We start from the raw sequence: 62,726 nt of genomic DNA on the forward strand, positions 1-62,726 counted from the left end.
TTTCAAAACCACAGTGTAGCTTTTTCTAACCTTATATTCTGCACTTACTTCCCAATTATCCCTGCCTCTACTCCTCTTCCTATGTTTTCCCTGCATCAAATTTTCAGTTCTAAACCTAGAAGTTCTTTTGTATCCTCAGGGACTAAAAATATACATTGTATGAAAGAGTCATAGTTAGAAAATTTGTATTAGATTAACGATGATGATAAGTTATGCAAATATAGTTACACATAAAATACTTTTCTTCATATAGTAAGCACATTAAAGTTAACAATAGATTAACAAAGAGACTCAAAATATATCAAGATAGCTATTACATGGTAAAGTTTAACACCTGCAGAATAAAATTATATCATAGGACACCTTGGTATTTTTGTCACTAGAATCCCATTGTTAGCATTTATACAATGACATTAAACCTTATATCCTGATTACCAAATTATTATGTTCACATAACAAGATAGCCAAACAAATGATTTAAGGTGATGACCCACTTCATACAATATGCTATTGCAATGCCTGGATTCTCAATGTTGAACTATGATTTACCAAACTGTAGTTAAGCCTACTATAAGTTCCACTAAATTACGGTATGTTCTCTACCATCATAGGAACAACACTTACAATTTTTTTCTTACATTAGCTTTATTTAAAACACAAATTATTTTATTGAACTGTTTAAACATCGGATTCAGATACAATGATTTAAATAGAAATATGTACAGAAAAAAATAAGAGTATGTAAAACCTCAATGGAATTCTTTTATGCAGAAGAGAGAAAAGGGAAGAAAACTGACCTCAAGCAGAAGATTCTGCTTAAGCAAACTAGAACACCTGCAACAACATGGAGAATTCTTTCACAGTTCTTTCAGTCTCAGACACCTGCTAGTTTCCCTTTACAATCAGCTAAAAATTTGATTGCCCTTCAGTTTGCTGAAGAATTATTTCCAACTTCTTGGGAGCAATGTGAAGACAAACTCTTCATTCAGGATGGTCTTTTAAAAAATATTTCAGTATTTTTGCGTCTTTTTTTCCCTAGAGGCAATACTTCAAACTGAATTGGTGAAGCACAGCTTTTCCCTCCCACCTTGCTTATAAAGCTTAATATATTTACATTAGAATCAAGCAACTCCCCCCCCCGCTAGGAATATACACAAAAATGACATCCTGCATTATTTCTTAACCATAAATTGTAACTGGCAGGATTGGGATAATTAAACTAATTAAAAACAATAGTATAAGAATGGAAAAAATATCATACAAAATACAAGAATTGCAGGATACACAAAATTCCTAAATCTTCATTTGGCCATAGCTGAGTCCATGAGAAAATTCAGAATATACAACATAGATATGTGAATGAAAATAATGTTAGGGAAAAAAATCCGTTAAGGAACCAGAGGTTCTGGCAGAGATGTCTGCCAGAACATCTTTCAGATGTCAGAGGGCAACAGTCCCAAAGTTCGCTTAAAATGACAGCAGTACAGGCCATCATACTCTCCGTTCAGGGTAAAAAAAACCTTTAAATAAACTTTGCACATCTTTTTAGGGCAAGTTTTTAATTATCTCTCAAATGAATAAGTTAGAAAAGGGGTGTAACTTTCCCCATGAATTTCTATATGCTAGGTTAAACCAGTCAAAATGGCACAAGATGAGTGGGATGAAAATAAAATGTGCTATTCCATCTTCTATATAAATGTTGCTTCATTTTCAACAGTATAAGGATAGAAGTTCCACATGTAGTATGCTTGGTCCAAGTTTATTTTCCTTTTCTCTGCATTATAAATAGTTCTGCCATTTTTAGAATTTTTTTAAAATTTACATAACCCAAGAAGTGACTCAAAACTGCAAATAACCCCCAAAAGCAAAGGGAAGCTCTGAAATACACAGAAATTATGAGCCACACAACTGAAAAACAGGTATGACAGTTCAGTAGAAAATATATTGATGAAAAAGAGTTGCTATGTAGTATTATGGGCAGGTCTTGGATCTTCTGTAGATGAAATGTTCATGGTTTCATTCTTAAAATATTTAAAATGGGCAATAGTTGGGACATATCTCTGACCAGCAGGGTAATTCAAGATAAATGCAGTCAAGTTCTTCAAGCAGTTTCAAGTGAGCTTTAAGACTTGTCATAACTCTTCTACTAGAAAGGGTAATCCAACAAAACATATAGCTTTTATTTTCTGTCAAAATGAAGCCGTGTAGCAAATCAACTGTCAATCATCTCAGAGAGTTCAAGCAGGAGCTCATCCTCATCTTTTCCAGGATCTAAATCAATCTCTGCTTCCAATTTGCCTCCTGAGATTTCCCAAATCAGCTTATCAAAGTCATCTTCAACTGAAGATTGAATCTTCCCACTTCCTGTTGAGCTCAGTCTGCGGGTCTTTGCTACTGCTGCACGGGAAGAACTTGGGTTTGCTACCTCTGCTTGCAACGTGGAGGCTACCTGGTTTTCCAGGTACAGTTCAGAGCTTCATAAAGAAAAGGGGGGGGGGGTACAAAACAATTATAAATCTTCAGTAGAAAACAGACATCATGTGTAAACCTTTGCAGGATTTTCAGTTCAAGTAAAATGGTGTGGGGCTGAACCATGGACGTAAGCTAACTATAGACAGCATAGAGGTAGGTAAAGAACAAATTATGTTGTGGTAGTACCTAGGCCATATAAAGAGGGCATGTAGTAAGGGATTGGACTTAATCTGTATTGACCCAGAGCCAAAGTGTTAAATCTACAAGGAGGTAATTCAGGATAGAAATCAGGAAGAACTTTCTGGCACATTAGCTGTCAGCCGATACAACATGCTATCCTGTAAGATAGTGAATTCTGTTTTGATGGATATCTTCAAATAGAAGCTAGATCAGGGGTGACAAACTGGTGACCCGCAGGCCAGATGCATTACATGCAAGCCACGCCCACCCCAGCTCTTCACAGCTCTGTGAAGGGGGAATAAGTCACAAAATGTCATGTGATGGCAATGTGACACCACGAGTTTGACACCCATGGGCTAGATGGTACCTGTCAGAAATACTCTACCAAATTCTGCACTGAAGAGGTTTGGACTATATGATTTCTAATGTATCTTCTAACACTACAAATCTACAAAAGTGCCATTAGATATTACTACAATGTTGGCAGTAAAGAGTTTGTATGGATATTTTCCACCACATAGCCTACTGCTTGCTTTTAAATGTTCATATTAATTTAAGTTCAGCAGTATATAATACACAGAAAAGATTAGACTGCTATGGACATCAGATATAATAAAAACAGCATAACATCTTATAGTACTTCGAAAGTCTAATGTAATTACTTTAATATAAGATTTCTTTAGTAAGTCTCTATTTCAGATACAGAAGACTAAACTGCAAAAACAGATACTACATGAAACAATTAGGATAGCACAGGATGTTTGTTACTGTACAACTACCAAAATATTACCAATGTTTTAAATCAGAGATAACCTACAAATTAATTTAAAAACAAATACATCACAAGAACAGACCAGAAATCACAAGGAGAAAATCTTATTACTAACTACTTATATTTGATTTTAAAAATGTTTGTAACATATTGAAGATATTTTTTGACAAATACTTTGAGTTAGCAACCAGATACTAAAAAATTTCAGACTGAGAATATTTAAGGTTCTTACACATTTTTTCCTCAATCTGCTTTCATTGGCTATTACCCAGATACCTACTCATAAATGTGAAGGGAAAGAACATACGGTAAATATCATATGATCCAATTTATGCCAAGTAAACATTCCACTTTGTCCTGCTGTTCTATGAGAAAAATCCAATTATGTGCAAAATGGCTATAAAGAAATAACAATTACCTGTTATAATCCACTCTCTTAGGTATACTGTCCTTTGAAACATCTGGGGTGCTTCCCTAAGGAAAAATAATAAAAAATAAATAAACTCACTAGTGTGAGGTTCACTATCACCACAGTTATTTTACTCCTGGACTTCTATTCCATTCTTCTTTTTTATGCAAAATAATACATATTCTATCAATATAAATGGAGAACTCTCTGAAGAGGTTTAGATCTAAAAGTGCTCTCTCCCATTTCATAAAATTGCTACTCCTATAAGATAGAAAAGTATATATAAAACAATTTAATGCCCTCATCACTTCAGAATTTTAATAGCACAATCTAATAGCTTGAATCTGTTTTCTTACCAGAGCTGTGTTTTCAGAAGCAAACATTTTCATTTCTGTGGTTGCAATAGGATTCAGGGGCTTTACTGCAGCAACAGTGGGATGACTCTCTGATATTTTTCGCTTCTGTGTCTGTTTTGCTGGGGAAATGGGTTTCACTCCAGATGGTTTCACATTCATCTTGGGTTTGACTGAAATATAAAAGCAATCCAGTGAGAATGGAGTTGTAACTTCTCTGCTAATGTTGTACAAGATGCTTGGAAAAACACTTCTTAGAAGAGACCTATTTTAATCCAAGTTTTAATGTATGGAAATATTTAAAATTATATTTCTAGAATGATGACAAAATACAATCTAAGCATTCTTCCCACACTTCAGTGCTTCCCACACAAGAGAACCTAGGACTAGAAATGTCTCATCGTACAGGCAGAGCTTCTCAATGGGAAGAAATAATAGTTGAAAAATGAAGTCAGCTTTCTGCATGCTGAAAATGGGAAATTTACATAATAATGACTTCTGAGAACTAAAGATTTTGCTCTTATCTGTTAATAATATAGATGCTTGAAACTTTATCCCACCAATATGGACTTGTATACACCTGAAGCAAAGTTGAACTGTGGGGAAGATTGATACCATCCAATGTATACCGCATTTTTCGGAGTACAAGACGCACCTTTTTCCCTCAAAAAAGAGGCTGAAAATCTAGGTGTGTCTTATACTCTGAATACAGCATTTTTTGGCTCCCGAAACTCCGCCCCTTCACCAAAATGGCCATGCATAGCTTTAAGAAGGCTTTCAGAAAGCTCCCGGGGACTCAGGAGGGCAGAAATGAGTGAAAAACAGCCCGTTTTTTGCCCCCCCCCCCCAGCAGCACTCTATAAGCTTCCTAAAGGCTATCCTGTCCTTATTTTTTGACAAAAAATGGGCCATTTTTCATGAAAAATGGGCCATTTTTTCTCGTTTTTGCCCCCCCCCCTCAGGAGCACTCTACAAGCCTCCTAACGGCTATTCATGCCCTTTTTTGGGCGGGGGGAAATGGGCCCGTTTTTGCGAAAAACTGGCTGTTTTGGGGAGGTTTGCAGAGTGCAAAAACTTTTTTTTTAAATGTTCCTTGCTGCATCTTATACTCCAAAAAATACGGTAATGGTTCTACTTCCCACAGGACTACAAACAATGCTATTCTTGAAACAATCAGAATAAACTGATCCACAAATAGAAAAAGTTCCAGATTTATTATTCCAAAACACATTCAACAATACTGTGTTTAATTATATGGGTCTAACATGAGATAATGTCTACTAAAACAAGCAATTGCTGACACCTAACTAGGATTATTGATTTTTACTTATGTTCAAGACATATTCAACAGAATTAAAATATGCAGTTTGCCATTATCTCAAAAATTTGATAAATATTCACGTATAACTTGCAGATCAGAAATGTTTTCTATTTAAAAACAAGGAAGTATTCTAGAAAGAGAACTTTACCCTTCGTTCTTGGTTCTACAGCCTGAGGGCAAAGTTTCAGGTCTTCTGATGTTCCCTCCTGAGATCTCATCAACAATCTTTTGGAAAGCGGACGTGTTTTCCTCATAGTCACTGAAGATTCAGAATTTGTGGTCACTTCTGGCATTTTTCCTTCTGCTATTTCTTCCCCAGCAAGAGGCACAGTTACTTGTAGTTCCTGGGATTTTTCCTCTTGTTGCTGCTGCTTTAATCGTTGCTTCTCCTTCCTTATTTCTTCTAAGCTCTTCACATAGACTTTAGAATGTGAATTACTCACACTATCATTCAAAGGCTGCATAGATGCAAAAGAAAACAAACAAATGTCCAATAAGCAATCAATACAAGTCCTTTGAAAAATGCACACACTGTTATGACTCCACCCAAATCAAATATAAATCTTTATTATCGCCTTAGGGCAGACAGCATAATTCAACCAACCTTCTTGGTGTTATGCAGTTTATAAAAAAAAAGTTTTTTTATTTATTTAAAAGCACGTTCTATGGCAACCATACATATGCTTTGCTTCTTGGTGGAAACCTGAAATCAGAAAGAAATGCATTGCAACTGCAGTGGAGATCAACTTGATTATAATTTTCTACTTAAATCCTGTTTCTGAAAACAGATGAACAGAATACATTGCATGGAACAAAATTCTATATTAAATATTTGATCTTCATTAAGAGTATTTTTGTTTTATAATCAGTGGTCTATTTGGTAGCATAACCTGCTATCTTTAATATGCTGCAACATCAACTGTTGGTTATTATTCATGGCAATGGTATCTAAATAACTCAGAAGAATGAGAACATCCCTTTTATCATGTCAAATGCTGCTAATTAAAATACCAGATGTTAGTTTCCAAATATACTAAATAAAAGGATGATACAAGGAATCTGCATTCACAAAAGCTATCTTCTTACAGAACAATGAAGCTCACCTTTACAGCAATGTTTCCTACAGAAATTCTTGGAGAAGACCTCAATACCAGAGTTTTTTCTTCCTTTTCAGGAGCTGTTGACAAATCAGAGATACTTTTAAAAGAACTACATTGCCACCCCCCGTTTTCTAGATCATTATGTGGAATAACAATGGTTTATTTAATCATGTGCTGTTGCTGGGGGTAGGAGGTTATTGGTTGGGGGGGTCATTATTTTTTCTATATTGTATATTGATTGTTTATAAACTTCCTAGAGTCACTGCGAGCAAGTAGACAGGTATATACATTTTCTAAAATAAATAAATACATTCCAAACCCAGAACGTATGGGAGTGACAAGCTTTTGAATGCTCAAGGGCAGTAGATTTCCCATCCTCTGGAAAATTGCAGGAAGTCAGATATCATTAAAAGCAGTATGGCCAGTGTTTTCATCCTGCTTTTTGGCTTTTGAGGTTTTTCATGGGTGGGAATGGGACACCTGGGCTTTTCGGAGGCAAATTGTTATTATTCTCACTATTAATCCCCATGTTTAAAAAGTTCCAAACTGAACTGTTAAATTACTGTTTTGCTACCAAACTCCCATCAGAGTGTTCTATGGAAGAACAAGCAATTTATTTTAACTTTTCAGCTAACTTTCCCCAAGTTCTGAAGCCAAGAAGCATAATAATATTACTTCAGAATTTTTCTACCCACCTTTCTATAGCGTGCTGAAAGTTTGTGAACCCTTTAGAATTATCCACAATCATACAATACTATGATATACAAGATGAGATGAGCTGTAACTAGCTGCTATTTATAAAGAGATTCTGACTAAACTATAAAACAGAATCACAATTGAACCCATTGAATCACTTACTCATTATGTTTATTGGAAAAACTAGTATTAGATGTCACTTTTTTAGTAGAAATTATTTTAACCTGTTGCTTGAGCTCACACTTGGCTTGGGGGTATTTTGGACCACTCTTCTCTACTGAATTGCTTCAACTGGATATTTTAGAGTTGTGTTCTCCAGAACTGTTTACTTTGGTCATGTGACATTAACTCAGGCATTTGAACTGGTTATTTTGAAATGTGAATTTTTTTTCCCGCTTCAGAGATCATTGTAAATTTATTTGTATGTTTAGGAATACATTTGTTTAAGCTACAATAGATGGATAAATATCCTGATATTCTATGGAATTTGTTGATATAATCAACAGTAGACTATTGTCAATGTTGTTTGCTTAATCAAAATCTGTTAATAAGATTGAAATGAAGGTCAGATAATTGTCTCACAGTACTTCAGAATTATCTATATTTAGGTTACAATTCTGAAGAGATCACAAACTTTATGACTGTATGGCAATACATTTTTATTTCATATTTAAATCATGATTTCTGTAGTCATTAATTCTAAAATGTGAGTTTTTCAGGAATGCATTTTTCTAATATGTTAAACAATCAAAAGCATGACTTTTTTAAAAAATAAACCAGTAATCAGACTGTTCTGATTAGTAAACGAGTATCAGAATAATTTCCAAATATGTAAGTATTTCATTATTTACTATAACTTTACTCTCAGGAGAACTAATGTAAATCATTCTAAAAATACATGATTTGCTTATTAAAAAATATAAGCAAGGAATTCCAAAATAAAATAGAAATGGCTGAGATTTGGAATTGATAAACTTATTTTGCTTCTCAATTCTGAAATAGACTGAGGAACAGTAAGAGTTAGTTTCCTCAATCTTTATTTTTGGCATTATACTACTGCACCTAGCATATAACATGAAGAGTTTTGGTACTGCTATATTTAAGATCCAGGCCAAGAACGTTTATCCATCCTATTATATAATAATTGGCTTCAAAGTAAAACTGGAAGGAATACCTTCTGAATGCATCCTTTAGAAAATCAAATACTTCAACAAGGAAAGTTTGATACCTGTCAGCTTTGTAACATACAACATCCTCCTCCCAGTTATAGTCCGTTCAGATTGTATCTGGGTCTTTGATGTGCTCTCCAAATCTTGCTGCATGCGGAGAGCTTTCTCCTGCTTGATTTCCTCCAGAGTTTTGATGTGAACTTCCATAAAGTCCTTGGTTTTGATAGAAGACTCTTCCATTTTCCTTCTTTTACATACAGCTGTACCCAGAAACCCTTCTTTCTGAGGTTCACACTCATGCTTTGATTTGGAAACAGCCTCTTTTTCAGTTTTTATTCGCTCCTCTTCCATTTGCCTTTGTTTTTTCTCAGCCAAGACTTCAGAAAAGGTTTTGATCCATACTGAAGGAGGTTTTGATACTGGATTGGGATTTGTTATACAAGCCACTTCAACTTTGGGTTTGGGGTGAATTTCTCCCTTTTTTTGGCTAGCTTTCTCCAAGCGAATTTCTTCAAGTGTTTTAACATAGATTTCATTAGTTGGTTTGGCAGCAGACTCTGAATCACCAAAACAAATAATTAAAACATATACAAGGACTATATTTTAAATTTCATTAAGATCTCACACTTTTTGCCCACTAGAAAGTGTATTCCCCAATGGTTCTGCTGAGCAGAAACAAACACACAAACTATTGCTATTCTTGGTTTCACTTTAAACGGATTGTACATCAACAATATAAATAATTCTTTTCAATCTTTGTCAGATTTTCATATAATGACGTAGAAGCTTGAAATAAAAGTGTTAAGATATGAAATATATGATAAAAATAGATGAACAAAATTCTTCATTCCAGCAAACACAGAATTTCTAAAAAAAAATTTAAAAAAGGTTTTAAAATACAATGCTGGCTGACTATTTTTTAAAAAGTTTTAGGTTACAGTTCAGTATTCAACTAGCAAAGCACAACATTTAGTCCAATAAAGATGCTTTCTGAACAAACATGCAGAAGATTCAGCTAACAAAGAAAGAAAACTTTATTGTATTAAAATAAAATTAGTACCTGTTTCCATACTGCTTTGCTCAGATGCTAATCCCAGTCTTTCTTTAAGAAACCTGGGAACTTGAAATCAAGAATGATAAAGTCAGCTACAGTCACTTTTAATTTTTTTAAAAGGGGTTTTTGGAATCAAACGCATGGCTTCTTGCAACTTATACACACCATTTACATGCATGATGCGTTACCTATTACCCCATATAATATATTAAAGCCTCAAGTACACATACAACTATTACAATAAATATGATATACAACTTTGCAGTTGTTTTAGAAAATATGATTATTTTCTGGAAGACTACAGAAACATACTTTCCATAAAATTAAAACATTAGATTTAATCCACAAAATATGGTCCAAAAGACTTTCTCATTATGTAATTATGATTTATTTATTCTAAGAATAAATAGCAGCTTTATGAAGATGTTGAAATTATTTGGCTTCTGTAAGAAAAGGAAAGAGGAGAGTATAACACATGACAGTTATTATTTTTAAGCTCTCTCCACCAAACATATATTAAATAAACAAATATTAAGAACACTTCTATAGCTGAATATTGTCTGTTTCTAAATATAATCTATACCTGAAATAAATAAATATGTTTATTGATGTAACAGCCATACCTCTTTTTTGTGTTTTTTCTGTACTTTCAAGTGAATCCATTTTTTTCCCCAGTCTATCAGCAAGGCTGCGCTTTAATGGAATTCCAGTCTCAGTGACTTATGGTAGAAAGATAATAAATGTATGTTTAATTTTTAAAAAAATTGTAAATATTTCTACTACATGATGTATTTATACACATATGTCTCTACCTGAGATTATAGCCATTATTTACTTAGACAATACTGTAATCTGCCTTCAGTGGGTATGTGACTAGAATGGCAGTGTATTTTTATATAAAAATAATTTCATAATGTAATAAATAGATTAACTGAATATTTCTAGTGAAGATACAATAAAAATCCATTGTGCTTTAATTCTATTCAGAGGTAATTCAATAAGTGCTAGAAATGAAAGGAATACATTCCTTGAACTTTGTGTATCTATGCATCGATAGAGAGAAACATGGTTGTGATATATAACAAATGAAGGTGAGGGGAACAGACATTTCAGTACAGATAGTGCTCAACTTACAACAGTTCATTCAGTGACCATTCAAAGTTACACCACCACTGAAAAAAATGACATATTTTTCACATGTATGACCACTATAACATCCCCATGGCCATGTGATCAAAATTCTTAGCAACTGACTCACATTTATGACAGTTGCAGTGTCCCTGAGTCATGTCCCTTTTGTGATCTTCTGACAAGCAATGTCAATGGGGAAACCAGATTCACTTAACAACCATGTAACTAACTTAACAACTGCACTGATTCACTTAACAACTGTGGCAAGAAAAGTCATACAATGAGGCAAAATTTAGTTAACAAATGCCTCACATAGCAACAGAAATTTTGGGCTCAATTGCGGTGATAAGCATTATCTTTATTTTTCGCTTCATCTGATTACGATTACTCACCCATGGGAGACTTCCTTTTTCCCAATCTCTCTGAAAGTGTTAATCGAATCCGAGGCTCTTCACCTAGGACAGTGAAATACAAGAAGTTAATTTTTGCTTTCCTACCACAAATATAAAAAACTATTGCTCCCTTCAGTTACATGGAATATGAATTGAGATAGAACAACTATTCGTGGCAATACTAGTGTCATTAAAGAGTAAAGTTAGATGAGTATTAAATATGAAATATAACCAATTTATGTTCTCCATAAAAGTCATTCTTAAGAAAAAAGTTGATTATGACATATTTTTGCAATGCCATATTTCTGTTAAATGACCCTTTTATAGCTAATGGGTTTCAGACCTGTTTCTCGTTGCAAATCATAAATACTGTCAAATAAAGTTCCATCATGCCTAAATTCCTATATAAACATATAATCCTAATCAACAACAAAAAAAACCTGTAGTTACCCTGCAACTAGAAGAAATGTAATAAAAAAGGTAAATTTACCTTGCCTCGAAGATAAAGTTACAGTTCTGACCACAGTCCGTGCATTTTCTTTCTCTGGGCCTGGTTGAGCAATCATTTCAGAAGGAATGTCTGAAGAAAGCAAAAAGAAAGCTATTAACTTTCATGGCAGCCACTATTTATGATTTGAAGCTTATGTTTACATGCTTTGTAAGAAAGCAACACAACTGAGAGCCAATTTGGTCTAATAGTTAAGGCACCATGCAAGAAACCAGGAAACTGTGAGTTATAGTCCCTCCTTAGGCATGAAAGCCAGCTGGATGACTTTTGGTCAATCATTCCCATTCAGCCCAACTCACTTCATACGTTACAGTTGTGGGGAAAATGACCATTGGCTTACCTGAAGTGTCCTTTTCTGTGCACTGTGGGAGAGTCCAAGCGACGGGTTAAATCAGTCTGGTTGCCCTGGGACTGAGGAATCTTTTTTCCTCATCCGCCTGGATGGTACGCACAACCTCCTCCGACAGGCATTCGCTCCTCAGGAGATCCCTCTCAAGTGCCAGACGGCCAGCTGGAGCCTCTGGGGGTCCGGGTGTACTATGGCCCCCTGGCTGAGGAAGACCTGGTCCCGAGGAATCCGACATGGGGATGACACTGACAGGCTGACAAGGTCGGCGCACCATGAACTGCGAGGCCAGTAGGAAGATACGAGGACCTCTGCCCTTGCCGCGATGATCTTGCAGATTATCTGTGGTAGAAGCGGAAGTGGTGGGAAGGCGTACAGAAGACCCTGAGGCCATCTGCATCAAAGGGCATCCGTCCCCTCTGCCCCTGGCGAGTGGAAGTGGGAGAAGAAGCGCTGGAGCTATGTGTTCTCTCGGGTTGCGAACAGGTTGATCACTGGGCTGCCGAATCTGTGAGACAACTGGTTGAACAGGGTCAGATCCAGATGCCATTCTGCACTGTCTATGGGGGTCCTGCTCAACCAGTCTGCCTGCGTATTGTCCATTCCCAAGATGTGGTCGGAACGAATGGATGCTACGTGACACTCCGCCCACCTGCCCAGGGCCTCCGCTTCCACCATGAGCTTCCTGGACCTGGTGCCGCCCTGGCCATTTATATGGGCCTTAGTGGCCACATTGTCCGTCATCAGGAGGACGTGTTGATGAAGAATGTCCTGGTGAAAATGTCACAGGGCGAGTCTGGCCGCTCGCAGCTCTAAGAAGTTGATGTTGCAGGCTGCCTCAGCTGGAGACCACTTGCCTTGAGTTGCGCGATGGCCCATGTGCACCCCGCAACCGGCAAGGCTGGCTTCTGTCGTGATGACTACTCTCGTGGGCTCCTTGAACAGGCGTCCCTTCAGTAGAGCCATCGATTGTCACCACTTGAGAGACCACTTCATGGTCGGGTGAATCCGCACCCTCATGGATGAGTTGATCCTGTTGGCTCTCTGATGGGGCAGGAGAATCCACTGCAACTTTCTGGAGTGCAGTTGTGCCCAGGGAACAACCGAGATGCAGAAGATCATCTTCCCCAACAGTTGTGATAGGAGCAGCACGGAGACCTGCCTCAACCCCAGAACCTTGCAAGCCAGGGATACTAAACTGTCTATCCTGTCCTGGGAAAGGAACACCCTGCAAGCTGAGGCAAGATGGATATTTGGTGGTTGGGATGAGATGACACTTTTCTAGGTTCAGGGAGAACCCGTGACTCCTGAGGGACCTCATTGTAATGTGGAGGTTCCCTTGCTAGGGGCTTGAGAGGGGCCTGGTCTACATCAGGGGAGTCAGATGGGACAGGATGCTCCATGGCCTGATGGCACAGACTTCAGACAAGAGGCCAATACAGGTGGAGGTCAGGAGATGAAGGAGAATCTGGTGGCTGGTACTGGATCAAATGACAGGCAGGTATTGTGGAAGCAGGAACAGTTTGTGGAAAAAAATCCAGAGGAGTAAAACTGGGGCTCTGCAATGAGTCCAATGAATCCAGCCACTTGACAGGAGGTGAGAAGGTGGAAAAGCAGCCGAGGCTGCAATAGCAGGCAGATAGATCAGGGAGAATCAGTGGATAAAAGGCAAAAAATAATTTACTTAAAAATCCTCCCTGTGCCAGTGTATGACCACCAGGTGGCCAAGAACTCAGCGCCGCTTGGGGAAACGCTGTGGGGGGAAGTGACCCAGTCGGAGACCCGATCAAGGCCAGCTAACCACCCTGCGGCTATCTGCAGAAGCGTGGCTAAGCGGGAACACGAATGGGAGAAAAAGTGCGAATTCAGGCCCTCCCAATTGGCTGATGCTCCAGTGCGAGGGAGAAAAAGGAGGTAAAGATGGCAGCTGCGCAATTTAAAGTGGCCATGCACACCTCCGCGGCAGGCTGGGCCAAAGGGCAAGAAAAACACAAAAACAACAAATTCCAACTAAAAGGGGAACGCCAGCAGCCGCCGGAAGCCTCGCTGCTCCTGCCGCGCTTTAAAGCAAATGCGGCAGCTCTCCACTGCCGTCCAAAGGTGACGCAGCAAGCGGAGCACCCACCACCACCACCACGCCTACCTCCGAGTCTCTAGGAGAAATCAAACAACATGAAGCAAGCTATGGGAACAACAAATTAAGGAAAAAGGAAGGGAAAAAAACTAGGAATGTCCAAGCCTAGATAAATTACGTTGGAGCTCACAAATAAAAGTCTTGAACGGGCAGACTGAGAAAAAATTCTGGTGCCAAGTAACACCAGGAGGCGTGGCCAAGGAAAAAGATTCCTCAGTCCCAGGACAACCAGACTGATTTAACCCGTCGCTTGGAAATATTAGATATGTTTTCCACCTTGAGTTATTAATTAAAACAATAAAAGTGCCATAAAACAAAATCTAAAAACACACTGAATTCAATAAAGTTTATTTAGAATAAATTGCACTAGTGATCGGTACATATCATTCCTTGCAACTACACTTCAAAACTGCATATATAATGGAACACAAAATACCAGGTGAACTTGCAGTTGTAATAGAACTTCATCTTCTTAGTCACTAAACCTACAAATCACTAAAGTCACATTCTTCATTTTCTTAAGCAAAAACCAAGTAAGATATTAGCTTTATCAGATAGGAGCAGTACCTTAAAACAAAATTAAGTAAATCTTCAAAATGGACTTCTTCTCAACAATGCACAAATACACTCTCCAGGAAATTATCAAAGAGGACATGACAGGACATTATGAAAGAAAGAAAACCAACAAACCATTTTGCTGCTTTGATTTTTCTTTCATTTTCTTTGATTTTATTTCTTCAAGAGTTTTGATTCCAAAATTCAAACATTTATCTGAAAAATCCAGATATCTGATTGAAAAACACATATATAATTCCAGAAACCAAACATTTACAGTATTTGACAAGATTGTAGATTTTTCAAATTTAAGATGATTGAAGAAATTAATATAATCTTAATATTACATACTGCTTGTTCTTACCTTTATCTTGATTTGCACTAGTCACTGATTTCCGAGTAGAAATTACCCGCAATCCATTTGGACTTTCTGTAGATGGTTGTTGAGCAGGCATTTTAGATTCATCACCTTCTTCAGATAATTGATCTGAAAGGAACACTAATGTTACTTTAATTCTAATCCTGTTTATTCATAAATAAGCAAGATCTACTGATCTTAAATCAGTAGAGGGGCAGGTTGCCCTTCTTAATGTGCCTAGGACTGCTATTCATTTACTATCTATAATTCCTCATCAGAAATATTATGTAGCCCTAACACTAAAATAAATGTTTAATGTCTACTGTCTATGTTCATGATAAGATAGTATGGTTATTGAGCTATATCTTGGGGTTTCATACTCATGAGAATCCATAACTTACTATTAAGTATGTAATTTCAGCCTGCATTTAAACATTTAGAATAATTTGATTAACTGTACAAGATATATTTAAACTTTCTTTAGAAGAATGGCACCCTATAAAAGTAGGTATCAATGAAGTAACCATATTTAAAAACAAGTCTGATACTGAATTTAATTTAATCTAGAATCATGAATGGATAAACTTTGCGCATGGATTTACACTGTATTCAAATGCTGGCTTTTTTCTTTAAAGGACAAACTTTATAACATATTTTATTTGATTTATTAGAAGGACCAGCTTTTTCAGTTTACATGGAAACTCATATTATTCTGATTTTTTAGATATTGATTACCTTTGCTAATTCTTCATTTTTGACAATGGTTTTAAAGTGATAATTTGATTTGATTACTATAAGATCACATTGGTTTACAATTCTAATACGATTTTGAATTTTTTATTGAACTTTGCTTCTAATTTTTTTCTATTAAAAAGGAAACATGAAGGAAATCACCTGAATCTACATATGTTAACTGATTATTATTTGTTAATAGTAATAGATTCCAGTTTTCATATGAAAATACAGAATAAGTGGTTGAGGTTCATGTTTAACTTTACACACAAATGCATCGCACTTCTTAAAGAGATTGAATCATGGGTTGGGGGGGGGGAGTCCTATTCTATTGCCTAGTGAGCAATGAAAGTACCTAATTCCCTGCAAGAAACTCTCATCAACCAGATTTAAACGGATCCAAATTCTTGAGCTGTTAGAAAAATATTGTTGCCTTTTGAATAGAAGCAGAGACAATGCTGTCGGGCAATAACTGAGATGCCATTTGCAGATGTGCTATAGAGCTCATCTGGACTTTACATCTTTTCTCCTCCTCAACTTTAACAATAAAGTTCAATTACAGAAGTGACTGGAGATATATGATGACATGGAAAGCAAAAACAACAGCTTGTCCAGATGAAGCTTCAACTGAAGCAACCATTAAAATTATTTGGAAATTCTAGCTAGCATCTCTGGATTTCCTCTTTGTAAAAGGTAAGATCTTTCTTAAATTAAAAGTTTGATTTAACGAGTTCGGGGAAAAATCGATCCAAGCAAATGGTCCAAGAAAACAGTATCTTCATTTTATATTTTATCTGCTATACTCATTCTCCCTTTGTTTTAAAATTATGTTAGCTTGAGCGAATCATACTTAGCTCACCATCATCATCTTCATCATCATCTGCTGCATTAATAACAACAGGTGGATGTGTGGGACTAGGAACATTTTCAGAATTTTCCACCTTCATCACTCCACGCAACTGAGGTGATGGGTTAGACTGAACAGAAAGCTTGTTTTGTTGTGCAGTCTTCATCTCTTCTTCTTGAGACTCAGGCACATTTGGAAGAACAGCTTAAACAATGAAACCACATCAAATAATCCATTTAGTTTGGTCAAACTCAGAATGAATTCATTAAGATCTATGAGAATTTAGTAGTAACTGGCACAAATTCCACAATTTCAATAATCCTACTCAAAGAATAACAATGCTTGAATTCAGTCCATTACTCTTAATATATACAGGGAGTCCTCAATTCATGACAGTCATTTAATGACCATTCAAAGTTATAATGGTCTCAGAAAGGATGCTTTATGGTCTGTGTAAAGCATTTCTGGCCATTGTAGAACATTGTGCCACGCTTCTGCAGTTAGGCATTTGGCAATTGGGTCACAGCAGATTGCCAAGCATCCTGCAATGTGATGGCCATTTGCAATCTTCTCTACCAACTTCCCCTTCTCTGTCAACTTCAAAGTTAGTGGGAAGCCAGCAGGGATAGTTGCAAGTGAAGGGGATGATGAGCTGAAATCTTTCACTGGCCTGCAATAATAGAGCCGAAAACTTCAAGATTTTAGCTCCATTCCTGTAGCTTCCCCAATTTTAAACTCTCACCTCCTCTTAAAAGTTTTGAACTTTTATACATACTGTTATTAACATTTTATGTACACCTCAAAGATTCCCTCTTTGAGCAGATGTGTGGTTCAGAAATGTGAAAAATAAATTAAAAATAAAATACAATAAAGTAAATTGCACTAATGTAAACTAGATTCAATTACATTTACTCCCAAAGAGAATGGCGTGGAAGTTTTCTTTGTGTATATGATATGAAGTTATCTGAATCAAATGGGAAACTTTCAACACAAAAAGTTCAACTGGTGAAGTTACTTTCACATAAGCAACAAAAGCCTGGATCTCTTCCACTGGCTTATAAACCATTTATTAATGTGGAACTGGTACTTATTGCCACAATTTTCCAAGGAAAAACATTTAACTTACTCGTGCTTGGAGGTAAGAAAAGCCCATCCACAAAACGTCCCTTGTTGTGGTGAAAAGCACAGTTCAATTTCTGACAGCCCAATGGCTGATTCTCCCAATAGCACGGTATTTCGCTGCGTTTTTTCTGAAGACAAACCACAAATTAATTATATACAGAAGAGCTCACAGCATTAAGAAAGCAGCATATGCAGTGCATTTAGAATCATAGCTCCAATAAAAGTAATATGGTTTACCAGGAGGCACATTGCTTGTTGCTAGTGGATGGATGGATGAAGACTGAATGGCTGTGAGTTTTGGATCCAAATCATGGAACTGGATATTTTCCATCTTTGGCTCTGAATGGAGCTATGTAGCTCATATAGACCTACAACACAATTTGGGGATTCTCCTGGATACACAGAATTATACAAAAAGCACGTGGCAACTACTACTCTACTTTGTATTATCCACTATTCCTGCCTATTCTCACTGCCTTAGTCACCTCTAGACTAGATTATTATAATACACTATTTGTTTATTTACAGTGTTTGTGTATTTATTTTTATTTCATAAATAACTATATAGGGCACATACCAGTCCACTATCTGATTTTTTAAATATAAACGATGCTGTGCTTAAATAGTTAAATGGCCCAGGCACTCATATTTGAACGTAGATGTTTTTAGCATTTATACTTTATGGTGTTTTACTAATTTAGATGACATACACTACACTACACATACACTAAACAAATAAGTTTATAAAGCTCTCAAGGCAGTGAACATACTAATACTCCTACCTCCCCTAAGATTTTCCTCACATTAACCTTGTCAAGTGAGTTGGATTGGGAGAGATGGGTTTATCCTTGAAAACTGAAGCTACAGTTGGTCCAGAAAGACGGTTGGTCTTACCTGAAAGGTAGTTCTTGTGCACTGCGGGAGACTCCATGCATGTTGTTTACAACTTCTGCCTATTAGCCCCGAGACAGAGTTTGAAGTGTTTGGATACGCCTCCTTGGCTGACTGGATCTCAGTTCTTAACTCAGTCTAAGCCCAACAAGACGTATCCAACTCTTCTCTCAGGATTCATAGACAAAAGTTAGAACATTGCTTATTGGAATTCTTCAATCAGTACAGGAAAATAATTGAAATTATATCTTTGACATCTATAGCTTCTGAAAATCTCTGCGAAGCTGCTAAACGGTTGCCAGGTTGCTGGCGGCCGTTCCATAGTAAGCTTAGTTTGGCAGGCCTGTCACCACCTCGCCTCGAGCTTAAATTGATTAATCGGCTTAATTGGTGGTTTCCAACCTGCATGTCTGCCTTTGCTTGGCCACTAGATTTGCTTCCAACCTGATTTTTAGCCTGTTCTTGCTAGGCTGATCGATTTTCTTCGCAGGTCTGTCGGATTGTTGTTGCCTTGTTGCCTTGTCACCTTGAGCGTGAACAGTGCCAAACACCGGTTTCGGCGCGAAAACAGCTTACTTAGGATCGGAAAGGGCGAGAGGCTTCAGAACGTAGTTTTACTGATATCGCCGCTATTTAGAGACTGCAGGGGGGATTTGGATGTCTGGGGAGCCAGCAAAGCCTGCTGAATCGCCTTGTCACACAATTTGGTTGTCTCTGAGGTAATCAAGCTGTTGATCTGACAGATGTGGTTGCCACTTTGAGGATCTCTCCTCTCGCCAGCTGCCATTTTGAGAGAAGTTACTGTCGGATTTATGAGGCAGGCTTGGTCACAATTTGAAGCTAGCTACCTTTACTTCTGGCCACAAGTTGTGCTTGTCTTTATTGCCTACCTGAATTTAAACTGGACCAGGCTTGGCTTTTAATGCCTTAGCTGCTTCAATTTGATTCCATAGCCTCAATAAAATTTACCTCAGATACTGGGACGTCCATTATATTACAGCCTATCTCTGACAGTCCTGGACTGACTGGAGCGCGATTGCTTCTGAGAGTCTGTTTATAAAATTTCTAAATTGCCTCTTATCCCCATATTCTCCATCCAAGTACTTGGTCACATCCTGGGGCTCTAGGATGTTATACAGTGATCTGTCTAACAGCTTCTTCATGTTGATCTCAATTTCAGTGTATTCCTAGAAATGGCTGATCATTTTGCACGCCACTAGCAAGAGGCGTTGAGAGAGATGGTTTTATCCTTGAAAATTGAACCTACAGAATCCAATTGTGCAGATAGTTACGGGCACACCTCAGTATGCCCACATAACAGTACTTTGCAAATGCACTGGTCATTATCTGTGAATAATCTCCTTAATGATATCTGCATATCCCACTCATTCTAATACAGTGGGCATGTTTTTAGTCCTTTCCTTAATGGGGGTACTTTCCAAGTAAAGGAAATTAAGTTTAAATTATTTAAACAAGACTTGAGTCTGTCTTATGCCATTCAAGCAACATCACCAATGCTATCAGTAACATGGTCCTTACGAAAAAGCATCTGAATTTGACTTTTTAATACAAAATATAATTATATTGAGTAATTTTTAAAAAAATCAGTTTCCTTCTGCACATTCAGACAATTTTAATCAAAATAGTCACTCAAATGACAGCAATCATTCACATCTCCTAAAAGTATGTCAGTGTTTTTTCAAATGGAGATGTAAGAAGAAAAAAAATTAGTACACACAAACGTATAGTATATAAATACACTTGCTTACACTGGATTTTATATAATCATTTTCACCTCTTTCTTATTAGATTAGAATTTATGTCAATTTACCAAATAAAAATTTTCTTTCTAGGTCCTATTATCAATTACATCATCCAATATATTAGACATGTAACATTTCCAGGAATATGAAAAAAATATTTTTACTTTGAAAAATTAATAAATCTTGTACAAATGAAAATATATATTTAGTTTTCCATATCCTTTACAAATAAATCTAATAAATGTTGTCAAATAATAATTATATTGCTTGATTTATTTCAAAAATATGTTTATTTTAAAAATTGGGAAAAATACAGTTCAGATTATAATTTTAAATGTATTGATAAATTAATTTTAAAACATTTTTTAAAATCTTGTAACGAATGAAAAAGAAGAAACTAAGGGTCATGATATGGCATTTGATATACTGTCTAATTGGTCTTACATTCCAAACCTTTTTTGCTTTAACTTTTGACCGTCTGCTTGTATCGAGGCAAGCTCAGATACTCCTTCACATTTAATCTACTTTTTCCCAAATATTTTTATCATTTAACTATTCTACATTTACACTTTTAATTTTTGTCTCCATGGAGAAGGGGGTCTCAGAAACAATGGGAAAACAAGCAGAATGATTTACAGGCCTCTGCCTATAATATACAATAATTGTATATTATAATCCTGCAATTAAAGAGATTATAGCCTCTTCCAATTTAGGCTATTAAAACATTTAACAAAGACACTTTTCCAAATTCAAATTTATCTAGAAAGATGTTTTGAAGCTCTGATCCATGGTGAACTGTAACATTATATGTACAAGTGCAATATTATGTGTACTGATGTACTGATGTAAATACTCTCCTATGAAAGTCAAAACAAGGCCATAACTAAAGTACTGTAATCTACTTAATTTCAACAATGCATGCTCTCCTCCTAAATGCCCATCTTAAATGTACTACTTTATTATGCTGTTATATAAGCACTTACATCAATCTCCATGTGTCTAAAGCGGCAGATACTCCTGAAGCATCGACCTTCCTGCCAGAGCACACACACAGTTTCATTTCCAAGGGCAGCTTCACAGTGACGAAAAGGACAATTATCCCCCTATGAAAAATGGTAGAATGAATAATTAAAATCTATGGGTGAAATCCAATATCATGCAAGTTGACTTATATACATAGCATCTTTCCTTCAGCTGATCTCTCTACAAGACCTACTATTAATTTGAAATGAAACATTCAAGAGGTGACTAAAGAAGCTCAGCTTTAATTCAAGGAGTTTGAGAAAGGCCCAATACATCAAACCTAACAAAACTTCACTTTGCTCACATCTTGAGTGTTTAATTTCAAATACAATGTGGTAATGTACAGAGGCCAAATGCTGAAAAAATTATCAGTGTCCCAATATATACAAACCTGACTCTCTCTATCTCTCTCAGTGTATATACGAATGTGTTTGTGTGAGAGAGCAAGGGCATGCTACATACTTATGAAAATGAAAAAACTAGGAAAAAATTCTAAGTTATATAAAATAAGAAAAAAGCAAGTGTATTCTAAATCAGTGTTTTTCAACCACTGTGCCGCGGCACACTAGTGTGCCGTGACATAGTGTAAGGTGTGCCGTGGGAAAATTACTTTATATATAGTCAATATAGGCACAGAGTTAAAAAATTTTAACATTTTCTAATGGTGGTGTGCCTCGTGATTTTTTTCATGAAAAAGTGTGCCTTTGCACAAAAAAGGTTGAAAAACACTGTTCTAAATGACGAGAATATATTTTTTCTGACTAGCAAATGAATTGTCATTTAAATAATCAAGTTAAATAAAATCAAAACTATCCCACTGAGCAATTAAATATACATAGATAGATTTAAGAACAATATTCTTTGTAGTATAAGGATGGCTATAATAATAATTTCATATCTTAAGAGTTTTTATTCAAAATGTTAACAGCAACTCCAGCCTTCAATGTTGCAATGAATAGCAACCATTCATTCATTTTTATGGGAGAATGGTTTACTGAATTTGCTATAAAATTTCATTTTGTACAATGAAAGCATGCAATGTGAAAGTGGGTATCTCCAGGGTTAGTTCTTCTGATGTCCCTTCCCCAGTTTAGGAATGGCAAACTAAAAAAATAAATCAATGAAAGAACACTTGATAAATTTTCCATTTATCCGTACTTTGGATATATGAATATATAAAAGGTTTAGAAAATAACATAATAATATATATATAAAAATATATTAAAAAGCTGATTGTTGCATCAGCTCTTTACTGGTATGGGAATAATGACACATGTGAATTATATATTTGCCTAATATAATCAAGTTCCAGTAACTTATTTTTGCATTTCCTATATAGAAACATACTACATATTTTCCATAACAACATCAATTAATTCACTAAAATTAATAGGGGTTGTTAAACTGAATATGGTGCAGTTGAGTTACACATGAAATAACACAAATATGCTTAGAAGACTCAACTGCCATGAAAAATACCTTGGTACAAGTAGAGTAGAAATAGAAGTAACAATCATCTCCTTGGTTAGACATATTCAAATTAATTTCCTTCAAGTTTAAGGTGTAGAAACAAATGGCTGAATACAATTTTGTTATTTTTCAGCGATAGTTAATCACAACAATGTTTAAAATGGCACAATCTTCTATACTGGATTTAGCAATATCTTCTTTAAAATATAATCCTGAAAAACAAATGAATAAAAGATTGAAATATCACTGAAAATGTTACATTTGATAGAAACATCAATTTCCATAAAAGTTTAACTCTAATACGTACTGATTTTTTTAAAAAAAGGAGTCAAATTATTACATGCATTTATAAGATAAGAAGATACACTTAAAATTTAGAGCTTATCTTGGGGAAGATATGAAGGAGCTATTAAGGCTTGGAGAAAAGATTACAGTCCAGAAATGGAAGGAACCATGAGAAACTCAAAATAACCCCATTTTAATTTTGTCTAATATGATTGGGCAGACATAGATTTCCAAGATGCCTTACAACTTTCTGGAACCCTTGAGGTGTCTACTTCTTGACTTGGCTTATCATGAAAGACTGACTTTTACATCCTAATTATAAACTCTAAATGATTTACAATCTAATAATATCCAAATGCAAGTCAAGATACTAGCTACCACCTATACAAGTACCTCTTGGCTTATAACCTTAATTGAGTTTGAAATTACAATTTTAAATTGTGATGGTCGGTAAGCAATTCACATGACACCTGATTTTACAGCCTTTTTCGTGGCAGTGGTTAAGCCTATGTGGTGATTGTAAAGTGAACACTGGTTGCTAAGAGAATCCATTGTCTGCAAATATAAATAAGGTCACGTGGAAAACTAAAATTACTGTAAATTACTGCTAGACACACCCAAAATGTAATCACAAGACCACAGGAGAGATATGGCTGTTGAAATTTCAAACCTGGATCGTAAGTTAGGCTGGGAAGGTCTATTATAACTTCTAACAATTGATAAATGACAGTCAAAGACTACTTGTAAAACGTGTCATGGGATAGCATTGGCTTGTTTGTGAGATGACCTTGTTGTGTCTGTTTGTTTCATAAGGTCCAGCAGGATGAACATTCTCCAAGTCCCTTCTATTAAGCAATGTCATCTAAAGTCTCTTGTTGCAACCTACCCTATGGAACAATCAACCTTGCTCAGGCTTCTGTAAGACATTAAGGATCTGGCTCTTTGCCAACAGCAGGCCTCTTGTGAATAATGAATGCATTTAATTCATTAAGAAGGGCCTTCTCTGTGGTGGCTCTCTCTCTGCGCAATCATTCCCCCATAGAGTAGAATGGCCCTCACTGTAACACTGATGACCTGGTTCTGCCAGTGGACCTGGGGAACCCAAAATGGGATAGAGCCCATTAAATGGCTCATGTGATCTGCTGTCACCAGGGCAGGGTGGGTGGGGCGTAGGGTGGGTGGGGTGTTGATTTCATTTTATTATATTAATTTATTTGATGTTATTAGTTTTATTGTTTTAAATCAGGTTTTATATTCTGTAAGCCGTCTTGAGTCACCATATGCGAATAGGCAGCGATATAAAATCAATCAATCAATATTGTTGTTGTTATTATTATTTGGGTTTTGCTTCATGTTTGCAATGTTTTCCAATTTGTCTTTCATATCATTGTAGCTATTTTATTGACTGTTAGGAAGCCCAGAGTCATATGTCAACTTGTAGCCATCTAAATATAATTATAATATTTTAAAATATGGTTAAGCAAAATGTTATTAAAACACAGACTTAATTCAACAATACAGACCGAAATACCTTGGTATAATCAGCAGATACTATCTTCAAAACTTCCAGTTATTTTTCTCCTGTAGGTCGAATCAACACTCAATCCATAAAATAGCAACGAGATATAAAGACTTTTCTTCCTCACATTGCCAAGGACACAAATCTCATCCTCATTCAAAATTCAGATAAAGGGTGAATTAAAACTATTGGAGAAAGTAAGTCCATTTGAATAGCCAGGGAAGCTGGAAACAGTGCTTAATTGCCTCTTCAAAATAAATAGTTCATTTAAAGAGGAACTTCTGTTTTGTCTTCCACAGCCAAAGAATTTTACTTTTTTTTTTTTTTTAATTAAAACAATGTTTCAATTTCTGGTCTTCAAGATCTCTTCACCTATTGAAAAAGAGAAAAAAATCTTCCCCGGTCTTTATTAACTGCATAGTAAAATATAGTAGCTTTAAGGTCAGACATATATACACACATAAAGTTGCATATTATGTGTTTATACATGTAAAAATGTATATGCAAGAGCAGTATTAATAAGCTGCATTTCAACAAATCAATCTTCCATGTAATTAAATTTTTGGATGAATAGTTTATCATACAGTACAAACATAAATAGGTATATTCATATTGCATGTCAAACTTTACACGTGTGCCTTGTGAGTACTATTTTTAGGTTAAATGGATATATGTTTTGTTTAATATTATTTGCAGTTGCAAAGCAATATATTTGGCAGCATAACATTAAGAAAATAAAGCATTTTATGTTCAACCTATTCATTTAAAAAATAATAATTTAAAATTTGTTCTCTTGTTGTCAGTGCAACATTTCCCTGAAAAAAGGTGTTGCTGCTTTTCAGCAATAAGATTGAAATAATGTCACTGATCTAATATCCTAACAATTTTACAGTCACACAGCAAATAAGATGTGTGTAAATCAGAACAGAATTCTTTCCAAATATCATTTTACAGATGTAATTTTTATGAATGTAGAATAGTAAGTTGGAAAGTTTTACTCCAGATAAAATAACATGCCTTTGGATATTCATAGTATGATGTTTCCTCAACTCTAAAAGAGTAGAGGGATTTTTTTTAAAAATATATTGTTTGTGTTGAAATTCAACAATAGGAATTTAAGAAATGTCATCTGTAAAATTGCTTTTTATTTGCATTTTTTTTAATGCAACTTGCTTTTTTTATGCAACTTGTCTTGCTGGCACAAAATGATACTAGTACTCCAGATGGAAAAATCTGAATGAAGGAAAAAGGTTTCTGTCAAATACATATTATTTGCCATAATCATTCAATTTAAAACAAAATATGTATATTTTAAAAAATAATAGACTTATTGTTTAAATGGTTTAAAAAGCTGTCCTTTAGGTGTACAAAGTTTAACACATGTATCATAACAAGCAAAATTAAAATAATTTTGTTAGGAACATTTTGTTTTCATATACACTAAATAATTTGGGGAATAGTATTATGGTACCTGTCCATTTAGTACATATCCCAAGTATTTTGCATAGTCTGTTGTAAGTAATTTAAGAACATACCATCTTTACAACTTTGGTAACAGATGACTGTTAACAGATAACAGATAAGCCAAAACTATGAACAGTTCCACTGCTGCATTAAAATCCCAACTGTTTTAAAGAATATGAAAAAGATTATTTTTCCATCTTTTAGTGCAAAAATAAAGTAATTTGTATCTCTGACAGCAGAGAAGTCAATTTATGTACTTAAATGGATTTTATAAAGCTGAATAATTTTGAATTCAGTTGGTACAAAATCCTAAAGAGGGCCATTAACCTTTTGGAGGGGAACTACTATTTCTAGCAATATAAAGTGAATCATCTAAAGGCAGCAGCTCTCAGATTCTAAATTTTCTGCTCATTTCAATTTGTTCCACTTGTCTATGAAATATCGACAATTAGCATGCTCAGATGACACAGGATGTATGTATGTTTACATGATTCTTTGAAGCTGTAAATATAGAAGAGAACACAGAGCTGAGGGGTAGAATGAAGCATGTCATGAAAAGATGTTGCCACCAACAGTCAATGTCCAATCCCTCTTGAATTCCATTGACTATTATCTGATGTAAATTTAATACTGAACTTTAGTTGATTAGATTCTTATGTATAGGCTTGAGCCCATAGGCTTGACATATAGTCCTGATCCTTTGTGCCTAATAGTAAATACTGTATAGGGAATATTTTCAGCTACATTTTAAACTGTTCAAAACAGCCAAAATTAGAGATATCATTCTACTAATTAACTTGCCATTTCACAGCACTAATTTACATAACTGCAAAGCTCTAAGTAAAATTTAATCAAAACTGTGAAAATATGATCTGACCTTGTTTCTTGAGTGGAGAGATTTGTTGTCCTGAAAGTACTGGTATCCAATTTCTCAGCTATCCCTACCAATATATAGGACAGTATTTATCAATGTAAGTTGTCTAAAACGGTTTTTAATATTTTGATAATTGTTGCAACTAATTAAAGTCTTTCCTCAATTACTACACTTGCCAAGGGCAGCAAATCTTAACAGCTTTCTGATGGGGGAGATTTGATTACAATGTTTGTATATATCAAATATTACCTCTAAAATTATTTATAGCATTCATATTTGAGAATTTTAATTCTATATACACCTCTGAGTAAGTTCTTTTTAGCTCAACTTAATTCTAAATAGATATTCATGGATTTGCAAAGGAGCCTACAGAAGTTGTTCCTTGAAACAAGAATCTAGGAAGACAAAAAGTAATGATTAAATTTGCATCCATTTCTAGCCATGAGCCCAAAGTGGTATTTTTGTTATGAAAGCCTTTTTGCAGATCTTGGAGGGGAAGAGCAATAGATGATCAGAAATATCAAATCATCTCAAAGGGCTGAACAAGGCTCATATGCAAGGATAGCAGTAGTCACTTATAAATTCCTTTTGTACTCTACTGTCAAAGACAGTCTATATAAATAGGCATGTTTTCACACTAAGCTTTCAATATGAGATAACATAGAAAATAGAATGTAAATTCAAAAAATGAATTTTCTTTGCACTATAACTACATTATGGGCTCTTTTAATCACTACCAATACAAATTTTACCACCACTACCAATACAAATTTTAAGTAAAGTCCATTCTGGCTCACAAAAGTGCTTGATGTTACATATTAGCCTTTAAAATTTAGAATCTGCCTTATATGTTACAGCACACTCCCATTCTAGAACACAATTCCTGTTTGTGGTGTATTCTATATGCCAGGAAAACAGGCAAAATAGGTTAGCCATCGTAGTCAGGACTATCCATTTTGCTTGTGTTTTGTCACAGTTGTTTTGTTTAGAGAGAGGCTGTCTGCTGATAGCCAGCATTTTCTTTTTATACACCTTGTATGTAGCTAATGTGCAGTTGCTAACTAAATGCACTATATTGCCAAAAGTATTCGCTCACCTGCCTTTACTCGCATATGAACTTAGTGTAAGTGACATCCCATTCCTAATCCATAGGGTTCAATATGACATTGGTCCACCCTTTGCAGCTATAACAGCTTCAACTCTTCTGGGAAGGCTGTCCACAAGGTTTAGGAGTGTGTTTATGGGAAGTTTTGACCATTCTTCCAGAAGCGCATTTGTGAGGTCACACACTGATGTTGGACAAGAAGGCCTGGCTCTCAGTCTCCGCTCTAATTCATCCCAAAGGTGGTCTATCGGGTTGAGGTCAGGACTCTGTGCAGGCCAGTCAAGTTCATCCACACCAGACTCTGTCATCCAAGTCTTTATGGACCTTGCTTTGTGCACTGGTGCACAGTCATGCTGGAAGAGGAAGGGGCCAGCTCCAAACTGTTCCCACAAAGTTGGGAGCATAGAATTGTCCAAAATGTCTTGGTATGCTGAAGCATTCAGAGTTCCTTTCACTGGAACTAAGGGGCCAAGCCCAGCTCCTGAAAAACAACCCCACACCATAATCCCCCCTTCACCAAACTTTACACTTGGCACAATGCAGTCAGACAAATACCGTTCTCCTGGCACCCGCCAAACCCAGACTCGTCCATCAGATTGCCCGATGGAGAAGTGCGATTCGTCACTCCAGAGAACGCGTCTCCACTGCTCTAGAGTCCAGTGGCGGTGTGCTTTACACCACTGCATCCGACGCTTTGCATTGCACTTGGTGATGTATGGCTTGGATGCAGCTTCTTGGCCATGGAAACCCATTCCATGAAGCTCTCTGCGCACTGTTCTTGAGCTAATCTGAAGGCCACATGATGTTTGGAGGTCTGTAGCGATTGACTCTGCAGAAAGTTGGTGACCTCTTTGCACTATGTGCCTCAGCATCTGCTGACCCCGCTCCGTCAGTTTACGTGGCCTACCACTTCGTGGCTGAGGTGCTGTCGTTCCCAAACACTTCCACATTCTTATAATACAGCTGACAGTTGACTGTGGAATATTTAGCAGCGAGGAAATTTCACGACTGGATTTGTTGCACAGGTGGCATCCTATCACAGTTCCACGCTGGAATTCACTGAGCTCCTGAGAGCGACCCATTCTTTCACAAATGAGTGTAAAAACAGTCTGCATGCCTAGGTACTTGTTTTTATACACCTGTGGCCATGGAAGTGATTGGAATCTGATTCTGATTATTTGGATGGGTGAGCGAATACTTTGGGCAATATATCAAGCATGGAAATCTTCATTTAACCCTAATCCTAGAAAAACTTTAATATAAATAATTATTAATTAAATAATCAGATGAGTACATTTTAAAACCCCAAAATTCACAAATTTGCTAGTTGTTTTTTTCCCCTCCATATCCTTAAGGAACCAAAAAATGGGGTTAAAAACAATTATTTAACCAAAGAGGGCTTAAATGGAAGGGGCTAGACTAGGAATACAATGGTAATGCTGTACCGCTTACCTAAAAGCTTTTTTTTTAAGAAACAGAAGGTGTGGTCCCGTTCCCCCCGGCTGGCTGGGATAGGGATGGGGAGCGGGAGAAGAGATTCTAAATAAATTAATAAAACATCACAACAGAAATCAGGAACTGGGAGCTAAACGGAAAGTTAAGGCGAGAACGTAAGTAGCGCAGGCCTCAGGAAAAGCCGGAACAGGGAAATAAACACAGGCCGAGGCCCAGACTCCGGGGCCTAGAGAGGAAGGCGTCCCTGACGAAAAAGAATTGGATAAATTATACGCAAGGAAGCCGCTGGCCTTACATCGGAGACAGGGGGAGGGGGTCCAGGTCTTTGTCACTCATGCGCAGGGACTTTACCGAACCCCGAGACGACGACGACGACAGCAAACTCTCGGTTCCCGCAACACCGCGCTCCAACCGTTCGTCTGAGGGGCGAAGATTAAACTCCTTGTCGTTGCCGTTAACGTCGCCGCTGCCCACCTCTAAGATGGCACCTCCCCCTGACGCCCAGCTTCTTGCCCGGAAGGAACATGGCAAAACTAAAGGAGGGGTTAAAAAAAAAAAGCCGTTCCACTCACGTGATCTCTTCGCTCTCACCATTATGAACGAAACAACTAGCACACGTCACTTCCGGTCCACACAGGAACCTCTTCAGTACGTCGGCGGGTCGCGAGGTGCGCGTGTGCGGGAAACGCAGGACGGGTTTTTTTTTATTTCCTTTTTTTTTGCTTGCTTTCTTTCTTTTTTAAAAGAAGCTTCTCGGCGCTGTTTTTTAAAAAAATTCTCTGGTTTCTCTATCCTGACTGTTGGCCATGGCGTACCGCGGGCAAGGCCAGAAGGTGCAGAAAGTGATGGTGCAGCCTATCGTATCCTTGTGGCAAGGCAGAGGAAGCGGGCTTTTTGGGAAAAGGGCGGGGCGAGGCCCGTGAGGGGATGAGGGCGAAGGGAGAGAGAGCGGGAGGCATTCGGCCGAGAAATTGGCACGTTGCTCGGTTTCCCGTGTTCTGTGGAAGCTCTTTATGAAGGGGTGGGGGGGAGGTAGAAAGAAGTTGCTAAGCTGACAGAATTTATTCCCTTGGTGAATCAGCCAGTTACGTGTGCTCGGGTTAGTTATGGTGAGTTATGGTAAAGTAGATTGGCTGAGAAAATCGCCATGAACATCTGGGATATGCTATTAGATTGAGTTATAATCCGGTTGGGAATAGGATTAACATGGCTAAAATCGATTCAGAAAAGCAATTGCTTGTTTAAGTTTGATTCTGCGGTGCCTCAGCCATCAAGATGCTTTCATTTTGTGGGAGTTCTTTTGGGTAAGAGACTTGTGGTGCTTACCCTATCCTGTTTATTTGGACAGTTGGAAGAAGGAAATGTTTAATTTCTGTCAGAATGAATGGGAATACTCCTTTTTATGTATTTTTTTCCTAAATTTATTTGTGATAGAACCTCATTTTCCGCTACCTGCAGAATGTAAGTATACATAATTACATTTTTCAAATGTAACATGTTATAATTACAGATACTGTGGTGTACATTGAGATGTTTTGTTCTCTTTGTATATATAATACAATCCCTCCCCCTTTAGCTTTAATAGGGAAGTGACCAATTAATGTGATTGAAGCATTTTTTGTAGAAAGCTACAGTAAATACATTAGTGTGCATTTCAGAAATGTTAAAAAGTAGTATTTATCATTGTAAGTAATAAAACAATAATGACAAAAAGTTAAAGTCAGTAATAGTAAGTTTGAGCTGTTTCTTTCAGAATCTTTGCTTCTGATAAAATTATTTTGTGTTGTAAATGGTTTTAAATTAAAATCTCCTTATTACACCTTGAGTAAATAACTTTTAATAAGGCTTTCATTTTCACTGAAAAAATGGCAGTGGAGAGGACTCAGTAAAACCAGTTGTTTTGGTGGTGGAGTTTCACTGCCAATTTCTAGGTATCAGAGAGCCACAAGAATTTGGGCCATGCAAGTAAGATTGTAAGCCTGTACAGAATTCCACAATGTCATAGTTTCTTTGCTGTTTACTTTGCAGAGATCCAGGATTCAGGTTTGGCTATATGAACAAGTAAACATGCGGATAGAAGGCTGTATCATTGTAAGTATTGCAGTAGCTCTCACATACATGTAAAGAAAAATATAACTTAAATAAGATTGCAAAAGGATATCATTTTGTTTTTAATTTCTTTTCTCAGACTAAATGAAATCAATTAGTACAATAAGTAAACACATTTTTCTGAACCATCATCATTTGGGATTAATTATGAAAAACCATTCACTCTATAGTTATCTGGACACTTACTGTGCTTGGGTTAATGCTGACCTTGAATCAATACATTTTCAGCGGCGTTTAAAACTGACCCAATTGTTAAGTACTAACAGCTATTTTCTTTTTCTGAATGTTTAGTTAAATGATTATTCACTTTTTTATGGTTGCTTCTGTGACTTGTTCATTTTATTTCATTTATGATACATCATTTTATTGTGGGAATTTTGATAGTTTAAAATGATAAGATGCAGATATTTTAAAATAAGAGTAATCTGTCCCATTTGATGAGCCTAACTGAATCCACCATTCTTGCATTTTTACTACCATCCTGATGTTGCTTCCTTCCATTAAATGTATTGTTACATTTCTTTGTTCTGGTTCACAGGGTTTTGATGAATATATGAATTTAGTTCTGGATGATGCTGAGGAAATTCACTCTAAAACAAAATCAAGAAAACAGTTGGGTAAGTAAGCTTTTTGGCAATATATATCAGACATCATTTTTTGTTACTAGTAAAAAAGAAATATTTAATTTTGTGAAAATCCATGAAAAGAATTTCAATTTTGCATTTGAATACTAGTGAACAAGCCTCCAAGTAGGCTTGGAACTGCCATTTCAGGTTCCATATATTTAATTGGCACATTACTTGCTAAGGTGAATAGTATCAAGAACAACTGAAAGGTCAAGGATAGGCAAAGGGTAAATACTGATCCCTCTTTCTTGCCAAATATCCATTAAGAAAAGTAGTACAATTTTCCTGTAAAACTAGACCAGGACTGAATGTGGGAATTTTTTTTCATTGCATTATTTAATCACAACTGAAGAAAGCCAAATGAATTGTATTGCTAATTCTATCATAATATATAATAAAATAAAATGCACATACACTTAAATGTATTACATTTTTTAATCATACTCTTTGCCTTTGCAGGTCGAATCATGTTAAAAGGAGACAATATTACTCTTCTGCAAAGTGTTTCCAACTAGAAAATACCTAGTGTTTCTGTTGTAATATTAATGTTTAATCTTTTTTAAAAATTTGCTAGCTTAATGCTATCATTTCTGATTTGGTATCTGAAGCAAGAATGAAGACAGCAACTTAGTTCATGCTTCTGTAATTTTCAATAACTTTTTTACACTTGTGTGTAACTATTTCTTTATAAATAAATGTTTTTGTTAATATATTTACCTTTATTACTATTTGGACAGAAATTTTTGAATAATAAGAATACCAGCAATAAACAGCTGTATTAGAAGATGCAGTTGTTTAAAGTACTAATGAAAGAATATATAGCTTGAAAGATCAGTTCCTAGTTTATGAGATGCTGTGAAATATGCTCTCTGAATAAAAAATGTGATCAATAGCGTCAGACTAAAACTTAGAAATATAATAATATACAACTCTTATAAATATATGACTTAATAGTTTCTTAGAAGAAGCATAAGTTTATAATTGAACCTACAAACCTCTGACTGGATCGGAAATAACCAATTTGTTCTATTTTAGAAATCTTGTTTTCATAACATTTGGGTACTAGGTTTGCCTTATTAAATATTAGGATTTGCCTTATTAAGTATTTATTTAGGATTTTATATGATATCTGTGTTGAAGTTCAAGTTTCTTTTTTGAGAAAAATGTAATCCACCCTTAGGTTAAGGAAGTTCACATATTGGCTGCCCTGCTTTGCTTCTGTTATTTATTGGAGGACACTTCCTACACAAGACATTAAAAAAGCAGCTTGACAAGCAAAGTTAACATGGTAATAGGGATTTCCTTGCTTTTTAGGTAAAAAGTTCATCTCCTTAATTGCTGCTCTTTGCAAGTGATAAGTTCAGAGAACTCTATTCCCCAGAATAGATATAAGAAGGAGTGACTACTTTCTTGTGAGTATAGAGGTTGCTCAAGAAAGTTTTAAAGATAAACCAATTTCCAGGAGTGAATTTACTGAGTAAACATGGAATGAAGAATCAATCACTGAGTGAACACAATTGCTAACAATAATTTGGTAACAAAGCTCAGTGAGAATCCTTAACAAATCTTAGGTCAATAGTACAAACTTGGTTGAAAGGGAACAAGACTGAAATAATGGCTTTTCTATACTGTATGTGACTCCTTGAGAAATAGAAGTAAAGATGAACAGTTATTACTATGTTTAAGATTTACGGTACATGTACCATGTTTCTGTTCCTACTTGAAAATTATCTGACATTTATAGCAAGTGCAACTATATAGCAATTTTGGGAGAAAATATAAAAACTGGAACTGCAAATTACCATCCTTCATCCTTCTGAAAGAAAATAAAAAATTATTTGACCAAACAAATAAACTACAATGGTAAATTAACAAATATCTCTCTATAAAGAATAGAAACGAAGCAAATCCAGTTGTATATGCTAACGCTGGTAAGGTAATAAATAATTTTTTGGGCCATTTGGTAAACGAGATGATCCAAAGCTGGAAAAAGGATGCCCAAAATCCATTGACTTGAAAGGCTCCTGGAGCCTTTAACTGGTTATATAATACAGTACATCTACTTTGGGCTATTCTTAGCACTAGCATATCTGGTGCAGCCACCCAAGTTCTGAAAATAATTATTTAATTTTTTCACTAAATAGTGCTCCACCTTTTGTATAATTGGAATTCCAGGAACTGAGATAAAGGTCACATGAGAAGCACCATCCCAGTGCCTTGTCTGTAATACGTCTCTGGCTCAATGTTTGTTAAGAAGTTACAGGCTGTATGTCTCTGTTTCTTCAACTCTTTTGTCAGTGATCTATGAACATATTTTTGTCCTCAACAGCTTTGAAATGCAATCATAACAATCGTATGACCTATTAACATCGCACAGCTAGTATTTCAGATTTCAGCAAAGGTCCTAAAATGCAAAAATACAGCAAAGAGAAAATAATAGTAAATGTAATTAAAAAAACAATTCCTAACACCTATGAATATATAAAGAGTCTGAAAAAAACCAATAAGCATCATCCAAACAAAAAGTGCACCAGTACACAAAAATAATATTCCATTTAGATTCAGTAATCAGTGGTACCACTGTGCTGTGAAACTCAAAATTTTCACAATGTCTGCTCATTCGGAAGAAAGGGAAAATAAAACTGCCACTTGTCCAAGTGTACAATTCTAGACTGAAATAAACCAAATCAAAACCATTTTGATCACCTCATTTCAAAATGCAACTACCGGTAGTTTAAATCACTGAGAAAATACCTAGATCATTTTAATTTAGAAAAAGAACAAGCTAAATATATCAAACGTAATGCATGGTTTATAAGAAGGGGAACTAGAGGAAAGTTATATTAAACTCTGCAGTCATTCAATAAAATGGAATGAATGGGTGGCTGAAAATAGACAGGCATATTATTTTTTAATCCAGTATATATGGATTATTATTTTCCAGAAAATAATTTCTGGAAAATGCAACAGTCTTCACTTTAGAACACTTTTAAAGAAAATTAGACTAATCAATAAAGAATAAGGTATTTCTAGTCTTGGCCATATATTGCCTGCAAGATTAGGAGTAATTAGGTAATTGATTACCGGCTGCTCCAGCATATGAATAGGAAATTGATGTAACATTTTGGAAATTTATTCTAAGTAGTGGAGTTGTTTTCTTCTCTTTTTTTGTAAACAGTTTTATCAGCTTGCCTCTCCCAAAAGTGATTCTCTGTAAATGACTATCTCAATTGCAAATAGAGCAGCCTTTTCTGAACAGAAAAAGATTATAAAACAAGGCAATATATATGATATTTGGCTGTTTTTCCTTCTTAGTTTTGTCGGTTTATTCCTTCTGATTCAGTGGTGGGATTCGACCAGTATGCCCCAGTACCTGCGTACCGGTGCCTGCTGGGAGCACCAGGTACTGTTCTGGTACGGTGCTCCGGAGGCCCCACCCGCCTGCCCGCCCTCCTTACCTATATTTGAGCAAATCGGGGCTTACACACACGGAGCGTATGGCGTCTGCATGACACTCCGCCGAGCAGCTGGAGCGTTGCGGGCAGTAAGTACACGTGTGTGCTGCACGTGTGCACGTGGTAGATGCCTGGCCCCGTTGCAGTGTACCGTTTGCAACGGGATCTGGAACCCACCACTGTTCTGATTTCATTACATATATTTTGCTCAGTGATATTATTTTCTTCATATATTTTCTTAAAACGTATATTCAGCTTCCTAAAAAAAATTAAACCTTGTTGGCTCTTGTAAGAATGAAATGGAAAGTATTTGATTCTATCAGAAATGCTGCAAAATATGAAGAACTTCCAAAGCTTGGTAGAAAATATAGTCATTGTTATGGACAGCAGAGGGCACACCTGCCTTAAGCAAGAAAGGTAATTCTACGATAATAGTGTGTCAGCAATATGGTTCCCACAGTACTCCTGTCTGTTGCTTTAAAGCTCCAAAACAATATGGAAGGATGAGAAATTCTACCAGGTATATGTACGAATCCATGCAACTGCAAAAGAGCATGCTTGACTCTTTCTAATTTGCCCTTATCCAGAAAGATTTCCGTTTTACCAACCAATAGAATAGAATAATCTCCAAAAGTCAGATTTGCTTCACTTTTTGTTTCATATTGCTTTACAAGTTGTATTTTTTTATAATGTGTAGGACTGTTTTATTGCTGTTCGCCCTGCAACTGAGCAAGAACTATCACATTCATTCAGGATAAAATCACTGTAAAAGAGGGCCTTTATAACATGGCATAATAATCATGTTTCAATATATTTGCAGAAGTTGTCAATCCCAGTCTGCATCTTGAAGTTGTGGAGGTAATCATTTTTAATCAATGCAAATTACTTTATGGTGTGGGTTAATAGTATATGGCACATTAGTTTCTACGAAGTGAAGTCATCATTTCCTTCTGTTCAGTGATATTGATGTTGAATTAATGATGGAAAGCCGTTCCCCATAGTTTTAGACAAGGGTTTTCTAGCCCTATCTGGGGAAGCCCAGTTTCAGTCAGGAATATAGGAAATACACTGTCATGAACATTCTATGAGCACGTGCAAATGAGTAGTTGATCAGACCATTTCATTTGTTTACAAGTGAAACAAAGAAGGATGGATGCCATTCAAATTCGAGACCAGAATCCATTACCTGGCCACTCCAACCTACTGAATAATATGAGTGTCATACAACTGCACAATACTTAATTAGGATTAAAACCATAGTGTCAGTTAAAAAAATAACATAAACTTAATTTCAGAAGGGAAGAGTTCAAGTGCACATTAGACAAGACAGCGAAAGGAAGAGGAGGATTAAGATGACCTAATTTTACATTGTATTTTGCAACCTACGTTTTGGTTTGGATGAAAGAGTAGGTTTGCCGAGAAAGAAAAGAGCCTTAGAAGAATGTAACCTGGGATTTAATTGAGATGTGAATTTATAGTATAGTAAAGTTAATGCAGATTTTAGAACATCATTTTGTGAGAAGTGCCCTATTATGAATATGGAATAAATATAAACCCGGGTTGTGCCCCCAAATATCTTTATAGATCTCTGCAGAAGAAGCATTCTATAGAAAAGAAACAGCAGGCAAAGGAAACCGGTTAACAGATCAAATCTAGTAATACAAGAAGATGATGAACTTAAGATGAGTCAAGAGAACAATTGACTACTAATGTTCAATTAAGTTTTTACACAGATAAATAAATAATGGGAACTGAACAACATGAGACAGAATTTGAAAATTATGTACAAATGATGAATATGTGATTGCAAAAATGTATAAATGTTTGTTAAGATTTATAATGAGGAACATGGACTGCATGACAAAATGTCTAGGAACTTTGGTTATAATACACAGAAATGTGGGTAAATGGGATGAAATTCAAATTATAATTTGAGATCAATTTTTTAAATAAAATAATGTATCTTTAGTATATGACACCAGAAAAATTATCAAAATGCATAAAGTTAATTCTAGCCAATGTTGGAAATCTGAAAATATGAAGATATAATGCATGGTGTATTTGAACAAAAACAAATTGACACAAAAGAAGAAAATAAAATAAATGTATACAAATACATGATGCAAAGATTTTAAATGATTACTGTTTCTCACGTAGTTCTCATATGTAATCATGTATAAATTTGCAGTTTGGACTGTCTATCTAATGCTAAGTAATCAAATAATTTAAACTAGCTACTTCTCAAGAAATTCATCAGAACATTTTGTATGTAACCTTTTTTCGGGCAATGAGTGCATTCATGAGGGGGTCTGGGATTGAAAGAAGGTTGCCATGCCAAATAGAACACACTATCAGATTTCCTTTCCATCTAAAAGTGCAAATGTATTAATGAACAATGCTAGTTTCAGATCAGTGGGTGGACAGCTTTCCTGTTAAGGCCATGAACTGCTGTTTGATACGGATTCAGTTTGGTCCGATTTCCTGTGTGACTAAAGGAAGTCTCCAAAAGTCTATTTTGCATCTAAGGACTAACAACACTTTTATCAGCCAACTAAATCAATTTTAATAATTCTGGCTTGTATTATAAGACCTGAAAAGTCCAATGTTTTCAAGCCCACATTTCCCAAAGGAAGAAGGATGAATTCAAAGGGGGAAATCAACGAATGAATGCTAAACGATTGCTCTATGCATTGATTTTTCTCCTGCAAATATGTCGCTTGTTGCCCCTCCTTCCTCCATTTAGGTTCATTTCAAGGTTGCTATCCCAGCTGTTAGAAAATATTATAGAGGTCCAGGGGGATGAATATATACTCACGGAAGAATTGGCAAGTGGGAAGGGTTTGCATCTCTTATTTATCTGACCAATTCAACTACAAATGAAACCTCCTCTGCATTTCATATTTGGTAATAATATATACCTCCATGCCAATGGCTGCATCAGAAATAATACTCAAAGGGAACTACCTCATCCACTCTCCTGGAGCCACAATTGTTTTATCCACATATAATACCTGAGACTTGTAGTCCTAGAGTTCTAGGTAACTTTACTTTACTTTAATAAGATTTGTATGCCGCCCACTCCCTTGGGACTCTGGGCGGCTCACAGCAAAAAATAAAAACATTTAAAAACTTTAAAAATACAATTATTAAAATTAATACATCATCCATTCAATCAAGTGGGGCTGGATATTAATCAACAGCCCCAGGCCTGCCGGAACAGCCAGGTCTTGGTCGCTTTACGGAAGGCCGGGAGAATGGTAAGAGTCCAGATCTCTGCGGGTAGCTCGTTCCACAGGGCCGGTGCAGCTACAGAGAAGGCACTCCCTCGGGGAGCCGCCAGCCAACTTACATGACTATTTTAAGATATGAAATCCAGGCTAATGACATATGTATTGAAGCCATGGTGAAATTAATTCCTGGTTGTATCACAATATGCCCTTTTGGGGCCTACTACTGTCAGATATGATATGAAATCATGATCCATTAAACACCCTAACAGATCTACTTTCTTTTGGTAGTGCTATACAAATGTTCAAATGTTAAATAATCATTTAGAAAGTATAGCTTTTCCTGCTAGGAAGATGAAGTAGACTTAGAACTAAGGAGAAATTTCCTGACAGGTAGAACAATTAGTCAGTGGAACAACTTGCCTCCAGAAATTGTAGATGCTCCAACACTGCAGGTTTTTAAGAAGAGATTGGACAATGATTTGTCTGAAATGGTATAGGGCTTCCTGCCTGAGCAGGGGGTTGGCCTAGAAGACCTCCAAGGTCCCTTCAAACTCTGTTATTCTGTTATTCTTAAGCATTGAAGAAAATCAAGTTACAGGGACAGTTTCTCTGTATCAGTCTTCATCATCGTACTAGTAGGATCCAATGATATAATCAGACTAAGCTCCTTGTTTATTATCTTGACTGGAGTGCAAACATACATGCATGGAGCCAACTGCACTCATTTTACAGCTCCCAGAAGCTGTTCAGCCCATGATTTGGGGACATTTTCAGATTCCTGGGGCCAGAATGAATGCCTTGCAGATACTTAAAACACTGTTTCACCTATTAAATATCCCAAAACTCTTTCCCAAAGCAGATCTTAGTTTTGGGGATACAGTACTCCTTGCTATACAAAGCCTTTGGCAACTCGTGAACTGACAGCACTTACGCAGCCTTACTCTGTTCTGAGCATTGCTTGAATCTGTTCAGTTTCCATTTCTTGAGAAAAAAAAGGTCAGGTGAAAGTTATGTAAAAGATTGACCAAGACAGGTTTTTAAAGGCAGCTGCTTTTACATTTTGAGAGGGAGCACTAGGCCTGATGTGGAAGGGGGATGGAACACATGCATTTTGGCTCTTAGTTTGATTCCCTAGCACCAAAAAAGAAAGAGATGAAGGATGCTGCCTATGATGACAAAATATTGAGCAATTGGGTTTGAAGTTAAAATGTTCGCTGCAGCATTTGCTACCAAAGATAATAACATGATATTATAGATGGGTTTGAAGATAGAATACATGTTTTTCAGTCTAATCACTTGTTCTTATCCACAAAAACTATGGGGACTTTTTGCAAAAGAGGAAATGGGCATCTGAGTCATAGCTCACACCTATTCCTGTGGGCATAAGAACAACTACTTTTTTCACCTCCTGTTGGGCAATATTTTTTCACCTCCTCTTCTGCTTTCTGTTTCTTCATTCTGTTCCTTTTGTTTTCACATAGAATAAATGGTCAGCAATGGACAGAGAAAAAGGAAGTCGAATATTAGAATAGCAAATTGACAGGTACAGGATGGTATTGTCAGGAGAAAAAAATTCTGATGATTTATGAATTCTCCTTCAAGTAATGTCTATTTGGTTCAAGAAATAGTGCATTGCCTAATGAACCCCCTGAACAGAACAATTTGAAGCCATAAGGGTCCCTACTGTTTGGTTTATTAATTTATTAGCATAAGTGTTTCTTAGGGACTTCCCCCATTCCTAATAGACTTTCCATAATGTAGGCTCAGCATGATCTTACATTATATAAAAGTATGAAACATTATTACCAATAATCACCATTTTTATGTAACATTACAGGTAGTCCTTGACTTACAACAGTTCATTTAGTGACAGTTCAAAGTTACAGCATCACTTTAAAAAGTGACTTAAGACCATTTTTCACATGACCTTTGAAGCATTTCCATGATCATGTGATCAAAATTCAGATGCTTGGTAACTGGTTCATACTTATGATCATTGCTGTGACCCAAGGTCATGTGATTACCTTTTACAGCCTTCTAACAAACAAATTCAATGGGAAAGCCAGATTCACTTAACGATCATATTACTAATTTAACAAGTGCAGTGATGCAGTTAACAAATGTGGCAAGAACAATTGTAAAATGGCCCAAAACTCACTTAACAAATTTCTCACTTAACAACATAAATATTGGGCTCATAAGTCGAGGACTACCTACATTACCATAATCTCCCACTTTGGTCAGGTTTGATGTCTTCTTTCATTGAAATAGGAAATAGAAATGGCTTCTAGTCACTGAACTCCTATATTAAACTTCTAGTCATTGAACTCCTGCTTCTCAGGCAGCATTTATGTAAACACTGAAAATCCATGCAAGAAAATTAAGCATTAATGTCTCCTGGGATGATCATTGTTTATTTTTACTAAGTGGTCATATCTAAGGCCTTTTATGTTTATGTTACTTTAATTAATTACCCAAATTTCTATCTCACAATCACAAATGGATTTGTGCAGCAGATTTTTCTGAAACTTTGCCGAGTCTCAGCACTATTGCTATATGCCAATAATTGCTCAATACGTCAGCAAACCTGGATGAAAAATAGCTAACTTTTATAATTTACTATGATAACTGTCTTTGTATCTCAAAATTCCTTAGCCTTGTTCATTCCCAGCCACCACACTCTAGGCACTACTTCAGCATGAATTGCTGAACTACAGCCAAAATACCATGGCCTTAAAATTGTGGCTACCATCTCTGAGTTCAAAAATTCAGATAACCACCAGCAACTAGATATGGAACATTCTAATTCTTTGCTCTCATTTGGGAGGCATCTGGATTTTTACAGTTCAGTTATGAAAGCCCTTATAATGTGCTAGAAACCAACAAGTTGCTTTGCAGCACATTCACTTTTCATTTGGAAAAAAAAATTAAAATACACTGACGTGACATGTCTTGACATTATGATATGATATGATATGATATATGAGATATAATATGAGTTAAAGTGATATATGAGCAGGGAGCAATAGCAATAGCAATAGCAGTAGACTTATATACCGCTTCATAGGGCTTTCAGCCCTCTCTAAGCGGTTTACAGAGAGTCAGCATATTGCCCCCAACAATCTGGGTCCTCATTTTACCCACCTCGGAAGGATGGAAGGCTGAGTCAACCCTGAGCCGGTGAGATTTGAACCGCTGAACTGCTGATCTAGCAGTAGCCTGCAGTGCTGCATTTAACCACTGCGCCACCTCGGCTCTTCAAGCCGAGCTTTGGAAAACACTAATTATGTTATCTGTAAAGATGATACTTGCATCTATTCTATTGTATTTTGGAAGCTTATAGTGTCAAAGCACTTGTGATCAGGAAGGAAAGATGATGGTACATATGACTTTCCATAAAATGTAAAAATTAAAGATTGCTTTCCTTTCTATTTATTCTTCAATATAATATAGGTTTTGTAATATGGAAAAATGCCTTTACACCATCCATGTAATATTGCAGGCTAGAGTGAGTCCCCCTTCTCAAACTCCATAATCTCTCTACTTTTGACTTTGATGTATTAATTTATTACTACTTTTGTGAGCACTAGATGGATCAGGAGGAATTTGCATGTGAAAATACACAGAGGATGCTGCTTTTCTTTTTGAGCCTATAGAGATGCAGAAGACATCAAAGGAATACATGTGAATCAAAATAAACCAAAAGAAAATTAGATTTATCTCATATGTCCACCAATGTCTACTAGTGTCCTAAGTTCTTTTCTGCTGGAAATACAACTCTTGCAGTTTTGTTCTGGGATCCTTTACCTATTTATCTAAGGTGCTACTCTAACGTGCTACTCCACAATGTATCAGAGCTTTGTAACTCACATCAGCCTTGAAGCGATCTCTCCTTGATTGACAAAAATTCAAAATTCAAGTGTTACAAAAAAAAGACAATGACAAAGTTCTTGCATAGTGTTGTGATGAAAGTACCTTAATATGTTCATGAAGCCACCAAGAGCCAACTATTACTTGAAAGAAACTTTTTAGTATTTATCAATAAAATCAGTTTTGTTGATGGACTGTTAGACTTGGAGACTCCAAATTTCCAATCACATAAGTCCGGCAATTTCTTTTAAAAAGTACTTAATCCCCTACATGTAAAACCAGTGAAGCATTTTCTGACCTCTTAAAATTTAACAAATTAATGAAGGGAAGGCAGAAAAAGTATTCTATTAACTTTTTAGTCTTTCAGACCAGTATAGTTATTCTAACTAGCATTTTTCTGATGAATGATTCCTTGTTTGATGCTTTTCTACTTAGATACTGATAATTGGGAGACTGAACTTGGGAGCTTCCGTATGCAAGGCATGTCTTCCACTATTGAGAGAGAGCATTTACCTCAAGGGGGCGCAACTATTATGAAACCTGAATTAACTTGCTGTCTGCAGTTTGGAATATAAGTGCAAAGACATCTAAGTTAAAGTACTGTAGTTTATTTTAGATACTAGAAAAGTTCCCAATATTTTTCATTTGATTCAAAATGGTTTGACCAATAATTAATGGGAACTATTTCATGTTTACATTGCACGTCTAAACATTTCCATATTGCACTATTCTCAAGAAAACTACATTAACATAACATATCCCTGAAGTCACCAACATTTAGCTCAGACTGAAGGAGGCTTGACTTTTTCTTTACCTTCATACTTTACAATTCAAAGACATAATAAAATATTTCTTTAAAAAAAAGAAATGTAACCTATCAAAAACAATAAAAGGAAATGTACAATCATTGCATTTTCCAAAACATTTTGAAATATGACAAGAACAATTACTGTTATTATACCAAACAACCTGTGAGCTGTTGGCTCAACCTTTCAGAGATATTTCCCTATCTGAACAGAAATAGAATGACCATGGGTAGATTGCTATTATTTTGGTTTCAAAATTAAAGAAGAAAACATCATTTTAATAAAAAAGAAAGATGTGTAGCAAGACAAATACTGTATAGATGCTTTTTATTTAACAAAGGATGCTTCGGTGACATTTATGGCTGCCATTCTTTAAGAATATTGTAGTTTTCACTTATTTTTCCTCAGCTTAAAGTGACATATACAGTAGCTGACTATGCTGTAATGCCAGTTTCTCCAGATAAATCAGCACATTCTTCATGGTTTGTCCTTGTATTTTATGTATAGTGAGAACAACAATTTTCATGTTGTATTGTTGTCAAGAAAAGTACATTAATGTATTCTTGAAATCACTAGCAGTTGAGCTCAAATTGAAGGAGACTTCACTTTACATGTATCTTTTACAATTCAAATACATTTAAATAAATACATTTGGATAAATATTTAAACTGAACAGGGGGACAGAGAATTAATTGATGCAAAACATTTCTGTCACCAACAATCTAAAATTCATAGGGTTATCAGTGCATGTAACATAGATGTTTGTGCGGGTAAGATTATCAGTCCTGCTGTCAAGCAAAACCAAGCATTTAATAGTGAGTGGCATACCATGTGCACGAATCATACAAGTGGCAAGAAAATAGGGGCAGTCAGGCATAATACAGGTTATGTAGACAGTAAACACAAGGTCAATCAAAATGAACTCAAATGCCTATACACCAATGCACAGAGTATGAGGAATAAACAGGGTGAATTAGAAATTCAAGTAAATGAGGGCAGATATGATATTGTTGCCTTTACAGAAACTTGGTGGGATGAAACCCACAATTGGAACATACAGCTAGAAGGATTTAAATTATTTTAAAAAAATAGACCAAATAGAAGAGGAGGTAGAGTTGCACTATACATAAGAAATAACTACATCTGTACAGAAATAGAGCACAACAATAATGAAAACTATATTGAATGCATTTGGGTCAGTATTAAAGGGGGGGGGCAACATTGCCATAGGTCTATACTACAGGCCACCCAACCAAGCAGAGGAAGTAGATGAACTTTTTGCTAGTCAGCTAACTAAGGTATGTAGGAAGCACACCACAATAGTAATGTGGGATTTTAACTACCCTGATATCAACTGGGAAACAAACTCTGCACCAAGTGGAAGATCCAATAGGTTCCTAACAAACCTAGCAGACAACTTTGTTTCCCAAAAAATAGAGAAGGGAACAAGGGGATCAGCCATATTGGACTTAATTCTCACTAACAGAGAGGAAATGATAGAAGGTGTTGAAGCTACAGGAACCTTAGGGGCAAGCGGTCATGCAATACCGGAATCCAACATTATGCAAACACAAGTAGTAGAACAAAGTCAAACTTGAGTATTGGACTTTAAGAGAGCTTATTTCAATAAACGTAGAGAGAACTTGGGAAGGATTCCATGGATGAGAATCCTCAAGGGGAAAACAACTCAAGAAGCTTGAGAAATTTTGAAAAATGAGATTATAAAAGGCCAGTCTAGCACAATACCAATGAAGAAGAAAAATAACAGCTCCCAAAAGAAACCAGCATGGCTGTATTTAAGAACTCTCTGACAAATTGAAAGACAAAAAGGATAAATATAAAAAGTGGAAAGAGGGGGACATAACTAAGGCAAAATATCAGCAAATAGCCCAAGCCTGTAAAGATGAAGTGAGGAAAGCTAAGGCACACAATGAAGAAAGGCTTCTACAAAAGTAAAACAAAAACAAAAAAGCTTCTTCCAACATGTTAAAAACAAGAAAAAAGTTAAGGAAAAAATTGGTCCATTGTTGGGAGAAAATGTCAAGAAGGTGACAAGCAACAGGGAGAAAGCAGAACTATTTAACTCATTTTTTGCATCTATCTTTACACAAAGGGAAAAAACAGTCCAACCTACCAAAAACAGCACCACAAAAATCAGATTAGGAACACAAGTTGAAATAGTGAAGAAAATGGTAAGTGAGCACCTGTCTACCCTAGACGAGTTCAAATCACCAGGGCCGGATGCATTAAACCCCAGTGTTTTGAAGGAACTGGCAGATGAGATCTCAGAACCACTGAATTATATCTTTCAGAGATCCTGGAGCACCAGGGAACTACCAGAGGACTGGTAAAGAGCTGATGTGGTTCCCATCTTCAAAAAAAGGGAAAAAATAGATCTAGGAAACTATAGACCTATCAGCCTGACCTCAATACCAGGGAAGATTCTGGAAAAGATAATCAAGCAACAAATTAGCGAACACCTAGAAGTAAACAAAGTAATAGCCAAAAGCCAACATGGGTTTGTCAAAAACAGATCATGCCAGACTAATCTTATTGCATTCTTTGACAAAGTGACAAAATTAGTGGACCAGAGGAATGCCATTGATATAATTTACTTAGACTTCAGCAAAGCATTTGATAAAGTAGACCATAACCTACCACTAGATAAAGTAGAAAAATGTGGGTTAGACAGCATCACCACCAGATGGATTCGTAACTGGCTATCCAACCGCACTCAATGTGTAGTCCTCAATGGAACTGCATCTACATGGAGGGAGGTATGCAATGGAGTACCCCAAGGCTCCATTTTAGGCCCAGTACTCTTCAACATCTTCATCAATGATCTGGATGAGGGGATAAATGGGGAACTCATCAAATTTGCAGATGACACCAAGCTGGCAGGAATAGCCAATACTCCAGAAGATAGGCTTAAGATACAGAAAGATCTTGACAAACTTAAACATTGGGCACTATCTAACAAAATGAAATTCAATGGTTAAAAAAGTAAAGTTCTATATTTAGGCAAGAAAAAGAAAATGCACAGGTACAGTATAGGTGGTACCTTGCTCAATAGTAGTAAATGTGAGAGGGATCTTGGAATCCTAGTGGACAACCATTTAAATATGAGCCAGCAGTGTGCAGCAGCTGCCAAAACAGCCAACACAGTTCTAGGCCACATAAACAGAGGGATAGAATCAGGATCACGTGAAGTGTTAATACCACTTTATAATGCCTTGGTAAGGCCACACTTGGAATACTGCATTCAGTTTTGGTCGCCATGATGTTTAAAAAATGTGGAGACTCTAGAAAGAGTGCAAAGAGCAACAAAGATGGTTAGGGGACTGGAGGCCAAAACATATGAGGAACGGTTGCAGGAACTGGGTATGCCTAAAAGAAGGACTAGGGGAGACATGATAGCAGTGTTCCAATATCTCAGGGGCTGCCACAAAGAAGAGGGAGTCAAACTATTCTGCAAGATACCTGAGGGCAGAACAAGAAGCAATGGGTGGAAACTAATCATGGAGAGAAGCAACTTAGAAGATGTTGGATAGCCCTTTGTCTGGAATGGTATAGGGTTTCCTGCCTAGGCAATGGGTTGGACTAGAAGACCTCCAAGGTCCCTTCCAACTCTGCTATTGTATTGTATTGTATTGTATATTGTAAACATAATAATTAAAAAAAATAGAAAAGAAAAATGTAACTTTCCAAAAGAAAAATAATCAATTGAAATGTACAGAAATTTTATTTTCCAAAACATTTTTAAATGTAACAAAAGGAGTTGCTTTTATTACACAGACACCAGAAATGTCATGCTGTTCCATTTACTTATTTAAGTTTCAGTATTCTTTGGCCTGTTGCCTCAGTTTTCCAATCTGTGACACAAGGAATATTTTTCCATCAGTATTCAGTGCAGGAATAGAACACCGACATTAAGCCTTTGGAATAGCTTTAATACAATTACATATACACACAGAGAGACATGCATGCACCCTGAGAGACATATGCACCTTGAGAATCATGTACATAAAACATAGTAAGAGCCAGATTTTTCATCACCAAAGATGATGTCTTTATTTCCATTTTATGACTCTCAAGCATCCAGGTTTACAAGCAATTAGGCAGCATGAGCTTCTAAGATGGCTAGATTTCGTAGCTCATTTTTACACAGTTCCCTTTTACAGTATTTTCTAAAGCCTCTCACCTGCTCCTTTAGCTTTGCCCTATGGAAGCTCCCTTCACCCCCGCCCCCTTTCTCAACAGCCCTCACCCCACCCCAATAGGTAAGGAACTGAAAAGAACCCAGAGGACATTTCCCCACCCCAGAAAGGGCTTAGAAGTATTGTTAAATATACAACAGAGAAAGAGAGAGAGGGAGAGAGAGAGAGAGAACCTGAGCACAAAAGAGAGGAATGAAAGGGTAAGTAAAGTCAAACAAAAAGAAGCCAGGCTGAAACAAAAGACATAGAACAATATCCCTGAGGCAAGAGGCTCCCAAACAATAGGGACAGTGACAGCCATACAAAGGCAGCAGTGTTTGCAAGTAGACGTTATCTCACACAGCTACTGGCAGCCTCGGCCCCCAGGCTTCTCTTTTCAGGGGGTGCTCTTTGTACAGTGCCGAACAAGATTCTTTGCATGGTTGCAGATGGAAAAATGGAAGGAGGAGAAAAATTCTGGGTTGATTGATCATTTCCCACCCCTTTCTCTGAGATCATCTTCATCCTGGAAGCAGGTAGATCTCTTTCACAAGGAAGGGAGCAATTTTCCTTTCTTTGTCACCGTTTTTTTGTTTTTTCTATAGGCGGCTCTTATGTTTTGACAATTTCAAAGCACAACTGGGTACAGAAGCTTGGTAAGGGCTTCATTCCACATATGCTTATTATCTCGTGTGGGCCTCACCTGCTCGAATATGATGTCTCAGCAGAAACAAGCAACCAGTGCATGGCTATTGATTTCCTTTCGTATTTTCAATTCTACCTTTTGGCAGCTATAATAGAGAAGGCCTAAATACTAATCAGGTACTAAATACACAGAAAATTTCCTAGCAGACTGCTGGGAGACTAGCTGGATAAGGTCTGGAAAGTACAGACTAATTTTTCTCAATGTTAGGAACATTAAGGTGTATGATCTTTAATTCCCGGCATTCACCAGCCAGCAATTCTGGGTGCTGTACCTTAAAATTGCCAAGTTTGAGAAATATTCTTATAGACAATGTCATAGTAGTGTCCTGGGCTTGTTCAGTTACCTTACCCATGTTGACATATTTGTCCTTGCATTGCTTCACCCATTAACACAATAAGTAAAGATGCTGGCCACAGTGATATACTGAAAACTGCAATTTTTTTTAATGTGCAGTCCACCTAAGCTTTGCATTGTTGTAGCTACCATCTTGAGGTTCTTTTTAATCATAACCAGTGCACATTCCTGGGGTTCCACCACAAAACCGCGTTCGACTAAAGGGCGCTCGATGAAACCGCGTAGCTGACGTCATCACAGCGCGACAACAGCGTGAAGAAAAAAGCACGCTGTGACCACTAAACCTAAAATTAACCCCTAAACCTAAACCAAACCCCCCTAAACCTAATCCTAAACCTAACCCTAAACCTAACCCTTAACCTAACCCTAACCCTAAACCTAACCCTTAACCTAACGCTAAACCTAATCCTAACCCTTAACCTAACCCTAAACCTAACCCTAACCCTTAACCTAACCCTAACCCTAAACCTAACCCTAACCCTTAACCTAACCCTAAACCTAACCCTAACCTAACCCTAACCCTAACCCTAACCCTAACCCTAACCCTAAACCTAATCCTTACCTTAACTTGAATCGGCTTGCTTTAAAAGCGCTATTTAAGGCACCCTTCTTTCTCCGCGCTCGCTGTTGTCGCCCTGTTGATGACGTCAGCGACGCGGTTTCATCGGGCGCGCTTTAGTTGAGCACGGTTTTGTCGTGCCATGCATTCCTAGAGCCATAAAAAAAGGCTTGGGAGGTGCAGAATGTTGAATCCTACTCTATTGCCCTATTTTAGAGGGAAAAATAGCAACCCTATATGGCTGAATGCTTCAAGCTGCTAGGACATACTTCATAAAAAAATTGCCCAGAAAAAGACAAGAACATGGATTTCAATAAAGCAAATGTAGCAGAGATGATAGTGAGACTGAATGAAAGCTGAGCCATTATTATTAATTATCCCCAAAGAGTCCAAAATTATATATGTATATACAAACAGAAATTGGTCTAAGTATTTGCAAAGAATATGTCATCCATTACAAGTCCGTTATTTGACCATTAAATATTTATTTATTACAGTTGTTTATATGCCACCCCAACTGCAGAACTATGAATTATTTACAACTTAATAAAAATAAAATATACAACAAAACAGTGAGATGAAATAAACAAGCTGGTAGAGGGCACCCTAGGTCATCATTTTTCTTTGAAATTCCTGCTAAATGAAATTTTTTTTAAGCAGAAGGCCAGTAATGAGGGCTCCAGGTTGGTGACAACCACAGGATTTCCCTTCTTTTGTTAGAATAGGGTTCTGTAACTCAAAGAGCCATTGGGACCCATTTTCCACAGAAAAGAAAACACCAGGAGCCACAAAACCTGGCCATCTCAACATCACATGACCCAGTCAAATAACCCTCTCAGCCATGCCTGTCCAGGTTTTGTGGCTCCTGGTGTTTTCTGTGAAAAATGGGTCCCCCCCCCTTTCTTTCTCTCTCTCCCTTTCTCTCCCTCCCTCCCACCCTCTTCTGCTTTTTCCAAGCCAGATCCCTGGGGTGGGTGTGCAATGTTCAGCGGGGCCAACCCCCTTTTCCCACTGCCCTTTACTCCTCCAGTTGAGCAGTGCTGGCGGTGGTGTTCGGATGCTTTTCAATCAATGGCGCACACCCACCCTGGGGATTGGGCTCAGAGAAAGCCAGAGTGCCCTCGCCAAAGACACTCACCCATCAGCTGGTCAACCCACCAGCCTTCACTGCATTTTGGCCAAGCCTGGCAACTCACTTGCGGAGGGTATCCAGTGGTAGGCTGCTGCGTGATCACGCAGGTTTGGGCGAAACCTTTGATCTCTGGTTGGGCCCGCCCAACCACCCTTGTACTAAGCAATCCATTCAAAACTAACATTCTGTCTCATTCCCTCCACTCTTGCTGCCCAGCTGAGTTTCACACCACCCCTGCTTTACTCACCAAAGCTGCCTGAGTTGATTACCTGCTTCTTTGAAGCTCCATTTCACTCCCAAAGGGGCCGTTGTGAGTGAAGCTGGTGCATGGGTGTTCATAACCAGCGAACCGCTTGTGAACATAAGTGCAGCCCACCTCTGAGGATATCCCCATTCATGTGTGTCCTCCTGGCCCCACAACAGCCGGCCAGGGGATCACATGAGACAGAGGAGGAGAAGGAGAGTCATCTTTAGGAAAGCCGCCACCGTGGCTCGTGCTCGCTGCTCAGCTGCGGACCTGTTCCCTTTTCTGTCATATCCTCCTCCCGGATCCCATTCCCACCCTGCCAGCTCTCATGTGAGGGAGGATGGCATCAACCACACCAGGTTGAGCCAGTGTCTTGTGGCAGAGAGCAAGTCGCATGACCGGGTTGGCAAGGAGCTGCAGGAGAGGGGTCAAAAGCTGGATGTGCTTTGGAGCCACAGGTTGCCAACAGCTGTATTAGAATAATGAACACAGTATTGTGACATTGTGCTGGAATCCCTCTTTTGGGGCTTCTGTTATGAGACTGCTTTTGTCATCCTTCCCCTTTACCCCCCCCCCCCATGCCATTCAATTAGGTGTATCTGTAGGCAAAGTATTTCAAAGCACTAGGGTCCTTAGTATGGAAAAACAATCTGTGTCCCAGTTTGGTCCCCCCCCTTTCTTGAAGTCTTGGGATCTGGAGGAGCCCCTCTTTTGATTATTTCACAGGGTGGGAAGTAAAGTCTACTGCACCGCCATGAAGAGCTTTATAGGTAATTGATCTCAGTGCCAGAAATCCACAAAGAAAATGTTTTCTGCCAAGCATCAAAATCAAATCTAATTCTTGCATTACATGGCAGTAGGCCAGAAATAGACCAGGAAAAAAAAAGTATCACTGGGCAATGAGTTAACCAATCAAATCATAATAGGAAGTAAGCAGGAAGTAATCCCGGAGCTAGTGTTAAGTGCCAAAGTAAAATTAAAATATTGTTAGGTAGGATCACAAGGCACACAATGAATCCTGTGTTCTTTTTTCAAATTGAAGTGCCAGGATCTGTAGTCATGGTAGAAGCAAGGCAAGAAATCAAATAAGCAGGACCACAAAAAATTACATTAAAAAATGTAATCACCTGGGTTGAACTCCGTGGTTGTGTTCACATTTGTTGTTTCCTGAGCTTGCATTACATTTTTAATTAATTAAAATGTTTAATGGGCTGGGTTCACACAACAAACTAAGCCACAAGAAAAATTAACCAAGTTTGGTGTATTATATAAATGTAGATGTTAGGTTTTAACTGGTTTGTTTGACTTAGTCAGACCAACAGATGAGACTTTGTGATCCTCCAGATGTTGCTGAATCACAATTCCCAGCATCTTTTACTGTTGGTCATATTGGCCAGGGATGTTGGAAATTAGTGAATATCTTGTTCCTCTGCTTCTAGCTTACAGCAGAGAAATAGGGGATCACTAATTATTTGAATTTTGTTAAGTGCATGGTGGTAATAGTTTAGATCTGACCAATTTGATGGTTTACTGTATGGATTTATTGGCAGGCTGGAGATTCAAAATGAGATACGCAATTTAAAATTCTCCATGCCTTATGGAAATTACTGTCAATTTAATTAGGGAAGGAATGAGAGCACAGTACCTCTCCTTAATTCAGTCAGTGGCAGGGTAGCTCCACCAGCCTTTCTTGCAACTGTGTCCAGCATAAAAATTAACATAAACAAACTAGAAGCTTTACTGGGTAACATCAAGATTAAGGCACCAAAAAGACATGAACAAAAAGCCAGAATAAATGAGCACTTTTTAAATATTGGATTTAATCAGTGTTTGAATTTGAAACATCCTCAATATGAAATTCACACTGAAACATCCTCAATATGAAATTCACATTTTGATAGTGTAATGTAAACTGCCCAGAGGCACTTCAGTTAGTACAGCATAGATGTTGATAAATAAAACAATACATATAAGATTAAGTATTAAAACATATTTCACAAGCAGATACATAATCTTCGATATATGACCACAATTGAGCCCAAAATTTATGTTGCTAAGTGAGACATTTGTTAAATGAATCTTGGCCCATTTCTTGCCATAGCTGTTGAGTGAATCTGGCCTCCCCATTGACTTTGCTTGTCAGAAGGTTGCAAAAGGTGACTATACAATCCCAATACATTGCAACTGTTATAAATATGAGTGAGTTGCTAAGCATCGAATTTTGATCACATGACCACGGGGATACTGCAATGGTCGTAAGTATGAAAAATGGTCATGTCACTTTTTTCAGTGCCATTGTAACATTGGATAGTCACTAAATGAACTAATAGTCATTGAACCAGGCCAATGGTTCAAACAAAGCACATGGAGAATATGCGGCTGTCTTGGGGCAAGGATCAGTGAGCACCATCCTTAATTTTTTCTGCACAAAGGGAAGATATTGTGTCCCTGCTGCAATTAAGCTTTTTCTGGCCAAGTTGCTAGCACGACTTTTTTATGTGACCTTGCTCGGACCGTCAGCTTCGTGTTTTACACCATTAGAAATAGTTCAATCCAAATTGATTAGATCAATTCTCTAGATGCTGCGTTGTGTCTCAAATGTACTTCTCCGCCTGGAAACAAGAGTGACAAAAGTTTAAGCAAGAATCTGTGTAGTGTCCTTAAACGTCTGGCTAAAGCTTAACTTCTTTCTAGAAGGGCTTGCTCCATTAATCCTTCAAGACAAATTCTCCTCATCATGGATCAAGGCTGTCGAGTCCAACCTTGCCAAACTAGGCTTCAATACTAAAGATGGACTACGACCCAGCAAGACGAGCCTTGTGACAAAGAAATGAGGACATCGAGAAGCAGGCGGACTTAGGGAAAGCTCCACTGTTTCTGGATCCAGATGCCACTAGATGTGTTGTTGCCCCTGCCAGCTATCTTGGTCAGTTGGAGTCAGCAAACCACCAGAAAGCATTTTTGCTCACAGGGTGCCATGCGCTTCCATCGGCCGCGTCCTGTATGGCAAAGTATAAAAGGATACCATTGACGGAAAGACTCTTTCCCTGTGGCTCAGGAGAGGTGGAGACTGTGGGTCACAAGATCCTTAGATGTTCCTTTTACACAGAGATTAGGAAAAACCATATTCTTCCAATAACTGCTAGGTATCCTGGCCATTCCGACACTACCTATCTCCAGCGGCTGCTTGAACAGTCCATAACTGTAGCACAGATGGCGAGATTCTGCACGGCAGTACTGGGAATTCATCAGAAAAATGTGTCTTCTCCACCATAGTTAGGCTATATAACAAATGTGGCAAACCCTTTGCACTGCTTAGTCCTTTCCCTTTTAGCATTGAACTTAAAATGGGGCCACCCAGTTTATGGAGTGTAATTGTAGTATACTTAGACCATGTATAATTGACAGACTGGATTTTATTATAGATTTTAGTTGTTATTTATTATAAATTTTAGTTGTTATTTATTACTTTATAGTAGAATTTTTAATTCTATATTTACTGAGCATTTTTATTTGTTCTGGTCTCTGGTCTAAGACTGTAATAAATTGGTTGATTGATGGATTGAAATAAACTATTGTATGTCAAGGACTATCTATACCTGACTTGAGGTAAATCAATCTCTTTGGTTCCCATGAAGGAGTTCTTAAACATGTTCCTCACAATCTCGACAATGAACCAAAGAACAATGAAAGAAAGTAATAGTGATTTCTGGAAGAGTTATCACAGCTACTACTCCTTCAGCTAGGAAGTACACGCACACAGAATAAATTTAGCACTGTAGCTAAAATCGTTTTCAATAGAATAAAACGAATACTTTTCACACTATAGCTCCCTAGTCTGGTATATTTTTCTTAGATCTTCAACTTTACCTTTGGATTAGAACTATTCTTATCTGGATTTAAGTCAGCCTTAAGATGTTTCCGATATTTCTCTGAAAGAAAAGACAAAAGCCTTTAAAATCTCACCTGAGAAGGATATCATCCTTCACATCCAGCTTTCATTGTTTCAATCTACTACTTTGATGGATGGATTAAATGTGATTGATAAATTTGTGGTTTTCTTTAGCTCCTGTCCTGTGTCAAAACCCCTAGTCCCCATGTGTATAGAGAGCAATATGTAATAGCTATATGCAGAATAATAGAATTATAGAGTTGTCTAAGCCATCAACCACAATCCTCTGGTTGGTGCAGGAATACAAATTAAAATATTCACAGTAATGGTTGTCCAGCCTTTTTTTAAATTTATGCATCCATGGTCAAACCATTCTTAATTAGTAAATCTTCAATTTTGTGATGGTGGAAAACAGTTCTGACCTTTAATATCTTTGAATAGGGCTGCCATATCCCTAACAGTCTTTTCAAGATTAAATACACACAATGCTTATTATAGGACTTCTTAAAGCAAATCTGAAGTCAAGTAGCTAGCGCAACCTACTACTCCACGGCCCTCTTCTATGGAATATGCATCAAACCTAGACTTGTGTTTGTATGTGAGACAAAGAGTGGGGTAAGGAAGGGGGAAGAGAGAGAGAAAGAGAAAAGAAACAGATAAATACGTTTGTTGTAGAAAAGGTTTAATTAGATTTAATATAAAGGAAGGCCTACACTTAGCATTTTGTAACAGACCTTCAGTGACTTCTGCTAGAAATGGCACTGGTTCATCAATATATCTACATTGGTAAAAAGAAAGAGCTTATTTAATTCAAAATGATGAAAAGAATGCACATTTGTAATAAAAAGCAGAGAAGATAATCCTCATGAATTTTTCACTGAATGTCACTTTGATGAGGACATTAGCTGCACAAGATATTCTTCAAAACAATTGCTAGACAACAAAAAGCTATTAGAAGATTCCAAGAGAGGACATAAATATGTATGCTAGTCTATATACTGCAGAAGAGCCTAATGCTGGGAATTATTGAGGGCAAAAGAAGGAGGGGACGACAGAGAATGAGGTGGCTGGATGGAGTCACTGAAGCAGTAGGTGTGAGCTTAAATGGACGCTAGAGGATGGTAGAGGACATCAAGGCCTAGAGGAACATTGTCCATGGGGTCGTGATGGGTCAGACATGACTTTGCAACTAACAACAACAAACTCTACATATGTGCACATATCTAACTACACTCTTTATGGCTTTTTTTTTTAGTTAGACATACAGTACATCTCCATGCTACAAGTTCTTTCAATGAAGGGGTACCATCTTGTGAGACCTAGGAAATGAACCTTCTCTGTCACGATGGCTGCTCTTTGGAGCATCATTCCTCAGGAGATTAGAATAGCCCTGATTCTACCAGCCTTTAGCAAGGTTCCCCAACTATGGGGAGCAGATTGTCAGTTGGACATGCTCAGGCCAGCCCTGCCCTCCTATCTATTAAGATTGAAAAGAGACTGAGAAACATGCCACCTTGCATCTCTGCTCCTCCACTCCACTCCAGAGTGTCATTGCTCTGGCTGTGGGGAGTGTGTTTTATCAGTGAGCCCAGAAACAGAAGGCCACACATTTCCCCTCCTGTTCCATTTGCCACCTGCTGTGCCTGAAGGGGAAAAGAGAGAGAGAGAGAGAGAGAGGGTGTTATTTGAGAATATGAACCCTCATTGTATAGTTGGACTTCGAAAAAGCTTTTGACAGTCTTTTGCAAAAGACTTCTCGGTAAGCTTAGGAGTTGTGGGCTAAGAGAAAAGCTTCTCTTGAGTATAGCTGATTGGCAAGAACAGAAAATAGAGGCTAGGAATAAATAGACTAATAATAAATAAGACTTCCAGACGTGGGAGGATAGTCCTGGTGATGGAGTTTTGTTCTATTTTCTTGTGTGACTGAAATGGATTCAATTGTTGCAGCAATTTTCTAGAACAGTAGTAGATAGGAAGCAAGGGAAAGAGCATTAAAAAAAATTCTCTCTCTAAAGAATTTAAAATTTTTAAAACTAAGAATAGAAAGTATTTGGGTTTTCTATCTGATAGGTTTCTTGATAATACATCTTTAATTTTAGTTTTGGTTCTGTGGGTATTCCATTTTGAATGCATAATCTTTAACATCTTATTTGGTGGGAACCTACAGTACTAACATGGTTAACCTAGGTCTTTATATATGCAAGGGAACTCTAAGCCTACTGTTGCTTTCGGCCCTCCAATTCCTTAAATTGGTCCTAAGGCTCAGAAGATCACATTAGTATCAAACCTTGATTTACAATCCCAGGGGACCCTCTCCGATCGCTAACAGACAAATGCATTGAATTTGAAAAGATTCTTCAAGAAGGCTACATATTCATTATGGTTATTTTAAACGTGGGGAAAGAAAATGTATGCTTTTAATATACTAGAAATGTTCCCTATCAGTCCCAATCTCAGAAGCAACCCAACCCATACAAAAGGGTTCAAGCTTTCAAATTGATAGCACTTTTCTGATCTTGATGGTGTTATCTAGAAGATAGGACATCCTGTTGCTAAATGTGTGGTTTCCTTAGCTTTTTACAGTGATTGCTGACATGACTTTGACAAGAGACAAATGTGTAGATTATGCCTGCAAAGGATGCATTAATCATACATTATTATTTTGTTACTATAAAACATTTGAACATTTATTGAAACTAAGCATATTTAGCATATATAAGAAATAAATTTTAAAATGTGAAAGATGTATCCAAGTTACTAACAGAAATTGTGCTAAATTAAAAGAATTAAATAGAACAGAATAATAGAGTTGGGGGAGGGGGGACCTTGGAAGTCTTCTAGTCCAAACTGCTGCTCAAACAGAACCCTATATCATTCCAGACAAGAGACAGTCCAGTCTCTTCTTAAAAGCCTCCAGTGATGGGGCACTCACAACTTCTGAAGGCAAGCCATTCCAGTGGTTAATTGTTTCATTGTTAGGAAATTTATTCTTATTTCTAGTTGCTTCTCTCCTTGATTAGTTTCCGTCAATTGTTTCTTGCCTTCTGGTGCTTTGAAAAACAGATTGACACTCTTTCCTTTGTGTCAGTTGAAGTTCCTCAAATATTGGAACACTACTATCATGTTTCCCTTAGTCCTTCTTTTCACTAGACTAGAAATACACAATTCCTGCAACTATTCTTCATATGTTTTAGCCTCCAGCCCACTAATCATCTTTGTTCCTCTTTTCTGCACTTATAATTATCCCCCATCAAAGTGACTAGTAAATATTAATTTAAACAGATAATGAAACTCATTGGCAGATGCAGGAGAAGCTTTGGACACCAGAAAAAAAATCGGTTGTATACATGTTATATAATGCAAATTAATATAGGAAGCAAAAGCATCCTACATGCATTTGTGTTTATTGTGCATGAATATATGCACAGCAAATTTTACTTCACTTTGCATAGTCAGAAAGTAGAGCTGGACAAATGGGATAAATGGTATAGGTGGATGGGGGAAAGAAACAAGAATAAATGAAGGAATATAACAAAATTCAAAAATAATAGTTATGAGTAAAATAAGAGGGTTAAGAATGGTGAAATCCGAATGAAATACAATAGAAGGGGAAATAATATAAAGTGAGAGGTATCGATTGATAATTGCTATTAGAAAGAACAGGAAGCCCTGTTCATTTTGTATTGTGTAAATGTGGTGTGCGTCTAAGTTTTGTGCGTGTGTATTTTACATGTTTGTTAATAAAAAAGAAAAAGAAAGTAGAGCTGGACTGCAAAAACTGAATGACCACTAAAGGGAACAGTGAAGTTTTTGTATCTCTTTCGTACCAGCTATAGGTCATCTGAAGTTTTTCAAGTCTAATTTGGTAAACCAATTTTATTCCTTCACAGGAAAAAAAAGACACATTTCTGTTCTCTGTATAAGACAATTTGCTGAAGTAGAGCAGCAAATAGCCTCTCATCCCACATTAAGGTCCTCAAAATTATTTTCCTCCTTTTGGCATGTCAGGCAGAAATTTCCAGAAATATTTCTCACTATTCTTAATAAAAAATACAGTAATTACAAATTTAAAGCCTATTAATTTGCTACCTTTTTATGACATTCCAAACTTAACGCTTGATGCATACTTAATAATAGGTACCATTTTGGTGGGCACATTAACAGGGACATGAAAGGAACCCCCAACTGGACATCTCCCAGGCAACAGTGATGTCACTAGCTAATCCTTTCAACCCGGAAGAAACTTGGTACTTCTAACATGAGTATGATATGATGCGACCTATTAATAGAGCTGGCTCTGAGATTTACTGAGCTAACAATTTGTACTAATTTCAGCATTGACTATAGAAAGCTTCCTTCAGCAGTTACCAAGCTACCAGATACCAGGCTAGCAAGGAATAAATTATCCTGATCCCTAATTCTTCATTGCCCACAGTTTTACCCCAAATCTGCTGATTCAAACGTATATTGTCCTGCAGCAGAGATGGAAAGTTTGTGTAGCATATTAGCAGAGCAAAGCAATCTTGAAGGTTCAATTACTCTGGGTTCAGGCCTTGATATGGGACAAAGACTGCAACTGGTCCTCTTGTGGACAACCTGTGGAATGACCTGGGTAGAGTCTTCCTGATTTTCTCAGTAATCATTGATCTTGGTTTCTTTCCAGACCACCTTCTGTAAGACTGGGGGTACTGTTTTATATGATTATTTCATAAGCAGGTGCTTCCAAATGGTGATATATATAGTGTACTTATGTCTCAGTTTTCTCACATTTTTAATACCTATGGGAAATTATTGAGAGAGGTCATCTATTGGTTTGCAGTGATGTATTATCAGCATGCTTATGATACCCAGCTCTATGTCTCCACCTGAACCAAGAAGGAGATGTGATGGAAGTCTTGACCCGATGACCAAAATAGGACAAAATATGAATCCCAACCAGATGGAATTGTATTTCTATAGACGCTTTCCAATTTCAGGTTAGTTTCAACTATCATTCTGGATAGGGATGCTTTCCTCATGAAAGAACAAAGGTGCAATCTGATAGTTCTCTTGGTCAGCTCATGAAAGCTGGAGCAAGGGTTTAGCATTTCCATGGGCCTCTGGGAGGATATGTACATGGGTATTTTTCTGGTTTTTTCCTAAAGAAAAGGGACATTTACTCCTTCTCTTGCACAACTAAAAGTATTGCATTATAACAGTGAGACGACATTCCAAAAATAAGAAGCAGTCCAAGCAAAATTACAGAAACAGTTGACAAACTAAATGATGCTTAACTGATGGCTCATCTTTCTGTTTTTCTTTGATCAATTAACAGAGAATAATGATTCATTCTGAATTTTCCACACACAATAAGAAGTTTGTTCAACATAGTTTGATGTCACAGGGCAGAATTCCCTGCATTCCCTGAACATCCCTTTAGAATGCTCAGGTAAGGCTGTGAAGAATGCATGCAAGCACCTTGGTAGTGGCTGCTGTACTATTACAAAATCAAAAGCAGAAGAAGGAATTATCTTTGGGCAGGTTGTTTTCTATGTCCACACTGCAGATTATTTATTACTGTTTGTTGTTGACTTTGTGTTACATATATGCTTCTTTCATTGTTGCTTTAAAACTCAGCCTGAGAATAAAAGAAACAACAAATGCATAAATTTTCTTAGTATGCCCAAGTAGGATAATGTTCATTATAGCAGAGACATCGAAGGAAGGAAAAGTGATTGCTATCTTGTCTTTCTTCACAAAACTGGGCACTCCAAAGACAAACAAACAAAAAAACTATAGCTAGTCCTCCACTTATATCCATTCATTTTGTGACCATTTGAAGTTACAATGGCACTGGAAAAATGACATACTATTTTTCACACTTCCGACCATTGCAGAATCCCCAAGGTCACATGATCAATATTTGGGCGCTTGACAATTGGCTCATATTTATGATGGGTGCAGTGTCCTTGAGTTACGTGATCGCCTTTTGCAACCTTCTGACAAGGAAAGTCAGTGGGGAAGCAAGATGTACTTAACAACCATGTTACTCACTTAACAACTCACATGATTCACTTAACAACTGTGACAAGAAAGGTCATACAATGGGACAAATTTCACTTAATAACTGTCTGGCTTAGCAACTGAAATTTTGAACTCAATTATGGTCATAAGTCCAGGGCTACTTGTATAGGTTTTTCCATTGGCTGGCAAGAAATCAGGCCCAATTCTAAATAATGGTTCCTTTTCACAGGAAGTAATTCTGGACTATTCTTCATCTGTTCCCTCTAATCAATCATAAAACATGCACCACGTTTCCATCGTTCCCAGGATCCAGCTGAATGTAACCTGAGTTGCCAGATCATTGCAATTTGTCTAGCATAAAGAAGAAATACATGATATTGTGATGCTTCCAGGTTTTACAGGGACAACAGGGGCAAGCAAATTAGATTCCCAGTCCTGGGAAGAGAAAAGATTAGCTGGCTAACAATCTGTCTTTATCTCCCATGATAGCAATAGTATTGTTTTCTATATCCACTACCTCCTGCTTCTCTAGCTCTGGCTGAACTGGAATTCTTTTCATGCACCAGACTGATTGGGTTAATAAATATGCCCTCACTGAAATCCAACAAAAACACTATTATATTCTAGAATAAGGATATGAAGGCTGAGTTCTAAAATAATTGTGGTTCATGCCAAAAGGCATACTGCCTTTAAGAGTCTAGAATCTGACTGAAGAAGTATATGGCTCTGCTATTCCTGACATTTATTCTCTCTTCTTACAAACACATGTTTCTTCTTTTTAAAAAAGATGTTGAGCTTAATAAAATATCTCTCAAGATGACTCCACTCAGACCCACATGCTCATTGCTTGGCCCAGCAGTGAACATAATGCAATGTAATTACACCATATAATATTTATTTAGTTTTAAAAAACAGGGAAAGCAGGGGGGTGATCGCTTCTAGAACCAATGAACTCTAACTTCAAGTTAGGCTACTATTCTACTCAACCAAGAAAATCTTACATCTCACTCTAGGCCAGCACTTTTGACATTTGACATCTTTAAGGTACATGTCATGACTACTAGAATTCCCCAGTCAGCATCTTGAAACCCATAAATCTTAATATTGCCATGTTTGTAAAACACAGTTCTAGGCCAAAGAGTTACTTAGAATTGTGCAGGGTCACCTCCTTGATAAATGATATACCCCTCAAATCTGTTGCAACAAAATATGCTGGGAATAATCTGGTAGCCACATTGACTGGGAATTTGGGAAGTTGTCCCAACACATCTGGAAGTACTATGCAGAGGAAGGCTGTTTTGCAACATAGTCATTTTGAGTAATTTTACCTCATTGAGCAGTATGTATTTGATCTCCTTGAGGGTAGGTGAAATCAACCATTACAGTAATAAGTTTTCTTTTAAGATGCCTTCCTGAATTCAATTTCCCTATCACTCTGCATATTTTTATTCCTGACTTTTTGCCATCAAGTAGCTGATGACTGATTAGCTGATTATAAGGCAGTCACTTTATATAAAAGGCAGGATTTGGGAAGTGTCGTATGTATGTATGTATGTATGTATGTATGTATGTATGTATGTATGTATGTATGTATGTATGTATGTATTACTTTAAGAAATTAAAGTATCCAAACACCTCAAACCTGTTATTATCTGCCAATGCAACATTCTTTGGAGCAGAATGAAAATGCCACCAAAGCCACAATAACAAAAGAAAGAATTGAAAATAAATGCTGATAATCACTGGACTGATGTTCAGTTTCCCCAAAATGTGCAAGCAATCCTAACCCCCTAGCCTTTCTTGCCAATTTGTCAAAAGCATCTTGAGTTTATGTGTCCATTTATTAGACTGGATATTATTGCTACACTTCACTATCTGCCTCCAGGACATGTAAGCCGCTACCATTACTGTCAGTGTTGGAGGATGGGAGAAAAGGCTTGGAATGACTGAAAGGAAAGTGAAAGTGTTCAATGGTGATGCTCACTCCTCCCTTCTCTCCTGGCCCCAGCTGTTGCTATAGCGACCAGAACAAAGCCTTTTC

General features: G+C 37.0%; 2 protein-coding genes across 8 annotated transcripts; one reads left to right on the forward strand and one right to left on the reverse strand.

Moving 5' to 3' along the window:
- Window positions 1–626: 626 nt before the first annotated feature.
- Window positions 627–29,982, reverse strand: ZC3H11A (zinc finger CCCH-type containing 11A). 7 transcript variants are annotated; one of them, XM_087720002.1, is made up of 19 exons: window positions 29,796–29,981; window positions 26,944–27,007; window positions 24,615–24,664; window positions 22,808–23,010; window positions 21,289–21,408; window positions 17,656–17,779; window positions 16,542–16,733; window positions 14,957–15,079; window positions 14,728–14,808; window positions 11,540–11,629; window positions 11,050–11,112; window positions 10,150–10,245; window positions 9,533–9,592; window positions 8,532–9,029; window positions 6,611–6,684; window positions 5,656–5,965; window positions 4,190–4,359; window positions 3,843–3,898; window positions 627–2,474 (listed from the first exon to the last, which is right to left on the reverse strand). In XM_087720002.1, exons 4-19 carry the CDS (start codon window positions 22,859–22,861, stop codon window positions 2,213–2,215), a joined length of 2,373 nt encoding a protein of 790 aa, XP_087576128.1. In that variant the 5' UTR covers window positions 22,862–23,010; window positions 24,615–24,664; window positions 26,944–27,007; window positions 29,796–29,981; the 3' UTR covers window positions 627–2,212. The 7 variants fall into 7 exon arrangements, with proteins under 7 accessions (XP_087576128.1, XP_087576126.1, XP_087576124.1 ...); XM_087720000.1 differs by having other exon boundaries at window positions 24,615–24,974; XM_087719998.1 differs by having other exon boundaries at window positions 24,615–26,567.
- A 153-nt stretch (window positions 29,983–30,135) lies between these two features.
- Window positions 30,136–32,947, forward strand: SNRPE (small nuclear ribonucleoprotein polypeptide E). Its single transcript, XM_014076245.2, has 5 exons — window positions 30,136–30,360; window positions 30,935–30,961; window positions 31,529–31,591; window positions 32,148–32,226; window positions 32,695–32,947. The coding sequence occupies exons 1-5, from the start codon at window positions 30,307–30,309 to the stop codon at window positions 32,748–32,750; spliced, it is 279 nt and encodes a 92-aa protein (XP_013931720.1). The 5' UTR covers window positions 30,136–30,306; the 3' UTR covers window positions 32,751–32,947.
- The last annotated feature ends 29,779 nt before the right edge of the window (window positions 32,948–62,726 follow it).

This window comes from Thamnophis sirtalis, unplaced genomic scaffold, assembly GCF_051295495.1.
Source record: "Thamnophis sirtalis isolate CommonGarterSnake01/CBP01778 unplaced genomic scaffold, rThaSir2_p1.2 scaffold_7, whole genome shotgun sequence".
NCBI classification, from domain to species: Eukaryota; Metazoa; Chordata; class Lepidosauria; order Squamata; family Natricidae; genus Thamnophis; species Thamnophis sirtalis.

Bases quoted from the DNA above. Each gene is read 5' to 3' on its own strand.
- ZC3H11A (XM_087720003.1), bottom strand. From the start codon at position 22,861: ATGTCTAACCAAGGAGATGATTGTTACTTCTATTTCTACTCTACTTGT. The intron at 21,409-22,807 runs GTATTTTTCATG...CATTTTTCATAG, and splicing joins TCTACTCTACTTGTACCAAG to GGGGATAATTGTCCTTTTCG. The intron at 11,113-11,539 runs GTAAATTTACCT...TCACTGTCCTAG, and splicing joins AACTTTATCTTCGAGGCAAG to GTGAAGAGCCTCGGATTCGA.
- SNRPE (XM_014076245.2), top strand. From the start codon at position 30,307: ATGGCGTACCGCGGGCAAGGCCAGAAGGTGCAGAAAGTGATGGTGCAG. The intron at 31,592-32,147 runs GTAAGTATTGCA...TCTGGTTCACAG, and splicing joins GGATAGAAGGCTGTATCATT to GGTTTTGATGAATATATGAA. The intron at 32,227-32,694 runs GTAAGTAAGCTT...TTGCCTTTGCAG, and splicing joins AAAATCAAGAAAACAGTTGG to GTCGAATCATGTTAAAAGGA.